The sequence below is a fragment of the Meles meles genome, unplaced genomic scaffold (genome assembly GCF_922984935.1).
Source record: "Meles meles unplaced genomic scaffold, mMelMel3.1 paternal haplotype, whole genome shotgun sequence".
Taxonomy (NCBI): domain Eukaryota; kingdom Metazoa; phylum Chordata; class Mammalia; order Carnivora; family Mustelidae; genus Meles; species Meles meles.
This window is the reverse complement of record NW_025721600.1, coordinates 1530249-1602337: the sequence shown is the minus strand read 5'-3', so window position 1 is coordinate 1602337 and position 72089 is coordinate 1530249.

The following is a 72089-nucleotide window of genomic DNA, read 5'->3' as shown; positions in this document are numbered from 1 at the left end:
AGGCAAAAGTGAATTTTGGGGACTTCATCATAATAAAAAATTTTTGCACGGAAAAGAAAGAGTCAACAAAACGCAAAGACAACTGATAGCATGGGAGAAGATATTTGAAAATGACATATCAGATAAAGGGCTAGGATCCAAAATTTAAAAATAATTTATCAAATTCAACACCCAAAGAACAAATAATCCAATCAAGAAATGGCAGAGGACATGAACAGACATTTCTGCAAAGAAGACATACAGATGGCCAACAGACACATGAAAAAGCACTCCACATCACTTGGCATTGGGGAAATACAAATCAAACCCGCACTGAGAAATCACCTCACACCATTTTAGAATGGCTAAAATTAACAAGTCAGGAAATGACAGGTGCTGGCAAGGAAACATAGAAAGTGGAATCCCCTTACAATGTTGGTGGGAATTCAACCTGTTGCAGTCAGTCTGGAAAACAGCATGGAGGTTCCTCAAAGATTTGAAAATATAACTAACCTATGACCCATAAATTGTACTACTGGGTATTTACCCTAAAGATCCAAATGTAGTGATCTGAAGGGTCATGTGCACCCAAATGTTTATATCAGCAATGTCCACAATAACCAAACTATGGAAAGAGCCCAGTTGTCCACCAACAGATGAATGGATAAAGGAGATGTCTCACACACACACACACACACACACACACACACACACACACACACACAGTGGAATACTATGTAGCCATCCAAAGAAATGAAATCTTGCCCTTTGTGATGACGTGAATGGAACTAGAGGGTATTATGCTCAGTAAAATAAGTCAATCAGAGAAAGACAGTTATCATATGATCTCCCTGATATGAGGAATTTTAGAGGCAAAGTGGTGGGTTTTGTGGGTAAGGAAGAAAAAGTGAAACAAGATGGGAGGAAGACAAACCATAAGAGACTTTTTTTTTAATTAATTTATTTTTATTTGTTTATTTACAGCATAACAGTGTTCATTGTTTTGGCATCACACCCAGTGCTCCATGCAGTACGTGCCCTCCCTATTACCCACCACCTGGTTCCTCAAACTCCCAACCCCCCACCCCCCCGCCGCCCCTTCATAACCCTCTAGTTGTTTTTCAGAGTCCATAGTCTCTCATGGTTCATCTCCCCTTCCAGTTTCCCTCAACTCCCTCTCCTCTCCATCTCCCCATGTCCTCCATGTTATTTGTTATGCTCCACAAATAAGTGAGACCATATGATACTTGACTCTCTCTGCTTGACTTATTTCACTCAGCATAATTTCTTCCAGTCCCGTCCATGTTGCTACAAAAGTTGGGTATTCGTCCTTTCTGATGGAGGCATAATACTCCATTGTGTATATGGACCACATCTTCCTTATCCATTCATCCGTTTAAGGGCATCTTGGTTCTTTCCACAGTTTGGCGACCGTAGCCATTGCTGCAATAAATATTGGGGTACAAATGGCCCTTCTTTTCACTACATCTGTATCTTTGGGGTAAATACCCAGCAGTGCAATTGCAGGGTTATAGGGAAGCTCTATTTTTAATTTCTTCAGGAATCTCCACACTGTTCTCCAAAGTGGCTGCACTAACTTGCATTCCCACCAACAGTGGAAGAGGGTTCCCCTTTCTCCACATCCTCTCCAACACACGTTGTTTCCTGTCTTGCTAATTTTGGCCATTCTAACTGGTGTTAGGTGGTATCTCAATGTGGTTTTAATTTGAATCTCCCTGATGGCTAGTGATGATGAACATTTTTTCATGTGTCTGATAGCCATTTGTATGTCTTCGTTGGAGAAGTGTTTGTTCATATCTTCTGCCCATTTTTTGATATGATTATCTGTTTTGGGTGTGTTGAGTTTGAGAAGTTCTTTATAGATCCTGGATATCAACCTTTTGTCTGTACTGTCATTTGCAAATATCTTCTCCCATTCCGTGGGTTGCCTCTTTGTTTTGTTGACTGTCTCCTTTGCTGTGCAGAAGCTTTTGATCTTGATGAAGTCCCAAAAGTTCATTTTTGCTTTTGTTTCCTTGGCCTTTGGAGACATATCTTCAAAGAAGTTGCTGTGGCTGATATCGAAGAGGTTACTGCCTATGTTCTCCTCTAGGATTCTGATAGATTCCTGTCTCACGTTGAGGTCTTTTATCCATTTCGAGTTTATCTTTGTGTACGGTGTAAGAGAATGGTCGAGTTTCATTCTTCTACATATCACTGTCCAGTTTTCCCAGCACCATTTATTGAAGAGACTGTCTTTTTTCCATTGAATATTTTTCCCTGTTTTGTCGAAGATTATTTGACCATAGAGTTGAGGGTCCATATCTGGGCTCTCCACTCTGTTCCACTGGTCTATGTGTCTGTTTTTATGCCAGTACCACGCTGTCTTGGTGATCACAGCTTTGTAGTAAAGCTTGAAATCGGGTAACGTGATGCCGCCAGTTTTGTTTTTGTTTTTCAACATTTCCTTAGCAATTCGGGGTCTCTTCTGGCTCCATACAAATTTTAGGATTATTTGCTCCAGCTCTTTGAAAAATATCGGTGGAATTTTGATCGGAATGGCATTAAAAGTATAGATTGCTCTAGGCAGTATAGACATTTTATCAATGATTATTATTCCAGTCCAAGAGCATGGAACAGTCTTCCATCTTTTTGTGTCTTCTTCAATTTCTTTCATGAGTGTTTTGTAGTTCCTCGAGTATAAGTCCTTTACTTCTTTGGTTAGTTTTATGCCCAGGTATCTTATGGTTCTTGGTGCTATAGTAAATGGAATCGATTCTCTAATTTCCCTTTCTGTATTTTCATTGTTGGTGTATAAGAAAGCCACTGATTTCTGTACATTGACTTTGTATCCTGCCACATTACTGAATTGCTGTATGAGTTCCAGTAGTTTGGGGGTGGAGTCTTTGGGATTTTCCATATAAAGAATCATGTCATCTGCAAAGAGAGAGAGTTTGACTTCTTCCTTGCCAATTTGGATACCTTTTATTTCTCTTTGTTGTCTGATTGCTGTTGCTAGGACTTCTAATATTATGTTGAACAAGAGTGGTGAGAGTGGGCATCCTTATCGTGTTCCTGATCTCAACGGGAAGGCTGCAAGCTTTTTCCCATTGAGGATGATATTTGTTGTGGGTCTTTCATAGATAGATTTTATGAAGTTCAGGAATGTTCCCTCTATCCCTATACTTTGAAGCGTTTTCATCAGGAACGGATGCTGGATTTTGTCAAATGCTTTTTCTGCATCAATTGAGAGGACCATGTGGTTCTTCTCTCTTCTCTTATTGATGTGTTCTATCACACTGATTGATTTGTGAATGTTGAACCAACCTTGCAACCCAGGGATGAATCCCACCTGGTCATGGTGGATAATCTTTTTAATGTGCTGCTGGATCCTGTTTGCTAGGATCTTGTTGAGAATCTTTGCACCCATATTCATCAGTGATATTGGTCTGAAATTCTCCTTTTTGGTAGGGTCTTTGCCTGGTTTGGGGATCAGGGTAATGCTGGCTTCATAAAAAGAGTCTGGAAGTTTTCCTTCTGCTTCAATTTTTTGGAACAGCTTCAGGAGAATTGGTGTTATTTCTTCTATGATAGTTTGGTAGAATTCCCCAGGGAATCCGTCAGGTCCTGGGCTCTTGTTTTTTGGGAGGTTTTTGATCACTGCTTCAATCTCATTACTAGATATCGGTCTATTCAGGTTGTCAATTTCTTCCTGGTTCAATTTTGGGAGTGTGTAGCTTTCCAGGAATGCATCCATTTCATCTAGCTTGCTTAGCTTATTGGCATATAACTGTTGGTAATAATTTCTGATGATTGTTTCTATTTCCTTGGTGTTAGTTGTGATCTCTCCCTTTTCATTCATAATTTTATTAATTTGTCTCTTTTCTTTTGGATTAATGTGGCCAATGGTTTATCGATCTTATTGATTCTTTCAAAAAGCAGCTTCTAGTTTCATTGATACATTCTACTGTATCTCTCATTTCTACCTCATTGATCTCTGCTCTAATCTTGATTATTTCCCTTCTTGCATGTGGAGTTGGTTTGATTTGTTGTTGATTCTCCAGTTCTTTAAGGTGTAGAGATAGCTGGTGTATTCTGGATTTTTCAATGTTTTTGAGGGAGGCTTGGATGGCTATGTATTTCCCCCATAGAACTGCCTTTGCTGTATGCCATAGGTTTTGGACCGAGGTGTCTTCATTCTCATTGGTTTCCATGAATTGTTTAAGTTCGTCTTTGATCTCCTGGTTGATCCAAGCATTCTTAAGCAAGGTGGTCTTTAGCTCCCAGGTGTTTGAGTTCCTTCTGAACTTTTCCTTGTGATTGAGCTCCAGTTTCAAAGCATTGTGATCGGAGAATATGCAGGGAATAATGTCAGTCTTTTGGTATCGGTTGAGTCCTGCTTTGTGACCCAGTATGTGGTCCATTCTGGAGAAGGTTCCATGTGAACTTGAGAAGAATGAGTATTCTGTTGTTTTAGGGTGGAATGTTCTGTGTACATCGATGAGGTCCATCTTGTCCAATGTTTCATTCAATGCTCTTATTTCTTTATTCATTTTCTGCTTCAATGATCTGTCTATTTCTGAGAGAGGCATATTAAGATCTCCTACTATTATTGTATTCATATCAACATGACTCTTTATCTTGATTAATAGTTTTCTTATGTAATTGGGTGCTCCCATATTGGGGGCATAGATATTCACAATTGTTAGATCGTCTTGTCGGATAGTCCCTTTAAGAATTATGTAGTGTCCTTCTGTATCTCTGACTACAGTCTTTAGTTTAAAATCTAATTTATCTGATATGAGAATCACTACTCCGGCCTTCATTTGAGGCCCATTGGCATGAAAGATGCTTCTCCATCCCTTCACTTTCAGTCTGGGTGTATCCTTAGGTTCAAAATGGGTCTCTTGTAGACAACATATGGATGGGTCCTGTCGTTTTATCCAATCTGCCACCCTGTGTCGTTTTATGGGCGCATTTAGGCCATTCGCATTGAGAGTGATTATTGAGAGATAGGTTTTTATTGACATCGTGTTGCCTTTGAAGTCTTTCTGTCTATAGATTGTTTCTATATTTCTGTTCAATGAAATTCTTAGGATTTTTTCTCTTTTATAGGACCCCCTTAATATTTCCTGCAGTGTCGGTTTGGTGGTTGCATAGTCTTTTAAGCCTTGCCGGTCTTGGAAACTCTTTATCTCTCCTTCCATTTTAAATGTCAGTCTTGCTGGATAGAGTATTCTTGGTTGCATGTTCTTCTCATTTAGTACTCTGAATATATTTTGCCAGCCCTTCCTGGCTTTCCAGGTCTCTGTGGAAAGGTCTGACGTTATTCTAATGGGCTTTCCTATGTATGTAAGAAGCTTCTTTGTCCTAGCTGCTTTTAAGAGGGTCTCTCTTGAAACATAATTCCCCATTTTAACGATAAGGTGCCGTGAGGACTTTCAAGAATCTAAAATCTTGGGAGGAAATCTTTCTGCCTCTAGCACATGAACATTGTTTCCATTCGTGAGATTGGGAAACTTTTCATAGACAACTTCTTCCACTATATCTTCTAGACTTCTTTCTTTTTCTTCCCCTTCAGGGATTCCAATAATTCTGACGTTGGAAGGTTTCATGGCATCGTTTATTTCCCTGATTCTGTTTTCGTGGCTTCTGAGCTGTTTGTTCCAGGCTTCCTCCTGATCCTTTCTCTCTATCTTTTTGTCCTCCAGATCACTAATTCTATCTTCTGTCTCAGTTACCCTAGCTTTTAGAGAATTTAGATTGGATTGGAACTCATTGAGAGCATTTTGAACATCATCCCTGGTGGCTTTCAGTTCTGCCCTAACATCGTGAACATCATCCCTGGTGGCTTTCAGTTCTGCCCTAATCGATTCTGTTTGGTCATCCATAGCTTTCTCCAACCTAGCTATTGCCTGGCTAATTGTTAGTCTGAATTCCTTTTCTGACATATTGTCTATGTTGATAGCCATTAGCTCTGTTGCAGAAGGCCCATCCTCTGTATTTTTCTTCTGTTGGGTATTCCTCCTCCTAGTCATTTTGGTAAGAGATGACTAAACAGATGCAGCTGGACTTATCGATTGTGGTGCAGTCAATGTGCACCCTGGAACGCTTCTGTGCAATCAGGATTCCCCACCCAAATGAGAGAAAAAAGAAAAGAAAAAGAAATAGAGAACAAAGAAAAAAAAAGGGGGGGAAAGAAAAAAGGAAAAAAAAAAGCGAGAGAGAGATAGGGAAAAAAAAGAGAAGATAAAAGAGAAGGCTCAGCCCAAATGGGCCACAAGGTAAGATTTGTGGAGTATACAAACAAAAACAGACAGACAAAAAGAGTGATAAAAGTATATGACAAGAGAAAAAAATATGTATATATAAGCAAAAAAAAAAAAAAAAAAAGGGAAGAACCTCATCAGAAAGAGCCCCAAGTATAAGGTTTATATATTATCAGGATAAACACAAATTCACAGAAACACTGACAGAAGAAAAAATTGGGAGAATGGTTATAGATTCTCAGTGTGGGTGAGGAAGGTTATTTTGATTCTTCCTGAAGGTATCTTGATGTTTTTGTTAAGGGACTCAACTTTCCTAAGTTACAGGGGGATTAGAAACTGGTTTGCCTATAGGGGTAGCATTGATTGGGGAAAGGGGATTACCTTGAAGTTTAACTCTATATGTATAGTAGAAAATAAAAATTAAAAAAGAATAAACTAGACTAAACTAAGTTAAAATTAAAAAGAATTTAAAAAATAGAAAAACAAAAGAAAAACACGGGTGTATGTGTCAAAAAGTTCAGGTTAGAAGGTTATTAAAGAATTTGATGTACTGGACATCTCAGTGTGATGGTAAATAGGTTAAAAATTATCTGTATGTATATAAAAAAAAGAACCAGAATATTGGTAAAGAGTTAAAAATAAAAGTTGTATTTATGAAGTAATGGTGATTGTTCTCTTGTCTTTTTTTTTCTTCCTTCCTGGTTGGTTTTCTGGGGGAGGGGCCTGCCACGTGGGTTTTCAGACAATGATGTTCCCTGAGTTAGGTCCTCCTGCTCCCCTCAAGGGGGTGAGCTCTTTTTTTTTCAGGAAACTGTTTTTTTTCAGCCTTTTGTTCTCTGGGGGTTTTTATGTTCTTTCATCTGCTTTCTCTCGCCTTGACATCTTTTGATGGTTTTTGGAGGTTTAGAGGAGAGCAAACAGCACCCCAACCTCCCTCTCAGAGAGAAGCCTCAGACTATTTTGCAAAAGCTGCTGGCAGAGTCGGTTCTGAGTCACTGTCCCTGGGGATGAAGGAGCTCCTCATTTTACCCACAACCAGGGCCCAGGTGGCTGTCTAGGCAGCTCCAGACCGCCAGAGAGGTTCGGAGCAGAGATCACACACTGAGATTTTCCCGCTGTCCCGGGCTGGGAATGTCTGGTTTTTCCGGCTGCCAGAGCTCCAGGCTAGCGCCTATGAGCACCTATCCCAAGGGAGGGTGTGGGATGCACGCGTTTCAGGATTGCTGTCTTGCCAGGCTCCCAGCCCCTCACGGGAGCCAGACCCCACTTGTTCTCGGGCGCACTGGCGTTCAAGCGCACTGGCGGCTCAGGGACGGGGACCTGATTTCTCCGCCGCACTCTCTCTGGCTCCACGCCAGGGGAGGCTGTCCTGGGTCCGGGGACTTAGGTCCCTGACCCTAACCGCCCAGGTTCCCACTATTACCCCCCCGCGATCCTTTGCTCTTTGTTTTTTGAGTGCTTTCAACCAGACTCCAAGTTAATGCTGGTCCCCAGACGCAGAGCACTCTCGTGTTGGGGTGTTACTTTGCGATCGGTCACCTCTGGTGGCTCCCTCCCCCTTTTGTTTATCTTCCAATATCAGTTGGACGTTTCCAGTCTGCTTTACCTGCCACTGGCGTCTTCTGCTCCTGTAGAGATCCAGACGTGTATAATTCTGATCTCAGGCTGATTTCATGAGTGGTCAGAGTTCTTTGGTAGGTAATCAGCTCACTTTAGGGTACAGGTTGAAATGGTGCCTCCTCCTACTTCCCCGCCATCTTGACTCCCCCTATAAGAGACTCTTAATCTTGCAAAACAAACTGAGGGTTATCTGGTAAGGCGGGTAGGGAGAGGGTGGTTATGTTAAGGACGTTGGGGAGAGTATGTGGTATGGTGAGTGCTGTGAAGTGTGTAAGACTGGCAATTCACACACCTTTAGTCCTGGAGCTAATAATTTATTATATGTTAATTTTAAGAGATGATAAAAATAAACAAATATATGAGCATATTATTTTTGTCTCTTGAAAATAACATTTTAATAATTATGTGTGAGGTTAGAGTATGAAGACTAGCCAACTTGATTTGAGAGTGAAAAGGGATAGTTCACTTTCATTTTGTTGGTGAGAGTATAAATTGAGGAAAGATACCTAGAAATTCTAAAACCAAACCAGGTTTGCAAATAGAGCATCCTACTAACACATATGCATACTAATTCATAAAAAAAAATTCTTTACAGATTTCAAGGCAACTATATAATTATATTATATTATATTATATTATATTATATTATATTATATATTTTACTTATAATATATACAGTTTATATTATATATGACATATTATTTGAAGAAAATAATATATTTTAAGTCAACATATTATTTAAGACAATTATTTAAGACATAAAGATGCAATCGTCTACACAGTTGACCACTGACCAATACAGTTTGGAACTACCTGAGTCCATTTATAACGTGGATTTTTTTCAATAAATATATTTTAAAAGTTTTTACAGATTTGTGAAATTTAAAAAACTCACAGACAAAGCACGACTTACGGAAAAAATTAAAACACGTTTTATTGTATGAATACAGTACATAATACATATACCATACAAAAATATGTGTTATTGATTATTTATGATGTCAGTAAGGTTCCAGTCAACAGTATTTTATGAGTAGTCAATGTTTGGGGAGGCCAACAGTCATACACAGATGTCTGACTGTGTGGAGTGTTGGTGCCTCTAATCACCGTGTGTGTGTGTGTGTGTGTGTGTGTGTGTGTGTGTGTATCATGCTCTTTCCTACTAGACACTTTAAAAGAATTATCTAGCACTGCCACAAAGAGAGATCATCCATCATCCATTAACTGACTTGGAATAATATCCACAGTATATTTTATGTGAAAAAGGGAGTGAAAATACTATGAACATTATAATGCAAAAGTGGATTTTTTTTATAAGATGAGGAAATTGTCTCTATTGATAGTCCCCTGGGACAGAGTTTCATGTATATTTGAGAAAAAATGGTTTAGAGTGGTGTAGAGCCATGAGGGCCATAACCATTTAGCAGGTGCTTGTCTTCAAAAGAAGGCAGAGATTATGAACACAGGCATTTAGTTCATCAAGACGGGTTTGGACATATTGATGATGGGGTGTCAGCTCAGAAAGAACCGACCAATTCATTGTGTGTAACAAAATAGATATTTGAGTGATATCTATTAAGAAGAGGCCAGATATTGGTGAAGGAAGTAGGGGAAGAAAATGTAGATAGCTCTGTGATCAGGGTTGATATTGTACTTGTGGGAGAAAATAAATTGTCATGGGGATTTTTAAGTTTGTTTTTTTTTTAATTGTGGGACATGTGATATAAACAATTGCATTCATCTCCTCAGTGAAATCCACAGTAAGTTTTGCATATTTCACCATCAATAAGAGTGTACGTTTCCAGAGTGTGAATGAGAGAATATGCTGAATTATGTATCCATCACAGACACAGTCACAGGGATGCTGAAGTGAGAGGAATAAAGACCAGTGATGTGTTTGTACCTTGTGCAAAAGTCAAAATGGACAAGTGCTGGAGCTCTCCATACAATGCACCGAAGTGTTAACTGCCATTTGTTGCTTTCTGTTTCTTCATTTCAAATTATATATAGCCTAATCTTTCATAAAAAACATGTGCTGATAGCTAGGAAATATATTGGTTTTATTAAAAGAGCTATGCTCATCAAGTGGCTTGTTTAGAGTTTCATCCATACTGATTAGGTATGGATCATATGTCAGGTGTCATGTGTTTCTTGACTTTTAAATTTTTTTTTAAAGATTTTATTTGTTTGACAGAGAGAGATCACAAGTAGATAGAGAGGCAGGCAGAGAGAGAGAGAGAGAGAGGGAAGCAGGCTCCCTGCTGAGCAGAGAGCCTGATGCGGGACTCGATCCCAGGACCCCGAGATCATGACCTGAGCCGAAGGCAGTGGCTTAACCCACTGAGCCACCCAGGCGCCCCTTGACTTTTAAAATTTTACTTGTTCAAAACTCACATCATCCTGACTGGGCTTTCCTTGTAACTGCATGAGTTCAAGGTGCTCCTCACAAAGCCCTTTGTCCTTCCTTATCTTGGCCCAGACGTCACCCTGCATCACAGCACAAAGGTTTCTCCACCTCCTCCCACTCCCTGATAATACATCCTTTACAGAGGGTGGCCCCACTGATCTCGTCCTGTCTGCCATCTGCACCCAGAGGCCCTAGATGATATTGCTAGTGACAAGTAGCTTCCAAGTTTGAGCATTTGACACACATCTTGCCCACATCCTATCAGGTCATGAAATGTCATTCGGTGACTCAGTCCTGCCTGATACTCAAGCCAGAAAATACTGCTTAGTAGGAATCAAGTGAGTAGCATCTTTTTTTAAAAGATTTTTATTTATTTATTTGACAGACAGGTCACAAGTAGTCAGAGAAGCAGGCAGAGAGAGAAGGAAACAGGCTCCATGCTGAGCAGAGAGCCTGATGCGGGGCTTGATCCCAGGACCTTGAGACTATGACCTGAGCTGAATGCAGAGGCTTTAACCCACTGAGCCACCCAGGGGCACCAAGTGAGTAGCATCTTGATGGCCACCAAAAATAGCCAAGAACTCGGAGAATTTATTTTGCCATGGTAGATTTTGCTTTTGGTTCTGTTTGCTCCCCGGCTGCCAGCATGGCGTCTGAACTAGAATCTCACTGAATCTCCAGAAACCTAAGATTTAGTTGCCCTGAAGTACAATTGCCTGTACCTGTGAGTTGCATTCTTGTGCTTCCCATTAAAATTTTGAGTAAAGCACATAAGCAAATATATTAATATATATCCTGTATATACCACTGTAATTTGGTCAATATCTGCTCATATTTTATGATATAACAGAAAAAAACTGTGTAGTCTTATTTTTGCAGTCCTAGCAACAAATGTCTGTCTCAAATAATATTTATTTATTTAAGAGAATTTAATTAATAGAATTATTAATTTAATTAATAGAAAATGCTGGAAGAAAGAGGTAAAATGTTAATAAGAGCTTTTCTTGGGCGGTACATTGATCTATAGTTTTTAAAAATAATTGCATAAATTTTATGTATTTGGCATACCTATTAGTCAGAGACCAGTCCAGAGAAAAAGAGAACGCACCAATTATTTAAACAGATGCATTTGCTGTATGGAATTGTTAACCACATATTTCAAAATTGGAGTAGCAAAAAGAAAGCGCAAAGACATTATGGAATAGGAACTGTACAAAGAAGCTGCTACCCTCAGAGGTCAGGGAACAAAATAAAGAGATTGCTTGCAGAGGGGCTGAGGGCTGGGCTATGTGGCTAGAGCTGAGCTTGGCATAGAAAGAGCTGTGCACTTAGTGTAAGTCCTTATGTGGCTCAGAGGGATCACAGTGCTGTCATCTTGACCTCAGATCATGGAATCATTGCAGGTGTAACTGCAGGGAGTGCAGAATTGGGCAGGAGCCATCCTGTACCACTCCTCTCACCAAGACATATCCCTCTGGGGCTCACTTTGAGCTGCCCCAAGGACGGAGTTGGAATCTCAAGGGGAATGTGGTTGTCTGAGATAACCCACAAATCGCAAAAAAAGAACTATGGATTGAATCTTAGGACAACAACATAATACTTGGCAGAGAATATATCACTTCAATTGAAAAAAAAAAAAAAAACCGCACCCCAATGTTTTATTAAAGTCAACAGACCATTTAGTGCTTAGATGGGAGTCTATAAACTTCTAGATGGAAGTCCAAGCTTACTTGGCCATTAACAAGCTAATTGGAATTAGCAAAATGTGATGTAAAATCTCCTCACGCTATGCCAAATTTATAAAAATAACAATAGCAACAACAACAACAATAACAACACTATAGGCCTTCACAAGAGTAGAAAATCTTGGGAAATTATTTTGAGATACAAAGTTTGAGGACTTAGCTTCCAGAAATTGAGAAAGAGAATTGAATTTGGTAATTGCTTTTACATTTTCAGAGCTCAGATATTTTATGCTTAAAGCAGAAGCAGTTTGATCTTTGGGTGACTGTATTCCTGATTTGACCCATTTTTCAGTAAATGAGTACACACAGAGATAAAGTGATGATCCCTCAATTTGCACATAAGGTCAGGTAAAGAATTGGATTCCCTGGAATCATTCCAATGAGTAGAATTTATTGAAGGGGACCAAGCATGGGTCTGAGAACTCAGATATGAGCTACTGCTGGAAGCCACTGCATCCCCTGAGGACAAAAAAGCAAGGGGATAATCTAAAGAGGAGGCAGTGCTCCTGGAATTCTACAGTGTGGAGAACACTGCAATTTCTCTCACTCCAGAGCTACGACCAGGAGTAAGAAGGAGAAATTCTGAAGCTTCCTCCAGGCTAGGCATATTGTACCAGTGCTCAGGCAGGCTAACCCTCACTTCTGGACATCTATTATGGTAGTCTGGGTTATTCAGAACAAGGCCATAGCCTTTCTGTGTAAAGGTCAAGGCAAGCATGAATAGAGATTAATTCAAAACAAGGATGATCAGCAAAAGAGCTCCAAACGGTTTTCCAGCCCACCAGTATAATGCAACTTGTGACTGAGTAGCTTCCTTTTTTTAATTAATTAATTAATTTTAAGAGTGGATTTCTTTATACAGGTTATGACTAGTTTACGGGATAAGAGCTAGTTTGGATAACTGAGAGGTTTTATGTTCTGCCAACAGCTAGGATCCAGCGAGGTTTCACATATTTTTAAATTAAATATCATATTTCCTATGATAATAATTATCTATTCATTTTTATTGAACTCACAGTGCCTATCATAAATTTTACACATTTCTCGTGAAGATAAACCACGAACTACCATAGTGGGGGACCCTCAAACAGGATCTTTGGTGAGTCTTCCAATGGCAAGTGGTTTAAATGTCAGAGAGTGAACAAGACAAATTATGGCAAATACAAGCAAAAGTAATAGAAACAAAATGCTAATACAAGCCTTTTCCTTGTATTTTGTACAGAATATTATTTAGAAATGTGTTTGAGAGATGGTTAATACAGCTAGACTACATTGGAATGAAGTCTTTTTAAGATAAATTTTTATTTATCAGCTGCAATTGTGATATAGCTTGGTGCTATTTATTAAAGTATTCCCAAATCTTTGTCTTCCAGGAACAAGTGAAAGTGACAATCCCTTGTTCTTTCCTTTGGCCAATACAATCTGAATGGCAGTGTCATGTTCATTCCTAGGGGCACTTGGAGACTCTCCCCCCCACTGTCACAGTTAGCAGTAATTCTGCAGAGACTGGCCACAGTACAGGCTCAGGTCCTTAATGAGAAGAATGCAGGGAATCATAGCGGCTATATTGTTTGAAGCCACCATAATGTGTGTTTGTTTTACTGCAGGGTGATGTTGCTTGTGTTGTTTGGTAGAGCAAGTGTTCAAAATAAAAGCAGCTCATGTTTTCAAATCCTGCCATCAACGAAGGATGTGGTAGCGATGATATGATCAAGTTCTTCATGATGGTGGCTTCATGGCTTGAGAAAATGGCTCCCACATTCAAACCTTCCCTTTGTTATATATTTTATATTAAAAAAAAAAAAACAACACCCGAGGCCTGTGAGACTCTTAGTAATGGAGGTTATTTGTGACTTAGAGGTCTGTTGGTGAGGTGCTTGGGGGAAAACTACCCTCTGCACTGACGCAACCATGCAATGTCTTGGTTGGTGGCAAACAGTGGGATCCCAGATTTATGCAAAGGCTGAGCTTCCCACAGCTCACACATCTGAGCTGTGGGGTCTCTTAAAAATAATTAAAAGCAGACATCTGGAAAACACTGATTACTGAGGCTTTCATAGCCTCAGCAACATTCTCTATGGATATTCCTCCAAGGCTTATTTTTATTTTTGTTTAAAAAAAAAAAAGGAGTATTTTCCATTTTGTTTTAAAAGAAGCTCATTGACCATGCATATAAAACACAAATATTTAAATGGGGAGAGCTCATTCTGAACTTTTTCTTAGAAATTTCAGAAGCAGAATGATTTCTCCAGAAAATAGAATTTGGCAGGATCACAGTAGGTATTGCACAATAGGCCCGTAAAGTATTATGCCAGCATTCATTCTGTAAACGTTTTCAGAAAACTTGCATTATGATGGACGACTGTGCCAATTTCTGTGAATACAAATGTGAATAAGACATTTTCTCCAGTCTAGTGGGATTTAGAAACAACACATCAATGGAAACAGAGGGGTGCTCTAGTGGAAGCATTTACATTGTTGGTCCAAAGCAAATTTACTCAGTAACTTTTAGTAATAAATTTGATGCCATGCTTAGCTTTTAATAAATGATCAAGGAAAACTGAAAATATCCTAAATTCTTGCTCATTTAAAAACTCTATTCTTTAATGTCTGGGTAGATGTGTGATAATTGGTTTATGGTAACTTCAAAGCTATCCGAGACCTATTTCTCCATCCTGCCTCCCTCCCTGAATGGTGGTAGTGCTGCCGGGGACCAAATGGAATATTAAGAAATAGAATACAGTCTGATCTTACTGTGGAGAATAAACATCAAGTGGATGCTAAATACACAAAGCTAATTATTTTCCTGAACTGGTGTCCTTTAGAGATTAAATTGTAATTTCTTTCCCATTCACAGTTGTGTCAAGAAATCTCCAAGCAATGCAATCTAAGAACAGCAACCATGATAGAGAGTATTCCTGCCATGCTGGTCCTTGAATATCTTTTGGAGACTATGGACTCTGAAAAACAACCAGAGGCTTTTGAAGGGGCGGGGTGTGGGAGGTTGAGGAACCAGGTGGTGGGTAATAGGGAAGGCACGTACTTCACAGAGCACTGGGTGTGATGCCAAAACAATGAGCACTGTTATGCTGTAAATAAACAACAACAACAAAAAAGAATAGATGCTAAGAAACCAAGTGTGCTTGCGGCTGACTTCTTGCATCTAAGAAACCATCCCAAATCTGTTGAACTGAAATCCATCACCCATGTGGACTGGCACCTGCTGCCAACACCGCCAGGTGTTTCTGCGCCTCACAATGGGTCCTGTGAAGCTCTGAATAGATTTAGTTCACAATCATGTGTGGGGACCTCACTTTGGAGGCTGGAAGTGTTTTCTAATTGGGAAAATCCTATCAGCACTATACCCCCAATCGTCCCAGAATCCTCTAGAAGCTAGTTGTTGGAGGGCTTGCCCTTTGGGTCAGTAGCATAGTCCCTGGTTAGGAGTGAAGCAACTTCAATCTCCAAGGTATAGGTTACATTCATATTGGGTGGTGATTACTTTTTTTTTTTTATTTATTTATTTGAGTTCCAGGGTCCATGAGAGGCATGTCTTAGAAAGGAAGGACCAGAGGCTCATTTCAGCCAAATAGAGTTGTAAAAAAAGAAAGGAAGCAAGACTAACCGAGTCACTCACATAGTGTAGAAAAGACATTGAGGAGGTTGAGTATATGCACATCTCCTATGGGAGTTCTGTGTCATTGAAGTTACAGGGTAGATGAATGAGAACGCATGTCAAAACTGAGAGAACATTCAAGGAGACGTAAGCAACCCTAGGATGGTCATGCAAAATGCAGTTGAAATACGGTTTCTGCAGATCTTCTGTTCAGGTTCTGGGAGCAGCAGGAACTTTATTTAGACTCTTATCACTAGTTTGAAATGGTGATTGACCTCTGGGCCATCTCCTATCGCACATCCTCCTGCTTGGGTCTGGCATAGATATCATGGAACTCCCGGTAGCCAATTGCCCATGCATGTATTATTTGAAGGTCTGCCAGCAGCAATGCTAAGTCTTTCACCAATTTTGGGATCCTGTGGATTTGGCCTCTTTGAGCTTGTGCTCTCTGCTGGAAGGGAGGACCATGCTTTCAGTTTTGTATGACATTGTGTCTTCCCAAGTATGGGTCCTGAGACCTTAGCTAAATGCTCTCCCTGCTTTTACAGGTGGTGCTTTGAGACTCAGGTGACTTGGCCTCATTGACAGCATCCAATGCATCTGGTCTCTGTCTCTTCAGTGCAGATTTAAGTGCAATACGTACAGGAGTGTGACCCCTGTCATCTCCCTGGTGGATGTGCATGACAGTGGCAAGTTGTCCTGGTTCTGAACCTTCCGCCTGGGTTGAGGTTCAGGCCTTGACTTGGGTACCTCTTTTGTCGGCTTCTGTCTTTTTTCTGAAGGGAAGATAACCTCTTCTTTTCGATTAAATTGGAGATGTACCCTTAACCAGAATATCTAGAGTTTGTTGCTTGGGGAAATTTACTTAGTGGCACATATGGAGAAGATTCTGCAAGTCCCTGCTCCAAACAAAACATCTGAACTATAGGTTGCTTCTGTTAGCAGAATCCTGAGTTATTGCAGGGTTATCTAAAAAAAAAAAATCTATCCAAAATAGTGTTTTCTGCCAACACATTCCTTTTAGGGCCAGTAAACTAGAGTAAGAATATAGGGCATCTTTACAAATAGATCTCTGAGTGGATGTGCTTTTTTTTTAAGAGGGGGAGGTGTAAGAGAGAGAGGGATACCCTGGGCAAGCTCCACACGCTTTGCAGGTCATGACACAGGGCTTGATCTCACAACCCTGGGATCATCACCTCAGCCAAAATCAAGAGGGTCAGTAAGAAGTTCACTCACATAGAATAGAGAAAACATGAGGAGGTAGAGTGTATGCACATCTTCTCTAGGAATTCCATATCACTGAAATTTCAGGGTAGATGAATGAGAACATATTTCTAATATGAAGATTCTAGGAGAAGTAAGCATTGCTAAAATGGTCATGTGAAATGCAGTTGTTATAGGGTTTCTGCAAGTCTTCTGTTTGGTTCTGGGAGCAGCAGGAATTTTATTTAGTCTCTTGTCAGTAGTTGCCAATGGTGATTGACATCTGGGTCACCTCTTGTCCTACACACTCCTCCTTTAGTGCTTTAGTGTGGCATAGAAATCATGGAACTTCCGGTAGCCAAATTTGGAAGGGGAGGTACGGAGGGAGAGAGAGACTCTTAAGCAGGCTCCACCTGCTGTGCAGAGCATGACACATGTCAGGGACTTGATCTGATAACCATGATTTCAGGACCTGAGCCAAAATCAAGAGTTGGTGCCTTAAATTAAATAACCATACAGGCATTCCTGAATGTTCTTTGTGTTTATGGAAGGGGACATACGTACTCCCTCCTGTTCTACAATCTTCTAAATCAGGGACTATTTCCATATTGTCAGTGGTCTTACAACTTCTCAGGCCAAGATATAAGTAGCTATTCTTGGTGGTGGAGAAAAGCAGTTGGCTACCAAATTCTCAGAGAGGGGGAGGAAGCCCTCACTGCCTGAATCTGAACAGTACAGTTTAATTCCTGTCCTGATACACATAGTTCTTCCAAAAGAGTACCATTGTAAAAGATGAAATTAATTTGCAATCCCATGGGTGGCATAGTTGGTTAAGCATCTGCCTTTGACAGAGGTCAGGATCCCTGGATCCTGGGAGACCAGGCCCTGCATTGGGCATCCTTCTCAATGTGAAGCCTGCTTCCTCTCCCTCTTCTCTGCTGCCCGACCGGGACTGCTCTTGCTCCCTCTCTAGCTTTCTTACTCTCAAATAAGTAAAGAAAATATAAATATCTCTAAGCATGGAGGAGTCAAGATGGCGGAGAAGTAGCAGCCTGAGACTACATCAGGTAGCAGGAGATCAGCTCGACAGCTTATCTAAACATTGCAAACACCTACAAATCCAACGGGAGAGCGAAGAGAAGAAGAACAGCAACTCTAGAAACAGAAAATCAACCACTTTCTGAAAGGTAGGACTGGCGGAGAAGTGAATCTAAAACGACGGGAAGATAGACCGCGGGGGGAGGGGCCGGCTCCCGGCAAGCGGCGGAGGAACGGAGCACAAAATCAGGACTTTTAAAAGTCTGTTCCACTGAGGGACATTGCTCCAGAGGCTAAACCGGGGTGAAGCCCACGCGGGGCCAGCGTGGCCCCAGGCCCCGCAGGGTCACAGAACGATCGGGGGTGTTGGAGTGTCGGAGAGCTCGCAGCTATTAGAACAGAGAAGCCGGCTGCCAAGACAGAGCCGAGGACTGAACTCTCAGCTCGGGGTTACCTTGAACTGGTCGCGGGCTGGGTGAGCTCTGAGCGCGGCTAGAGGCTGGGGATACGGGAGTGATTGGGTGCTGTCCTCTGGGGGCGCACTGAGGAGTGGGGCCCCAGGCTCTCGGCTCCTCCGGGCCGGAGACTGGGAGGCCGCCATTTTCATTCCCGTCCTCCGGAACTCTACGGAAAGCGTTCAGGGAACAGAAGCTCCCAAAAGCGAACCCGAGCCGATTACTTAGTCTGGCCGCCGGTAAGGGCGGTGCAATCCCGCCTCGGGCAAAGACACTTGAGAGTCACTACAACAGTCCCCTCCCCCAGAAGATCAACAAAATATCCAGCCAGGACGAAGTTCATCTATCAAGAAGAAAGCAGATTCAATTCCTAAGACAGCAGAGCAATTCCAGAGGAGGAGAAAGCAAAGCACGGAACTCATGGCTTTCTCCCCATGATTCTTTAGTCTTGCGGCTACTTCAATTTTTTTTTTCTTTTTTCAATTTTTTTTTCTTTTTTCAATTTTTTTTTCTTTTTTCTTTTTTCTTCTTCTGCTAAATTTTTTAAAACTTTTACCCTTTTCTTTTTTAACATTTTTTGACTAGTTCATCTAAATATATATACTTTTTCTTTCTTTTTTGTATTTTTTTATTTGTTTTATTTTTTAAATTCTTTTCTTTCTTTTTTTTTTCTTTTTTTTTCAGAAGCTGTTTTATCCCCTTTCTCCCCCCCACAATTTGGGGTCTCTTCTCATTTGGTTACAGCGCATTTTTCCGGGGTCTTTGCCACCCTTTTAGTAGTTTATTTGCTCCTTCATATCCTCTTATCTGGACAAAATGACAAGGCGGAAAAAAATCACCACAAACAAAAGAACAAGAGACAGTACCGAAGGCTAGGGACCTAATCAACACAGACATGGGTAATATGTCAGATCAAGAGTTCAGAATGACGATTCTAAACATTCTAGCCGGGCTCGAAAAAGGCATGGAAGATATTAGAGAAACCCTCTCTGGAGATATTAAAGCCCTTTCTGGAGAAATTAAAGAACTAAAATCTAACCAAGTTGAAATAAAAAAAGCTATTAATGAGGTGCAATCAAAAATGGAGGCTCTCACTGCTAGGATCAATGAGGCAGAAGAAAGAATTTGTGATATAGAAGACCAAATGACAGAGAATAAGGAAGCCGAGCAAAAGAGGGACAAACAGCTACTGGACCATGAGGGGAGAATTCGAGAGATAAGTGACACCATAAGACGAAACAACATTAGAATAATTGGGATTCCAGAAGAAGAAGAAACAGAGAGGGGAGCAGAAGGTCTATTGGAGAGAATCATTGGAGAGAATTTCCCTAATATGGCAAAGGGAACAAGCATCAAAATCCAGGAGATGCAGAGAACCCCCCTCAAAGTCAACAAGAATAGATCCACACCCCGTCACCTAATAGTAAAATTTACAAGTCTTAGTGACAAAGAGAAAATCCTGAAAGCAGCCCGAGAAAAGAAGTCTGTAACATACAATGGTAAAAATATTAGATTGGCGGCAGACTTATCCACAGAGACCTGGCAGGCCAGGAAGAGCTGGCATGATATATTCAGAGCACTCAACGAGAAAAACATGCAGCCAAGAATACTCTATCCAGCTAGGCTATCATTGAAAATAGAAGGAGAGATAAAAAGCTTCCAGGACAAACAAAAACTGAAAGAATTTGCAAACACCAAACCAGCTCTCCAGGAAATATTGAAAGGGGTCCTCTAAGCAAAGAGAGAGCCTAAAAGTAGTAGATCAGAAAGGTACAGAGACAATATACAGTAACAGTCACCTTACAGGCTAATAATGGCACTAAATTCATATCTCTCAATAGTTACCCTGAATGTTAATGGGCTAAATGCCCCAATCAAAAGACACAGGGTATCAGAATGGATAAAAAAACAAAACCCATCAGTATGTTGCCTACAAGAAACTCATTTTAGACGCGAAGACACCTCCAGATTTAAAGTGAGGGGGTGGAAAACAATTTACCATGCTAATGGGCATCAGAAGAAAGCTGGAGTGGCAATCCTTATATCAGATCAATTAGATTTTAAGCCAAAGACTATAATAAGAGATGAGGAAGGACACTATATCCTACTCAAAGGGTCTGTCCAACAAGAAGATCTAACCATTTTAAATATCTATGCCCCTAACGTGGGAGCAGCCAACTATATAAACCAATTAATAACAAAATCAAAGAAACACATCAATAATAATACAATAATAGTAGGGGACTTGAACACTCCCCTCACTGAAATGGACAGATCATCCAAGCAAAAGATCAACAAGGAAATAAAGGCCTTAAATGACACACTGGACCAGATGGACATCACAGATATATTCAGAACATTTCATCCCAAAGCAACAGAATACACATTCTTCTCTAGTGCACATGGAACCTTCTCCAGAATAGATCACATCCTGGGTCACAAATCAGGTCTCAACCGGTATCAAAAGATTAGGATCATTCCCTGCATATTTTCAGACCACAATGCTCTGAAGCTAGAACTCAATCACAAGAGGAAAGCTGAAAAGAACCCAAATACATGGAGACTAAACAGCATCCTTCTAAAGAATGAATGGGTTAACCAGGAAATTAAAGAAGAATTGAAAAAATTCATGGAAAGAAATGATAATGAAAACACAACAGTTCAAAATCTGTGGGACACAGCAAAGGCAGTCCTGAGAGGAAAATATATAGCGGTACAAGCCTTTCTCAAGAAACAAGAAAGGTCTCAAGTACACAACCTAACCCTACACGTAAAGGAGCTGGAGAAAGAACAAGAACGAAACCCTAAACCCAGCAGGAGAAGAGAAATCATAAAGATCAGAGCAGAAATCAATGAAATAGAAACCAAAAAAACAATAGAAAAAATCAATGAAACTAGGAGCTGGTTCTTTGAAAGAATCAATAGGATTGATAAACCCCTGGCCAGACTCATCAAAAAGAAAAGAGAAAGGACCCAAATCAATAAAATCATGAATGAAAGAGGAGAGATCACAACTAACACCAAAGAAATACAGACAATTATAAGAACATACTATGAGCAACTTTACGCCAACAAATTGGACAATCTGGAAGAAATGGATGCATTCCTAGAGACATATAAACTACCACAACTGAACCAGGAAGAAATAGAAAACCTGAACAGGCCCAAAACCAGTAAGGAGATTGAAACAGTCATCAAAAATCTCCAAACAAACAAAAGCCCAGGGCCAGACGGCTTCCCAGGGGAATTCTACCAAACATTTAAAGAAGAACTCATTCCTATTCTCCTGAAACTGTTCCAAAAAATAGAAATGGAAGGAAAACTTCCAAACTCATTTTATGAGGCCAGCATCACCTTGGTCCCAAAACCAGACAAGGATCCCACCAAAAAAGAGAACTACAGACCAATATCCTTGATGAACACAGACGCAAAAATTCTCGCCAAAATACTAGCCAATAGGATTCAACAGTACATTAAAAGGATTATTCACCACGATCAAGTGGGATTTATTCCAGGGCTGCAGGGTTGGTTCAACATCCGCAAATCAATCAATGTGATAGAACACATTAATAAAAGAAAGAACAAGAACCATATGATACTCTCAATAGATGCTGAAAAAGCATTTGACAAAGTACAGCATCCCTTCCTGATCAAAACTCTTCAAAGTGTGGGGATAGAGGGCACATACCTCAATATTATCAAAGCCATCTATGAAAAACCCACCGCAAATATCATTCTCAATGGAGAAAATCTGAAAGCTTTTCCGTTAAGGTCAGGAACACGGCAGGGATGTCCGTTATCACCACTGCTATTCAACATAGTACTAGAAGTCCTAGCCTCAGCAATCAGACAACAAAAAGAAATTAAAGGCATCCAAATTGGTAAAGAAGAAGTCAAACTATCACTCTTCGCAGATGATATGATACTATATGTGGAAAACCCAAAAGACTCCACTCCAAAACTGCTAGAACTTGTACAGGAATTCAGTAAAGTGTCAGGATATAAAATCAATGCACAGAAATCAGTTGCATTTCTGTACACCAACAACAAGACTGAAGAAAGAGAAATTAAGGAGTCAATCCCATTTACAATTGTACCCAAAACTATAAGATACCTAGGAATAAACCTAACCAAAGAGACTAAGAATCTATACACAGAAAATTATAAAGTACTCATGAAAGAAATTGAGGAAGACACAAAAAAATGGAAAAATGTTCCATGCTCCTGGATTGGAAGAATAAATATTGTGAAAATGTCTATGCTACCTAAAGCAATCTACACATTTAATGCAATCCCTATCAAAATACCATCCATTTTTTTCAAAGAAATGGAACAAATTATCCTCAAATGTATATGGAACCAGAAAAGACCTCGAATAGCCAAAGGAATATTGAAGAACAAAGCCAAAGTTGGTGGCATCACAATTCCGGACTTCAAGCTCTATTACAAAGCTGTCATCATCAAGACAGCATGGTACTGGCACAAAAACAGACACATAGATCAGTGGAACAGAATAGAGAGCCCAGAAATCGACCCTCAACTCTATGGTCAACTAATCTTCGACAAAGCAGGAAAGAATGTCCAGTGGAAAAAAGACAGCCTCTTCAATAAATGGTGCTGGGAAAATTGGACAGCCACATGCAGAAAAATGAAATTGGACCACTTCCTTACACCACACACAAAAATAGACTCCAAATGGATGAAGGACCTCAATGTGAGAAAGGAATCCATCAAAATCCTTGAGGAGAATGCAGGCAGCAACCTCTTCGACCTCAGCTCTAGCAACATCTTCCTAGGAACAACGGCAAAGGCAAGGGAAGCAAGGGCAAAAATGAACTCTTGGGATTTCATCAAGATCAAAAGCTTTTGCACAGCAAAGGAAACAGTTAACAAAACCAAAAGACAACTGACAGAATGGGAGAAGATATTTGCAAACGACATATCAGATAAAGGGCTAGTATCCAAAATCTATAAGGAACTTAGCAAACTCAACACCCAAAGAACAAACAATCCAATCAAGAAATGGGCAGAGGACATGAACAGACATTTCTGCAAAGAAGACATCCAGATGGCCAACAGACACATGAAAAAATGCTCCACGTCACTCGCCATCAGGGAAATACAAATCAAAACCACAATGAGATATCACCTCACACCAGTCAGAATGGCTAAAATGAACAAGTCAGGAAATGACAGATGCTGGAGAGGATGTGGAGAAAGGGGAACCCTCCTCCACTGTTGGTGGGAATGCAAGCTGGTGCAACCACTCTGGAAAACAGCATGGAGGTTCCTCAAAATGTTGAAAATAGAACTACCCTATGACCCAGCAATTGCACTACTGGGTATTTACCCTAAAGATACAAACATAGTGATCCGAAGGGGCACGTGTACCCGAATGTTTATAGCAGCAATGTCTACAATAGCCAGACTATGGAAAGAACCTAGATGTCCATCAACAGATGAATGGATAAAGAAGATGTGGTATATATACACAATGGAATACTATGCAGCCATCAAAAGAAATGAAATCTTGCCATTTGCGACGACGTGGATGGAACTAGAGCGTATCATGCTTAGTGAAATAAGTCAATCGGAGAAAGACAACTATCATATGATCTCCCTGATATGAGGACATGGAGAAGCAACATGGGGGGGTAGGAGATAGGAGAAGAATAAATGAAACAAGATGGGATTGGGAGGGAGACAAACCATAAATGACTCTTAATCTCACAAAACAAACTGGGGGTTGCTGCGGGGAGGTGGGATTGGGGGAGGGGGAGCGGGCTATGGACATTGGGGAGGGGAAGCGAACCATAAGAGACTATGGACTCTGAAAAACAACCTGAGGGTTTTGAAGGGTCAGGGGTGGGAGGTTGGGGCAACCTGAGGGTTTTGAAGGGTCAGGGGTGGGAGGTTGGGGGAACAGGTGGTGGGTAATGGGGAGGGCACGTTTTGCATGGAGCACTGGGTGTTGTGCAAAAAGAATGAATACTGTTACGCTGAAAAAATAAATAAAATGAGGAAAAAAAAAAGGAAGAGGCTGACAAAAAAAAAATATCTCTAAGCATGTAATTAATTTGTAAATCCTTTCCAATTTGTGAGGACAATATAAGTGGAATTAAGGACACATGAGAGGTAGATCACAAATCATGTGTTTGTTGAGTCTTGTTGCCATTCATCCTTGCATTCTATATACATCAGTAGATTAATGTTTTCGTGAACATACGCCAATCACCTTGTGTTCTAAGATTCTAAGTTAACCCTCCAACTGATGTTCTCATGGATCACAGGCAGTGTCTTTATGTGTCAAACTTCTTACCAAGAGACAATACCTGTGTCAATTGTGAGAGCTAGTAAAAGAAAATTCCCCCGTTCTTAATTGGCACAGTGTGCATGGTTGTGAGAGCCTGCCTGTTAGGTGATACTGGCCTTTATGCAAATACTGATGGATGGGAACAGATTTGCTTTATTTCTAGGTATTGGTTACTTAAAGACTGCATTTAGCATCCCTCAGAACATGACGCAGTTGTATGTGTTTGCAGTGAAAAATTGTCAGTGTCTGAGTTTGTATCGCAATTTCACCCTGAGAAATTCCTTGGGAGGTATTTGCCCAGTTATTTTCTGACGTGAGTGTCAGGGGATGAATCTGCCCTACCCATTGTGTTGGGATCAGTGTTTCCTCAGTGTGAGGGTGTCATTGCTGGCTAAGGAAGAAGAGATACCTGAGGACATTCCTTTCCTAATCCCACCGGGAGGATTTTCTTCTGTGTGTATCCTCCCAGGTCCTTCACATGTTGGCTGCATGAGGAATGGGATTCCCACATGGATTTCATCAACATTCAACAGCAGCGATGATGCAGGGTGTCCCAGGAGGTCCCTGAACCTTCGCTCCTGTATGAAGATTACCTACTCTCTGAGATGGTAACAGGAGCTCAGGCCCGACACCTGGTTGAAGCTTCTCCCACCAGTATTCAGCGCTAGTGGTTTTCCCTGTGTGAGTTCTCTGTTGTTGGGAAAGGGACCACTTCTGGCAGAAGGCTCTGCCTCAGTGATCAGAGACACAGGGTTTGTACTGTGTGAGTTCTGTGGTAGTGAGAAAAGTGGGCGCTCTGGGTAAAGGCAGCACCCCAGTGATGATAGACACAGGTTTCCCTGCTCTGAGTTGTCTGGTGTCTCCAAATGTGAGAGCTGTATCGAACGGCTCTTCCACGTTGACCGCTTTTGTCGGAGTTCCCCCTGGTGTGGATCCTCAGATGCTGGCTAAGGGTGTCACAGGACTAATTGATTTCCCTTGAAGATGGCATTCAACCAGATTCTGTGGCAACATGCCCATGGCCTCGAAGGGATGCATGTTGCTGTGAGCTCTGGTACTGCAATCCCACCACATGGCTTCTACCCTATGTGAGGCCATGGGCAAGAATAAGAGCAGACCTCTCTGAGTGAAGGGTCTCCCACCTTTGTTACATTCCTAAGGTGTCTCTTCCATGGTTTTGCTGTGTACAGAGGTGAGCCGTGCCCTAGAATTCTTTTCCCCATGCGTATCATGTCTACTTTCCTCAGATGCGTGAGTTCTCTTGAGTCTTCTGAGGTTAGAGCCCTGACCAAAGGCTCTCCTATACTGGGGAGATGGGTGTGGTGTGATCAAGGATGAACAAATTCTGATGTCACTTGAACTGGGGACACATGGCTGAAGGTTCTTCTACATTGTCTGTAAATACAAGGTTTCTCTTCCCAGGACATAACACACATGGAATGAGGTGAGGTACATGAGAAATCTTCCTCCAGTGCCCCAGCATTGGCCGGGTTCCTGTGCAGTGTGAACCCTCTGCTAATGGCCAGAACAGGAGGGACTGTGGAAGGATTGCTCACTCATGTTCCTCCCTTCCTGACTCAATGTACAAATTCCAGCCCCTTCTCTCAGGAATCGTCTCTGTATCAAACTCTGCATGCAACTTGTAGTCGGGTGCCATGTTACTTTCCAGAATTCAGACAGATCTTTTTACATGGTAGCCTCACACCCACGATAACTTCTGATTAAATTTTAGATGTTTAAGTTTCAAAGACTGTATCAGAGAGTCGTGTTCAAGCCAGTGACTTTTACAGACACTCTGGCAATGGCTTTACTTGCGGCTCATTTCAACCGAGAAATAAAACTATTCAGATTTCTGTGCTATGCTGGGTTCATGATGGGAGGCTGACTCTCTAGAATGGTGTTGGGGGAGGTCAGGCAAAAGGGAGGTTTTGCAAGAACCTTGCAGTAGGACAGAGGACACACAGGATACAGGAGGATTTGCTTTTGTGAAGTGAACGTGGTTTAGTTGGAAGCTTCCTGGAGGAATGTTACTTTACTCCTCTCACAAGTCCTTCTCAGGAGACTGCACGTTTGAATAGAAATTCCGTTTTATTGATATTTCCTTCTGCCTCAGCCTCCCTTAGTGTGATGGAGGGGAGGGGGATGGTAGGGCTTCAGGAAAAGGAGTTACGGGTCTCTGGGTGGTAGCTACCCTCTTGTTAAGCAAGCCTCTTCCTTGAGAATCATGGGACTTTTATAAACTGAGGGAGACTCTGGTCTTGCGGGGTTTTAATCTCTATTTGTGGAGAATCTGTTTTTTCTCTTTCCTTATTTTAGGGCAGTCAGAGCACCTGATAAATGTCACTCATATCACATGTTGTGGGGGGGTGTGGCATGCCAGCTCTTGTTTTGTGCTCAGCTAGCCTTCTCCTCCCTCCTCATGTGCCTCTGAACTGTTTAGACCCTTCTGTCATTAAGGTTGTTGAAGGAGGATGGTCTCATCTTTTGTAACTTCTTCCTGCTGAATGGGGCGTAGAGCTGCCCCTACCTGTGGGTCATTCCTGGTCAGTTGTGGGGCCTCTCTGTGTCAGAGTTGTGAAATGAAGAGGATGCTGAGTGCAGGGGAGAAGTTGTGACTGGATCTTGATGAGTGGAATGGACCATCTGTCCTCTGGAAGTTAACTGCAGCGAAGCGTTCCTGGCACCACCTGCAGAGATGGACAGGGGTGACAACACAACAGTGGTAGAAGAAGAAAATGAAGGAAAATCCCCATGAAGAGTCCTTTGATAGTGGGTGAGAACCCTCCCCCAGGCCAAGAGTTGAGCCAATCCTTAAAGAAAGAGATCCTTGGAAGTGTGGATTTGAGCAGTGGTATCTGTTAGGAAACCAGAAATCTATTTGTGATAGTGGGGAATGTACCCACATCATTCTGTCTTTAGATTGGCACAGGCTCCACCTTGTGCAGTAGTTACAGCATCTAAAGCCTTTGTGTTTTGTAGAACTGCTTTTTGCATTGGGATCATTCCCATATTTCATTGAGAAATCCTGTTCGGGGTGATATGTAGGGCCTTGAATGTGTACTCAGTAAGGACTTCCCCATGCCACACGACATCCTCCAGGCCCAAAGAGGGACAAAGATGGTTGCTAGGTGGCCATGTCAATGAAACGGAGCACACGTGCACTGTTGCTTGAAATGGGGAAGGTCGGCTGGGTCGGTGATGGTTTTAATAATGTGCACATGCATCTAGGCCCACTCCAAATGTCTGCTGGCCTCTGGAGCTTGGGGAAGCCATGGGCACAGTTTGGAGCTTCATGACCATTGGGTCCCAACTAGGGACCCTTATCTAATCCTGAGTCTCCTTGAACTGCAGTCAGGCTTTCAAGGGCTACTCAGGTTGGGAGGGCCATTCTTGGAACGTGCAATCATTTCAGGCCCATGTTGGGTTGACGGTTTATGGCTTGGGAAGAAGAGCCTTTTCTGTAAATTGTTTCGTGGGCGTAGAGGACAAGGAAGGCCTGTTGGAGTCAGGGTAAACACTTGTAAGATTTTTGCCAGTTGAAACCAACAGGTGGGCACAAGGATCTCTGCTTTGGGGCAGACATGTTTGCTGACAGGCTTTGGTCTCAGCAGTCTGAGTTCAACTGATGACAGCATACCTGATTTTCCTTACCCCCTTCCCATGAAATTGTTGCCATTGCTAAAGCACCTGTGTTGATTCTTCCCAGTATTCCTTTCCTGTAGCGTGTGTGTGTGTCCTTAGAGTCAGTGGAACCCAGTTTCCAAGGAGCCCCCTCCCCCCCCCACCAGGAACCGGCTAGTTCATTAGAGAGCAGAGGTCAGGTGAGAGAAGGGCACTCTCTAACCAGACCATGTAGCAGATTGTCAGGAAGTTTGATAGGGCACCAAGCTAATTATGCTTTCCTGGAAGTTGCCATTTGCCAGTGAGCCTTCACCCTGTGCATTCAAGATGTGAGCGTTTTTTTAAGGCTGATGATGATGTTTTGGTAGACTAAACTAGCTTCTGATTCTTTTGTGTTTTGACCCTGTCTGGGAAATGTCCCCAGCTAGGACATATGTGGGCCCCTTCCTTTCTCCCCATCTCTGTCTGAGGAAAGGGAATCCTAAGCAAATCTCCAGGTGTAGCTTTGGTCAGCGAGGAATGTGGTGTTCTAGGGGGGTGTGCATAGCGGGGATGAAGGAGGTTTGGCTTTAAAACTTTGACCCGTGCACTGAACTTCATTAAATGGGACATGTCTTCTGATGAAACGCACATACTCATCACACCCACATGCCCAGTCCCGTCGCATCGACCCACACAAAAACAAGCCGCAACCCTCAGACACACCAAGCACACCACCTGAATGACCTACTGGTTTGCAGCACCGTAGAACAGGTCCTGGTTTTCTACAGGACACTCTGTTTGTTCAGTCCACCCCAGCCTCCGTTCCCAGTGGGAACTCAGAATGGGGGAAGCTCTCCAGACCAAAGGAGGAGAGAAAAGCCTACCTTGTTCTTCAGCTAGATCTGTCCACCAAAAGTGACTGATGGGAGAACATGTACATGGGCCCTTTCCGGTTGCTGCCTCCTGCAGTTGGAGAAAGGGAAACCCAGTGAGGATAACAACACCCTGTGCACACCATGTGCACACATCTCTGTGCCCTTGGTGTTGTAAGCAAGCTAGATGGGATGGAGTAATTGAGTTTATGATCCAAAGAAGGAGAAAATGACCTCCAGAAAAGGCTTCAGCTTGGAATGTCAAATCTCCCAAGTCCATTTTCTTCAGCAACTCATTTCAAAGTTATTTTCCATAGACAGAATGACCTCCTGGAAAATGCTTACAACCATCTATTGCCTAAGGAATAGTGGTGATGTTTTCTCAGTGCCCGTCTAAATACGGTGTCTGTTAATGGTATAAACTCACTGTAGACTCTCAGCACCAAGTAAATTGTCTCTACTCTCTGGCATGTACATGTTCAGATGTTTATGTAAAGAGAAATAAAACACTAGTTGTCCCTCAGAAGCACAAAATGACTTTACTGAGGGGACCGAGTGGCTCAGACATTGAAGTTTCTGCCTTCAGCTCAGGACCTGATCCTAGGGTCGTGGGATGGAGCCCCACATTGGGCACCCTGCTCAAAAGGGGAGCCTGCTTCTTCCTCTCCCTCTGCTACAAGCAGGGGGGCTTGCACTCTCATGCACTCTGTGTCTCTCTTTCTCTGTCTTTCTTTCTTTCAAATAAATAAAATCTTGAAGAAAAATGAGTTTACCTGAGGGAGAGTTGGAGTTTCTTCCTCTACCATCAAAATGGGTAGCTCTTCCATCAGGTCCTCTGGGGAGCTAGGAGGATACAGAGCCACTGTGAGGACACTGGTGTGGCTGCTCAGGAAGTAGGCAGGGACTTTGGATGGATGAGGATAGGAGGCAAGTCTGTGCCTCAGGGTGCTTAGGAAGTATGGGCCACACTGCTGCTGGGCCTTCTTGGTGCAGAGAGGAAGGGATGGGAGAGGAGCAGGAAGGAAATGAGAAGAGGGTTGTTGTCTTTCTAGCTAAAGTGAGCCCAATGAAAGCCAAATAGTCAGTCCAATACATATGAACCCTAACCTGGTTTCTGTGTGAGGACCGAGTCCCATCACCTCTCCTGACTGACGTGCCACTAAGGTGTCACACGCTTCTTCTTTGGAAATGAGTTCTGGGCTCAAGACCCCCATATGCTGTGACTATACACATCATGTCTCTGTAAGATTTTGCACGGCAAAAAGAGCAGCCTTTCTTGCCGGGATGAATTCAACCCTCAGAAAAGAAGCCTAGGGGGCGCCTGGGTGGCTCAGTGGGTTAAGCCTCTGCCTTCGGCTCAGGTCATGATCTCAGGGTCCTGGAATCGAGTCCTGAATTGGGCTCTCTGATCAGCAGGGAGCCTGCTTCCTCCTCCTCCTCTCTCTCTCTCTCTCTCTCTCTCTCTCTCTCTCTGTGCCTGTGTCTCTGCCTACTTGTGATCTCTCTCTCTGTCAAATAAATAATTAAAATCTAAAAAAAAATTAAGAAAAGAAGCCTAGTAGTTGTCTTCATTCATCTTTTGTCCTCAGAAAATCCCACGTACAATGCTTGAGAACACTGACATCGTAGCTTATGTAAACAGTTGGCAACGTCTATGAGTTTGATAGATTCCTTCCACTATTTTTGAGGTGTACCGTGTGTGTGTGTGTGTGTGTGTGTGTGTGTGTGTGTGTGTGTTTCCCATGAAGACAGTGGCTGTCCAAATCCTCCCAGGTGTTCTGACCAGTGGGAAGTTCCTTACACAGAGGAGTCTTGGAGTGTGTGCTGACACTCTGTAAGCAGGATTTGCAGGAGATTTGCCCCCGGGGGTGTTGGGTACAAAGCTTTCAACCAAGCTTGACTTTGATTTCCTATTTGCCAGTGGTGTCTGAGTGTGTGCTTAGAGAATTTGAACTTCCCTGAGGCTTACATAAATCTTATCAAGTACACTAAATTCCCTATGTTATGCTTTTCTGCCATTGGTCGTGTGTACACATTGAGACTGGCTATGACTGATGTTGCCCTGTTCTGTCCTCCTTGGGTCCACACCCTTTCCAGCATTATGGGCTTGAGCACAAGGATGTGGCTTTTCTCTTTACACTTGAATCCAGGGACCAGGCTGTAATATTTAACATGGGCTTCTATCCTTGCCCCAGCTTCTGTGACCTTGGAGGCCACTGTGTCATGATGGGTCTTTTTGGGGACCTTGTAGAATCTAGGTTATTGGCTGTGTGCACAGATGCTGGTGCCCCTTTGCTAGCTAGCACCTATGGTATGTCATGACTCCCTGGCTGAGAGACTACCACAGGTGTGCAGGCTAGAGCAACTTTCAGATTGAAACCTGAGCTCAAATCTTAGATTTCCAAGTAGCAGGTCAAGGGTTTGGATCATTCATCTCCACACCATGCCCATCTCAGAAAAGCAATCAGAAACATCCTCCAGGTACATGTGTGGTGGGCAGGGGAAGGAGTATATAAAGTGTGCCAGGGTGATGAGAGTGTTTTGGAAGGCTGACACTTTGGTTTTGATGAAAGTGTGAGAAATATCTCCTGAGAAAGGCACACATTTGTGTTCACAAGCATAATACATAGACGCAGACAGACACACACACAAACACGCACCCACAAACACAAGGCCTTCATCCCACATGCACACGAATCACCCCTTCCATATGTGCTAGTTATTCCATGCCCTGTACAACGTGGTGACCATGCTGGACTGTGTCCAGAAGACTGGACAGTCTCGGTCACTCCCCCAACCCCCATTCCTTGTTGGAACCCAGAATCAGGGGGCTGGCTTCTTTGTACTCTAGATTTCCTCCCAGAGCCCAATGCTCTTAAATATGTACGGCCCTCGTTCCTCCCAGCATCTACCTGTGTTTGGGGAAAAGAAAACACAGTGAGGATTCCATGATCCTGTACGCCATTGGGCCAGCTCTTTGGTTTGGGGAGGACTTCAGGCAGTTAATTGGATGAATTCCCATTGAGTCCATGTCCCCCAACCTGAGTTAAGGAGGACACTTTGAATGATGCTGGAGCTTTTCGAGGCAGATCTCCGAAGTCCATTCTGATCAAGAGATAGAACATTCTTTTTCAAGGAGAAAGCTTTTCTGCTGAAGAAGGTGTTTTACACCATCGAGTTTGTAACTGAGGCTTTCCTGTGTAATCACCATTTTTGGGGTCCACTGTCCATAAGAGGTCGGACCCAGCATTCCTCCACGAGGGGAGACTGCTCCCCCCTTCCCCTGGGAGGTAAAATGCCATATTTTCATCCTCCATTGATGCAAGAAATCAAGGAAGGAAGATTTCTGTCTCTGAGAAAGAGAGGCGAGCTTACCTCAGAGAGAGTTGGGGCGCCTTCCTCTGTCCAGTCTCTAGGAAGGTCGTTGGACTGGCCCTCCACAGGGTCTAGGAGAACACAGAGGAGCTGTCGGGACATTTGGCTGCACTACTCAGGAATGACTCAGGGAGTTAACTCTGCTTGATGTGGATGCAGGGCCAGAGTGAATTGATGTGAAGAGTGACCAAGCAAGGCCTGACCTGCTGCTGGGCCAATGTCCTTGGTGGACATAGAAACACAGAGGAGGGGAGCAGGAGCAGGATGGAAAAGGGAAACAGGGCCTTGGCCTTCAAATGGCAGGGAGGGGTGATCAGTGGGAACTCATCAGCATCAATCTGGGAAACACTCAAGGCACATTGATTTACAGGGTGCAGTCCCCTGAGCCCTCCTGCCCACTTTGAAGCCAAGCCAGCTTTCCACTTCTTCACCTGGTTATGGGGCCTGTTCAGCTGTCTTCCCTGCATCTCTTCTGTGACCCTATCAGTCCTCTATTGCCTTGGAGTAGTGGGTTTTACAGTGATGGAATCTCAGTAATATTGATGGTTGTGTTTGTTAGTAAGTGTACATTCAGTGACACTGCTCACATTCCTGATGCTTTGTTGACGGCACTGCCATCTATGTGGAAAGCTCTGCCATCCTATCTCATGTAACCTCTGTACCCATGATGACATGACCAGCCCTCCCCCTTTCCTCCCGTACTTTCGACTTTCTGGGTCTACAAATGTCCCTACCAGCATAGAGGGAAACTGCTACTAGTGAAATCATAGGAAATTGTGTCTCAGCAGTTTTGAAATCTTTGGTTTTGTCTGTGTTACTGAGTGGAAGAATGTGTCGCCAATCAATGTAATGAGTCAATATCCAAGGTACCTTCCTCGGTGTCCCCAATGGGGTAGACCTGATCCTGGAGGAAGAACCAGACTTTCTTCTTAGGTGGCTGTGGAGGGGCCAGCGTGGTTGTGGGTGGCTCCAAATCCTCAGGGGGATGCTTCACACAGATTGCTGGGAGACACATAGAAATACAGCATCTTGTTGTCAGCAGACCATAGGGTGATTCGACATTCTTTACTTCTAGTCCAACTCTCTCCTCCCCCTACTCACCGGCTGCCCAGCAGGCATTCCTCCCTCCAGGTGGGACTTAGGAAGATGTTGCCATGTGCTGTGCTCCGAAATCCACCCCCCCACACACACCCACAGTTTCTGTGGGCAATGGCTTCTATTTAGCAGAGACATGACAGAAACACAGCAGAGCACCATGAGTACTCCTGATGGCCTGGGTTCACATCCCATTGAGCAGCCACACCTACCTGAGAGCATCCCCGGGAACACTCTGTGCCCAATTTCCCTGCCCTCCGGCCTAGACATTAGTGTGCTGTCATGGTGTCCCAAGTGACTGACTACAAGGAGCCCCTGGGACATAGGAAAGGACGGGATGCTTCCCATTTGCTCTGCAGGTGTTGAGGAATGGACTGCCTATGGACTCATCTAGACGGCTGACTGTGTGTGAATCCAGATATGGGACCTGGGATGGCTCCACCTCATGGGAGGATGAAAGCCCCTGCTTTATCCTTCATATGAGAACAACACTTTACAACCAGCAGAGAATCTGTGTCCCTTTCTCCTGTCCTCCTCAGAGCAGCACTGATGGGAGTGGAAACAGGCTGGAAGGCCTGTTTGACAGTGGAGGGCACTGAAATGTAGGGTGGTGAAGGGACCATCCAGAGTTGCCAACCTGATGTGTGAAGGATCTGGGACAGAAATTTTGTTGTTTCTCTGTGGATGGAGATCCCTGAACCCCTGATACCAACCCAGGACCCCTCAGAAAATGTCCTGAACCCCTGAACCAAGAGCTGCATTAACAATCTCAAATCCCATTGTGCCAGTGTTTCTGTAGGGGAGAGCGAGTGCCCTGCAGGAAGTGTCTGTGCCACAAGAACAGACTCAGTCCTCACTCACCTCTGTTTTGGGTCCTGGCATAAAATATGAGGTGGTTTCTTTCAAATGGAGCCCTAGAGAAGGAGCAGGAATGTGTAGCATTGGCCACATTCCCCCACCTCTTTGCAAGGTCAGCACAGTCACCCACGGCCTTCCTGAAGGCCAGTTGAACCCAACTGCTGCTGGTGTTCTGTTTGGCTCCCAAGCTTATTCAAACTCCAGGCCCTTCCACTCCCATCTGTCACACTGTGACCTTGCCAAGAATTCAATTGCCTTCAGCTGGCCAATCCTGAGGAGCAGTTCATGGTAAGAATTAACATGGATGTGGCCATCTGGGCTGGGGATTGTTGTTTTAAGGAAGGATATGTTTGATGCTGAATGCCCTACTTTTGATCTGAGGACTATTCTGAGGAGCCTGGATGGAAATGAGGTTACCCTGGCTGGAGTGAGTTCGTCCCTACTCTCTCATTCTTCCCCAACACCCCGTGTCTACTTGTAGGTCTCTTGATTCCCTTTGGAGACTGTAGGTTCAGGGGACAGTCTCCTGTCTCCCTCCATAGGCTGGGCCTTGAGAACCCAGCCCAACAGTATCTTTGAGACCGACAGTCCACTGTGTAGCTGCCAAGTGTTCTTCCCACCCACCCGGTGTCACAGTCCGTCCCCATCCACTCCCAGACATCATGCAGATGGCCCATGAAACCTTCCGTATCACCCATGAAAACAGCCCGATATCTTCCAGTGTCTGTCCTTCTAAAAACATCTGCATTTTGACTGCTGACTGCTCCTCTCTGATATTGTCATCTCCATTGAGAAGGTGACTGGCAATTCCTTCCTCTCAAATGTGTTGCCTGGGTCACTCCAAGATTCTCTTGATCCAGGGACAACAGAGTGGTGTGTGACCTGTGTGTGCTCAGTGTATGACTGGGTCTGAAATTGGCATTCTGAAATAGAACGGTTTTCTGAATGTAGAAGCTATTTAAGGAAGACAGATTCAGCAAGAAATCACACCGAAACAACACAGAAAATAACACAAGAAAAATGAAAGAACACAAGAAATAACACAGAAAAACTAACAAATACATGCATCGAACCAGGAGAAGAAATCAGAGGGTGGAAAGGAAAAGCTGAAGAGAAGAACCCAGTCTCTGTAAAAGTGAGGCAGCCAACTTGTGAAAAGAAAATTGAGAAAATCGATAGGCACATACCCATAGAACAGCAGTTGGGGTTTCCCATCGTGGGGACTTGACACCTGTTCACCAAACTGTCATGACCAGCATGGCAAATTGACCATGAACGTGAGGGTAAGAGGATGGTGAAAAGAAGAATTCTAGAGACAAAGAGAAGGGGGCAGGAGGGACATTGAGGATGATGTCCAACAGTGCCAACTTTATTCAGGGCAGCGAGGCATTATATAGCTAACAGAAATAGTTACAAAGAAGTATCTATTTTTAACTAATTATTAAAGAATTTGTTACATGCACATAAAACCCTCCAGACTTTCCCATTATCTATTTCCCAAGCTCTAGAAGCAGACCTTCCAAGGCCAGTGGTCTCTGTCTTCAGATAAGCCTTAACCAGCTGCACTGACTTCAAAGTGACTGAAGACATAGTTTACAATGGTGCAGTTTATGGCCCATGCAAGCACAACACAAACCCACAATGATTTATTGACCAGGCCTATTTTGCCCTCTCCAGATAAGCACCTGCAGTCAACCATGTCAGAGAGTCCAGGATCCATAGCTCAGGCCCTTTCTCAAGTGCTGCTCAACTCTTCCATCCATGAGGTTATTAACCCTTGGGCTTCTAGGAGGTGCAAGTTGGGGCCTGGTTTGGTCTCATGACTCCAGCCCAGTCCGCAGCTGCCTACACCAAACTTCAAGGGGTTCGGCTCACAGAGTGACAGTTGAAACGGAAGGATGGGTGTGTGTCATCTTGTCACCATGGCGATGGCTCATGACAGAACTCTCAGAATGAAGGCATCACTGCACACTGTGAGGTCATAGAGGGAAGTGGGTTGGGGAGGGGTAGATGGATGATGGGCATTGAAGAAGGCACTTGTGATCAGCTCTGAGTGGTGGAGAGAAGTGACGAATCCCTGAATTCTTCTTTTTTTTAAGATTTTTATTTATTTATTTGACAGACAGAGATTTCACGTAGGCAGAGAGGCAGGCAGAGAGAGAGAGAGGAGGAAGCAGGTGTTTCATTGTCTCTCTTTCAGTCCAGGAGGTGGTCCTGAGCAGGTCCTTGTGACAGAAGTCAAAAGTTCATGGTGCTCGGACATTTGAAACAGGAGAGGTGTCTCTGGTTTCCTTCCTGATTGTCCTTCACACTCTAGTTTCAGAGTGGCTCTCTTGGCAAAGCTTCATTAGTTATGAATCTTCCTTGAGAATTCTCCTCCATCTCTTTTCTGCCATCATTCTAACACGAAAACACCAATGATACAAGTGTGTTTTCCTACCATCACTTTTCATTGTCTGGGTGGCTGGCAACTTGCTTCGGGGTCACTTCTGCGCCTGGAAGATGGCACTTTCCTAGTTCCTGGGTCACCCAAGCTAGTTGAGCCTTCGGGCTACATCCCACTAAGATTTGAGGACGTCCCATCTAGATGGTACTTAAAGTCTCATTTCTGGGTAGATATGATGGCTGACATGTATTCTTGGAGTGTTGGGGCTGATTCCACTTTAAAACCTGTTAAACCCCTAAGGCCTGCCTGGGCTTACTTAGCCATAGTGACTCCATGTTGCCTAGGTAGACATTTTGTTGTTTAATAAATGCCTCAGCAGTTATTGATATCAGTTCCAGGTAACTGTTGCTAAAACACATACCTAAAACAAGGCCATTTTGTTATATCGGTTCTGGGTAATCATTACTAAAACACACAGGTAGAAGACATCCAATCAACCAAACCCACATATGTAGAGTTCTGCAGTTGTACCCTATAAAACTGGCCTGTAAGACCAAAGGGGGATCACTCTCTTCAGAGGCGGCCCTGGCCGGTCAGTCTGACTTCTAATGCTTGGCATAGAATAAAGCTTTACATAACTTTCACTTTTTCTCAGCCTCGTTCCCCTGGCCGGTCAATCTAATTCCCAATGCTTGGCATAGAATAAGGCTTTGCATAACTTTCACATTGTCTCAGTCTCTTTCCTTTGATAATGGACCCAACATATGGGGGCTCGTCTGGTATAAAACGATGAGACCTGAGCCAGCATCAGAAATTTGGGGAAAAGCCTCCAGATGTAAGATCTCCATATTCTGTGAGATCCAGTCTGTCTGGTTGTTGAGCTCCAGGGTATGGCCCACCAGGGAGAAGCTGGACTCAGCCATGCTCCCCAGGGCTGGAGTGGTTGTGGGGATTCCCCATCCCTTTCTGGTAGATCGTCTAGGGTCCAAGCCCCCCCAGGTGGTCATCTGGGTCTGTAGGGGGCCGAGTAACCCCCATCTGTAGGGGGCTGGGAAAACCCCCACAAGCGGGTGAGGGCCACTGGGTCTGTGTGTCTTTGTCTTGTCTTTTTGTTTTCTGTTGTGTTGCTCATTTCTAGGGGACCGAGAAAATCCCCACCGGTAAATGTTTGTAGGTGACCGAGAAAATCCCCACCAGCGGCCGGTTCTGGGTAAGGGCCACTGGATCTGTGTGTCTTTGTCTTGTCTTTTTGTTGTCTGTTGTGTTGTTTGCAGTGATTGAAGGAATGGGACAAGCAGAGAGTAAGGGGACTCTGACTTTCAACTCTCTGTTCCTCATAATAGATATGGGGCTTCTCCCTCAGTCATTTCGTGTGCTAAGGGCTATAACTGGAGCCAACTATGGTTAGTCTAACTTGAGGCAGAGATTTTAAAGAATATTCCCAAGCAGCTGCCCAAATTCCCTTTGTTTGGGGGGAAGTTCCTTTCCTTCTCTGACCCGACCTGGACTGACTAGCCCCTCCCCCTTCTTGGCGGGCTTTCTGGCAGCACTTTGTTCTTCTGTCTCCCTCTTCTGTTTCTGCACCAGGTGGGGTGTGGCCTGCATAACTGGATTCTAGACCATCCTCGGTGCTTCCTGAACCACGGCTCCTCCTCTCTTCACTGTGAAGGAACAAAAAGAGCACACCCTGGACCTAAAATACCCCCACTTCACGATCTTCCCACCCGTGTCTCAGGTAAACATTAAAAGTGGAGTGGATCCATGTGGAATATAAATCAGTATTTAAACTAAGTTAAGTTTGTTGGTTTAATTAAGATAGACATATCTTTAAAGTTACAGCAGTAAATGTGAAACTTCGGTCAAAGTTTACTGAAGGTCAAATAAGCTCATGTTTTGTTAAAATCTATTAGCAAAGAAATAACTGAACGGATGATTAATTGTCTGTCTCAAAGTTTTAATGGGAAATTGTTAAAGTAGATTTCAAAGTCTTTGGTAAGTGGAAACTTTAAAGGTCTGCTTGGATAACAAATGGAATTAAATGTGTTGAACATCTAGGTCTTAACCAAATAGGATAAAACACTAAAGCATTAATTACTGGAACCAGGTTTGTGCTTTAAACTTTTTACTGCAAAAATTTTAAGTCTGTTGGTAAACATGTTTTGTGCTTAACTGATTAATAAATTTGCCATCTATGGAATTCTATTGTAACTGTTCACAATTGGTTAATACTTAGCCATCACTAAAAACTAAAGTGTTTCTAAGAATAAAAAAATTCTGCTAACTGTAACTAAGACTGAAGGAAGTAAGAACAACAACTTATATGTAAAAAAAAAGTAGGAGATACATGAAAAAATAATAAGAAATGGAAATATATTTTGTTAAAGATAAAAGGTAATTTTTTTTCTAAATGAGATAATTATTTAGAAAAAAATGACGGGATAAAACCTAGATGCAAAAAAAATATAAAATATTTGTAAAGGAAAATTCTTCAAAAAAGAAATTTAAGGTGTGGTCTGGACAGACTAAGATTAAAATGAATTTTTAAATGTAGCATATCAGAATGATAAATGCACATAAAATGATTCCATTTGTTCTAGACTACCCAAAAAAAGCAGTTAAGATTTTTATTAAAAGTTTTAATGTCTAAAAAACCAGAGGAAAGGCAATTGACTGATAACTGACAGTAAGTTTAGAAAAACTACACACACACAAAAGAGGGCCTAAGAGAGTAAATAGATTTGTGTTAAAATAAAAATATTTGGTTGCACCAGAACTTGAAAGGAAATAATAAAATAATAAACTTGAGGGTATTTAGGAAGACATAGAAGGCTTGGGGAAAGTGACCTTTATTTGCCTTGTTTTAAAGGTTTGAAAGAGAACAATAAAATACATTGGAAATTTAACCATGTTAGATCAGTATTGATGGATATATTCATGAAAAAGAAAAAAAAAACTAATAAATAGTTTCCTGTAAAATGTTTCAGTTCAGGGGCACCTGGGTGGCTCAGTGGATTAAGCCGCTGCCTTCGGCTCAGGTCATGATCTCAGGGTCCTGGGATCGAGCCCCACATCGGGCTCTCTGCTCCGCAGGGAGCCTGCTTCCTCCTCTCTCTCTGCCTGCCTCTGCCTGCTTGTGATCTCTCTCTCTGTCAATTAGATAAATAAAATCTTTAAAAAAAATGTTTCTGTTCAAATGAGACATGGTATTTAAAAAAAAAAGAAAGACTAAATCCCTGTGTCATGGCAAGTCTATATTGGTGATCCACTCAAGTAAATGTGGACTATCATGTATACTAAAAAACAAAACAAAACAAAACAAAAAAAAAACAAACACTGGTATAAAAAATCTGCTTTCTCTCTGTTCAAAAAGACAAAGTTTTCTTAGATTAATTGATCTGCTGTTAAGAAGAGAATATAAATGGTTTTCTCTTTGCCTGCCCAGAGAATCCAGTTTCTATGTTTTCTTTCATCCATAATCTTATTTAATCAAGTGCTTTAAAACTTCGATCTTGGGGCGCCTGGGTGGCTCAGTGGGTTAAAGCCTCTGCCTTCAGCTCAAGTCATGATCTCAGGGTCCCAGGATTGGGCCTCACGTCAGGCTCTCCAGCCTGCTTCCTCCTCTCTCTCTCTCTGCCTGCCTCTCTGCCTACTTGTGATCTTTGTCTATCAAATAAATAAATAAATCTTAAAAAAAACTTAGATCTTAACATTTGTCTACAAGATTTAAATTGTAAATGAGATCTCTTTGACTCATAAGGCTCTTCCTTTGTATATTAAGTTACTCAGAAAGTACTGCTAAACCAATGATAAACCTTGGGTTACATTTGGGTAAATACTATAACTATTATAAAAATTCTATGCATTTCCTGAAGTTTTAACCTTTTGATAAGGTCATCACTTGATATTGTAATTATTGAAATGTTATGTATCACAGAAGTCACTTGATTTTCTTGCCAGTTAAATTGTAAAACCATATCTATTCTGAGTTTTTGTCACTTATAATTGTTTTAATTCTCTTGTAAAATAAGTTTTACCTTAAAGGAGATTCATAAAAAGGACTTTCAGGACAAATACAGGTATTTAATATTTTAAAAATCCTAGAACTAAAGTGAGTAAGAATTTCCAGAACTAAGTAAAAACTGCATTCAGACTAAACCAGAGTCAGTAATATGGAACTAGACAAACTGATATTTGCTCTTCCAGACTAGGGAAACTTTTTCTTAAGTTATCTGTAACTTACAAAGACGTAAAAATATTCATTGGTAAACAAATCAAAGCATTCAACTTTTCCCTTTATCTGAACCCTCTAAAACTCAAAAGGTCTCAGCAAGTATTCTTTCTTCCATGGCAATCAATAATTTGCATAAACTTAATAAGAATCTGTTCTCCTTGTAACAGGACACCGTTGGAAACACTGGTAATTTTACCAAGGCTATGACTGGAATATCATATTTGAGAAAGACTCAGATATGATCAGACAGCTTAAAGGAACTAAGGTTGACTTTATAAAACCTGGAGCCATAAAGCCCCTTGAAACTGATGGTCTGATACATTACTTACAGAGTTCCCAGCACCCTCACCAGGTGAGTAAAGAATGTCACTTCCTGGTAGGATACTTTGGGGACCTCAGGAAGAAGAATTCACCCAAATCAGCAAGTATTGCAGGCATGTCTGATGGCAAGTATATGCCTTGGCTTCTGGCCTGGAGAGGCTACTAAAAGTTCAACCTAGAAGATTCCTTATAAGAAGTTCCAGCAAAGCAGATTCTAAAAATCTATATGATCCCTCACTGTTCTTGCTGAGCTTATGTAAATAATTAGGCCATGTTTGTTAAAACTGGACTTGTTTTTCAAATAAATTAGTCCTGATTTGACTATCTCTGAAAATGAGCGTTATTTTAGAAAGAAAAATTATGTTTCAGTAACACACCTTTGTAAATATTGAGTTCTAGATTTTGTTGTCTTTAAATGTTTGTTTACCTAAACTAGACAACTTGAGAAAGACTTCAGAGAATTTACACCATAGCTCACTTAGATGATCTTATCTAATATTCTGTAGGGATAATAACAGAACACATTGGACACAAATATATGTTAGTTTTTATAGATACCTTTTCAGGCTGGGTAGAGACATTTTCCGCCAAACATGAGATGACAGAAAGAGTACCCCAAAAAAGCTACTAAAAAAAATTTCCTAGGTTTGGGTTGCCTCTCACGACCAGGTCAAACAATGGCCCTACCTTTGTGTGTTCAGTCTCACAGGCATTGGCCTAGGCCTTGGGCACTAATTGGAAGCTGCACTGTGCCTACCAGCTCCAGAGTTCTGGACAAATAGAATAAACCAGATTCTTAAAGAGACCTTCACTAATTTAATTCTGGAAACTGGCGGTGGATGGATGGATCTCCTTCCCTTCGCCCTCCTTAGGGCACGATGTACACCCTACTAAAACAAGGTTACCCCATTTAAAATAATGTTCAGGAGACTCCCCCCACAGCTACAAGAGTTTGCCTAGTGGAAATGACTGATCAGCCTATACTATAGTTACTTCAGGCACTAAAGTCTGTCTTAAAAAGAGCCCACACAAGGGATCCAAGCTGCCTACACTGAGATGGAGATGGAGATGGAACCTCATCCTTACCAACCCGGAAACTTGGTTTGGATACACTGTCACTGAATAAAAACTTGAAGCCTCTCTGAAAAGGACCATTCATTCTCATCTTGACCACCCCATGGCAGAAAAATTAAAAGACATCAGGACCTGGATTGATATATGTCACAGCAAACGAGCTGAAAGCAAGAACACCCCCCAAAAATAGGAGCTGTTGCCCATGGATCCAACCAACTGTGGACTAAAACTAAGGCTCAAAAGAGTTTCATAACTTTTAACCCTGCTTCTACTCAGCAGCAACCAGGAAACACCTCATCAGCCTAAAACAGCCCAATGGACCATAATAGTCCCTACTGTCTTCACTAACTTCCTTAAGACCCCCGCCGGAGCCTGGATTGCTTGCAGTTCACAAAATAAGTCAAAGAATTGACTTATCTCCAAAGAAAAGGGGGGAATGTTGGGGCTGATTCCACATTAAAACCTGTTAAACCCCTAAGGCCTGCCTGGGCTTACTTAGCCATAGTGACTCCATGTTGTCTAGGTAGACATTTTGTTGTTTAATAAATGCCTCAGCAGTTACTGATATCAGTTCCAGGTAACTGTTGCTAAAACACATACCTAAAACAAGGCCATTTTGTTGTATCGGTTCCGGGTAACTGTTACTAAAACACACAGGTAGGAGACCTCCAATCAGCCAAACCCACATATGTAGAGTTCTGCAGTTGTACCCTATAAAACTAGCCTGTAAGACCAAAGGGGGATCACTCTTTTCAGAGGCGGCCCTGACCAGTCAACCAGACTTCTAATGCTTGGCATAGAATAAAACTTTACATAACTTTCACTTTGTCTCAGCCTCATTCCCCTGGCCAGTCAGTCTAACTCCCAATGCTTGGCATAGAATAAGGCTTTGCAAAACTTTCACTTTGTCTCAGACTCTTTCCTTTGATAACGGACCCAACAGGAGGAGCAATTATTTTGACATTTTCAATAGTACTGTAAAGAGAAACGAAAGGTAGAAGCCACTGGAAAATGACAAAATTAAAATACTCAAGAGTCCAAACAGTGCATTTCTTTCTCAGATGCTGGGGACATTCCCCATCTGTTCTTGCAGAGAAATTCTGGTGGAATGGCAAGACCCATGACCTTGTGTTTTGGCACCTCTGCTCTTCATCTGGAAGAGAGCCTTTTGTCCCATTGACCCTGAGTGGAGAGCGGATGGGTGGGTCTGCTGTAATGCTGGTTGGATTATAGTCCCCAGTCAGGGAAGGAGGAGGACGCCACTACACAGATACTCTGGGGATGCCTGGAGTTTCCCCAAAGGACCTCAGTGTGGTTCTAAGGCAGGGAGCTGGTTTCAGTCCCCCTGACCCCTTTCACTTTCCACCTGTAGGTGTGAAGAAATACCAGCACTTTGCGGCCATCCTGATGGCTTACGTGAGCATTGGCCTGAGCCTATCTAGTGTACTGTGGAGGTGTTTGTGGGTGAGACTGGTATGCTCCGGGTGCCACTCCTTTCTGGGAGTCCTGGCCTACCTCTCTCAGGGGCCTAGCAGCATGCCCTTGTTGCCATGCAAAGGCAGGGAAAGAAACAAGATTAAAGCAGAGATCAATGCATTAGGAACTAGAGATACAATAGAACACATAATGAAACTAGCAGCTGGTTCTTTAACAGAATCAAGAACATTGATAAACCACTGGCCAAAGTATTCCAAAAGAAGAGAGTGTTCCCAAATTAATAAAATTATGAATGAAAGGAGAGAGATCATGAATAACACCAAGGAAATAGGAACAACCATCAGAAATTATGACTAGCAACTGTATGCCAATAAGTTAAGCAACCTAGAGGAAATAGAAAATTAATCAGCCTTAGAAAAGGATGGGATTTACATCCTTTGGATCATGGATGGTCCCAGGGGGCATACACTAAAGTGAAATAGGTAAGAGAGGTGGTACAAACACTATAGGATTTCACTCCTAGCTAGATTCTGAAAAGCAAAAGAAACGAATAAACAAACACAAAGCAGAATCAGAATGCCAATATAGATAAGAAAGAGATGGTTATCAGAAAGGAGGTGAGAGGTACATGGAAGAAATAGGTGAAGGGGTGTAGAAGACACAGTCTTCCCATTGTGGGTTGAGTAAGTCACGGGGATGAAAGGCACAGCATAGAGAATACGATCTGTTGTATTGTAATGGTGTTTCTGGTGACAGATGGTAGTTACACTTCTGGTCATTGTAATATAAGGGAAAAACTTGTCCAATCATTATAATGTCCAACTGACATTAACAAATTATTGTGTGTCAACTATGCTACCAAAAAAATAATGAGTCATAAAATATACAAATATAACAGGAATGGGTTTGTCTGAGAATGACAGAAACCCAAAGGCAATCCAGCTGAAATTATACTCACTCGAGCAGTCTAGGGGTGAAAGGTAACTGGTCTCTGGGGAGACCCCACTATTCACTTCCGTGGTGATTTACTTCTAGTTCACTCCTTTGCAGATTTCTGTTTCATTTTCTGTTGCAAATTTTTCCTGTGTGCCACTTTGGTTGGTGTTCAGTCCCAGGCCACATGCTCTTCTATTCTTCATGGACTACACAGGGGCGCCCATCTACTCCCATTTTCCGAGGGTTCCTCTCTGCTCTTATTCATCTTTCCCCTGAGCTCTAGAGCCTGTGGATGGGCACAAGGATGAGAGTGCTCCATATGGCAGCTTGCTCTTTCAGAAAGTAATTTATGGGACCTTCCTATGTGCTGGTGGGGAAGAGCTATGGAATTCTCCTGAAAACATTATTTTTAAGTTTCTGGAATACAATTTAATGTTGCATCAGTTCCATATAATACCTGGAGCTCATTCCATCAAATGCCCTCTGTAATGTCCATCACCCAGTTTCCTCATGTCACAGCTGTCTCTTCTCCAGCAACCCTCAATTTTTCCCTAGTGTTGAGTATCTTAAGGTTTGCCTCCCTCCCTATATGTATATTGTTTTATTTTTTTTTACTTTCCCCTATGTTCATTGGTCTTGTTTCTCATATTACCCTTATGATATCAATCATATGTCATTTGAATTTCTGTGATGGACTAATTCCCTTAGCATTATAAACTCTTGTTCCATCCTCATCCTTACAAATGACAAGATGTCAGATTTTGATGGCTGAGTAATATTCCATTGTATCTATGAACCACATCTTCTTTATCCTGACTTTAAAAGATTCTGCTTTTGCACCCAACTGTTTATAATACTTTGTGGCATCTTTCTGAAGAAGACTCCCTCCCCTCCACCATATCCTCAGCTATACCACACCATATTCAAGTCTCCAACCTCCTGTCTTCCAGGTGTATCCTGCTGTATACTTGCAGCATTTACATGATCACACCCTTGATTGATTTATTGAGTGTTCAGAATGATTTAATAAGTATGTAGTTGTATTTGATGGAGGAGAAAAATTTAATTATTCCCCCCCCAGAATTCTCTGATTGGATGCTGGACATGAAGATTGTGAACCTGGTGACAGGATGGATTTTGTTGTTCCCCTTCTATGAGAGCTAAATGCCACTATGATATTGGCAAGCAGATCCTTACTGGAGACACAGACTCATCCCTTCCAGGCTTAGGTTTACTGTGGGAAGATGTCCTAAACATAATGTCTATCATATTCTCCACTTATATTTAAGCTTTGAAGGATGAGCTGAGAGTAATGATTTCTCTATTGCCCTGTTGTCTGACTTAAGTACAACTGCGACCTTTCATGAGGTCTAATGACCCATGTCTTCATTAATATCCATGTCAGTGTTTTAATTAATGGAGCTTCTGTGTAGCACTTTTACTTTGCAGTATTTATGACCAGCATTGTGAATACAACACAAATATTAATTTTTCCTCTTGAAGCACAGTTTACCTCTTTTCCTTTAAAGCATGGTTTGCAGGTGATGATATCAGTCAGGGTGTCACTGAGAAATCCATCAGTAATTGGCCAGCTGACCTGTCTTGTGGCTGGACACCAGAATGATGCCAAGCTGAGAAATCCCTGGTGATTGGTCAAGGCATAGTGGTGATATACAATGCTGGTGACATCACATGAAGAAGACATTCTGGTGTCCCAGAGATGTTAAAAAACTTGGCAACAGCCCAGGATCCAGTGAAAATAGAGATGACAGTTCAGTCACAGCCCTTCCTTCTCTTCCTTGATATCTCTACCCTGTTCCATGCCCCTGCCCTTGGCAGGCACACTGCCCACTCCTCCTGCCATGGCTCTCTCTCCAATAATCTACACACCACCATCATGTTCGAACCCACATTTCCCCTGCTGTTGTTTGGAGAGTCCTCGTACCCATGCATGGCAAAACCTAGACCCATTCCACACTATGAGACTGACCCAGGTCCTAGGGGAGACATTATCATTTGGCACGTGGGAGTGGGACACTTGGCTATCAGAATACCATGGATTCTCAGACAGCTGGGTCCCACACCCCTGGGGTCATGTTTGTCTTCAGTACAGGAAAGCTGAGTCCATGTCCTGAGGGAACATTTGGCACACTACTACTCTGAAGCCCTCCAACCTGACACAGCACAGGGCACATGAGTACTCTGAAAATCCAGCCAACCCAGATGCACACAATGTGTGGAATATCTGGAGACATCAGGCAGAGAGGGAATTTGACAAAACAAGTAGGTACTGAGAAAAGGAATCACCACATCTCTGCATGCAGTGTTAGTCCTTGGAACACTGGCCCTCCGTGCATGGACTGTCTGAAACAACTCAGCAGTGGACAAAAAAAATTCCCCAGAAATATGGCTAATCCAGAGCCCACAGACCATCAGTTCTCAAACACAGCCTAACAAAGAGATGTTCAGGCCTCAGGACAGAGCACCTCCCAGGAAACCAAAGACTGGAAGGCTTCTGATTCCATTTGACACTGGGCAGATGAGTCACACAGACACTGGGTGGAAATGGAGCCTCCATACCTCAAGCTGGCCAGCCCTGTGAAGCAGAAGACAAGGAATCCCAGAGAACATGCTTGCCAAGTGCCAACAAACCATGGGTCCTGCATCCCAGCCATATCGGTAAAATGATTCAACTCAACAGAAGCATTAACATGGGCCTTTGTACCCAGTGGACAAATACTCAGCTTTCCACTAGGCCAAGCAGGCACATGGAAACCAGACTCACCATTTGCCTATGGACCAGAGACCTATAATTCAGATGTCTGATAGGTCAAGCAGGCACCTTGAAGAGCCATCTCACCATGTTCCCATGGACATGGAGACTGACAAATATGCTCTCTATTACAGCAAGCAGGCACCTGGGCAGCAGGTCCACCATGTGCTCTTGGACCTGGAGAGTGAAAAATGAGCTCTCTGGTAAGCTAAGCAGGCCCCCTGACAGTGGGCTCACCATGGTCCCTTGGATATTGAGACCAAGAAAGGAGCTCTGGGCTAGGCCAAGAAGATAACTGGACTTGAGGCTCACCATGTGCCCTTAGACCTGAAAACCAGCAACTCAGCTCTTTGCTTGGCCAAGCAGGCACCATGAGAGTGGGCTTACCGTGTGCCCTTGGACAAGGAGACCAACAACAGAGCTGTCTCGTGGGTTAAGCAGGCATGTTGACAGTGGGCTAATCATGTGCCCTTGGACCTGGAAACCAAAATGCAGCTCTGTGATAAGCCAAGCAGACGACATCACAACTGACTCAACATGGGCCCATGGAATTGGAAACCACAGAATCACCTGGACAGCTGATTCCCCATGTGCTCTTGGACGTGGAGACTAATAATGGAACTCTGGGCTAAGCCAAGCAGACATATAGACATGTGGCTTACCATGTTCTCTAGGACCTTGAGAGCAACAACTCAGCTCTTTGCCTGGTCAAGGGGGCACGTTGACAAAAGGCTCACCAAGTGTCCCTTGGACCTGGAGGCCAACAACTGAGCTGTCTGGTGGGTTAAGCAGGCACCTGGATAGTGGAATAAACCTGTGCCCTTGGACGTTGAGGCCAAGAAAGGAGATCTGGGACAGAACAAGCAGACACCTAGACAGGAGATTCAACACGTACACCTGGACCTGGAGACCCACAACTCAGCTCCTTGATTGGCCAAGTGACTACCTTGGCAACAGGCTTCTCATGTGTCCTTGGACCTGGAGAATGACAACTGAGTTGTGTAATGGGATACACTGGCATGTTGACAGTCAGTTTACTGGGTTCCCTTGGACCTGGAGCCCAACAATGCACCTCTGTGACAAGCAAAGGAGACAGCTTCACAGCTGGCTCACCATGGGCCCATGGACATGGAAGTCATAATATCACGTCTGTACTAGGCCAATCAGACACCCAGACAGGAGGCTCAACATGTGCCTTTGGGCCTCAAGACAAACAACTATTTTCGTAGCTTGGCCAAGGACACACATTGACAGAAGGCTCACCATGTGCCCTTGGACATGGAGACAAGAAACTGAGCTGTCTTCTAGGTTAAACAGTCTCCTTGGCAGTGGGATAAGGATGCCCCCTTGGACCTCTAGTCCAACAATACAGCTCTGTGACAAGCCAAGCAGGAAATTTCATAGTTGGCTCAACATGTGTCCAAGGACCTGGAAACCAAAGAATGAGGTTTCTACTAGTCTAAGCAGGCCCCTGGGCAGCTGGCTCACCATGTGTCCTTAGACCTCAACACCAACAACACAGCTCTCTATTATATCAAGCAGCCACTTGGACATCAGGCTTACCATGAGACCTTGGACTTGGCGACAAGTAAAGGAACACTCAGTCCAAGTACATACCTTGAGAGTGGGATCACCATGTACCCTTGGACATGAAACAACACAGCACTTTGCTAGGCCAAGAGGGCCCCTGGGTAGCAGGCCCACCATGTGTTCTTTAATGGCAATAAGAAACACACATTTCTGCCCAAGACCAAGCAGACAAATATACAGTGGACTTACCATGTGCCCTTCAGCCAAGGGTCCAAAAATTAGCTGTCTGATAGACCAAGCAAACATCTGGGCAGCATGATCACCATGTGCCCTTAGACCTGGAGACAAACTCAGCTGTCTGATATGCCACGTAGGCACCTGGTAAGAGGGGCACCATGGGCTCTAGGACCTCAAAAACAACAACTCAGCTCTGTGCTCAAGGAACTAGGAATGTTGATAGCAGCCTTACCATGGGCACATGGCCCAGTAGACCAAAAAAATCAGCTGTATGCTAGGCCAAGCGGGCATGATGAATGTGGGTTCACCATGTGCCCTTGGATCTGGAGACCAATAAAGCAGCTGCCTGATAGGCCTACCAGGCACCTGGACAGCAATTTCACTGTGTGCCCTTGGACTTGGAGAAAAACAATGCAGTTCTGCACTAGGCCAAGAAGGCAACTGGACAGCAACTTCAGCATGTTTCCTTGGACTCAGATCCTTCCTTCTCCCCAGAGTACAGCACACTCAAACACTCAGCTTTCCAGCTGGCATCATATTATGAGACCTGCAAACCTGCTCAGCATTGCACCAATTTGTCCATTGCAGCCATGGAGACCTGGGAGACTCCAAATTATGAGCCCTCCATCCCAGGACAGCATGGGAGTAAGAAGCCACAGGGACACCAACTTGCCCCAAAAATCTATGGTAGTATGCTTTTCACCTCTGCAGAAAAGTGAGCATGCGAGTCTCCTCTTACTTTCGATATCCTTCAGCCTGAGGTCCTTTTAGCCTGTTATCTGTGCAATATTCATTTTGGGGACATTCTCTTCCTGAGAATAAAACTACACCATGCCCTAGGAGATGAAACAGCCCAGTGGTTTGAAGACTTTTATTCAAACTTATGTCACGAAATGAAGAGGGGTGATGGGAGGAGATAGTGGAGGAGGCCCAGGCCATGAACACTGTGAAGTCATTGACTGAAATCCTCCAGCTGAAGGATAAGCGTTACATCATCAAAGGAGAGGTGGAGGCCTTAAAGCAAGAAGCCAAGAAGTGCACTGAGAGGCAGGCTCAGCTCCATGAGGTGGAGAGTTTCTTCATTCAAATGAAGGTCTTCCTAGATATTCCTGCCTTACATGCAGTGCCCAAGTGTTAATGTTTGTGCACCCACCCACCACTACCCCTTAGGATCCATCACATTCCCCTGAGGTTGGGGTCTCCATGGTTCTGAGAATATGTTTGTCAAGCATGCAGAGTTGTCATTGAGCATAACCTGCCTATTCTCATCAACTTGTTCAGACATACTAATCACTAGAACCAAAGTGGAGGACCAAAGTTAAGTACCATTCTCATTGGAAGGGATAGACAATCCGTGTTTCCGTTCACAGGTATTTCTGCATAAAGCATTGGCAAAGAACATTTTTTTCAGATTTTTGATAAATTTAAGGTTGGCCCCTGATTTTATGGCTTCAGACTGTGGCCAGGAAAACAGATGTTGATCCAGAACAGATTCATCTGTGATGCAGTCCTTGGAAGAACAAATGTGACAAGACCATGAAAGAAGGGTTGAACAACTCCAGAGGCAGGTATGATTGCCCGTCTCTGGGTGAGTAGATTTGGGGTCAGAGCAGGAAGCAGAATGCTATGAGTGGCCAGGCTGCAGGGTCCATTCTGACCAAAGAAGCGCTGCAGGAATTGGGGAGAAATGTGGGATTTCACATTGGGTACTTTAGGTGCATGGGTGTGAGCACAGAGTAAGGCACAGTGGGAGAGACTTGGCAACAGGGGCACCTTGGAGACTGTAGGGTCTGTATGGGTATGAAGAATGGGGCCACTTCCAGAAGTCAATACTTACCTTCTGATAAATTGGACACTGGGGGTCAGAATGGAGTTGGGAGGTGAGATTCCTGGATGGCCCCTCCTGGGCTATGGTCCATATTAGGTTCAGTGATGTGGAATGGTACTGAAGGTGTTGTGCAAATACCAGTGATCTGGTGTCTACATTTGACTCCAACTGAGTTTCTAGGGGATTTGCCTAGATCTGTAGCTCCTGGGCTGAGCTCAGTAATGACAGTGTGCTCATAGCACCTGGGCATACACGGATGGAAACCATGAGAAAATTTCCTCTGGGGGTTGAAGTGAACTTCAAGGGAACTTGGAAAATAGGAGGCATGCAAACATAAGATGGATAATATCTGAGCTGATGTGAGGATGCTGCTTCCAAGAGCCAATGTGGAGACTGGTAGAGTCCAGGTTACTTAAGTGTAAGGGGGTCATGTGTTGTTTATGTGTTCCTATAACTCAGAAACTTCTGTGATTATCTGCTCATACCATGCTCACTGTACCAACTGTTCCACAAGCATCAGACCCCTGTATTTACTGGCACCCCAGAGTTGCTCACCCTTCAGTCCTCATTCCTTCATACCGAAAATGAGGGCAACTTTTGTAGGAGGTGATTGTGTGAGCTGGAGGCAGGAGAAGGCAGGTTTTGGGAGGGAATCTAAAAGGGCAGGGACAGATGCAGTCTAGAGAGAAGGGAAGTGATGGTAGACAAAGGTCCTTGTCCCGACCTTTTCTCCCCAAAGCAAAATATCAGCTTTACGAAATTAGTGTGTGAGATGACTGTCACATATCCAGCCTTTGCTGCCCCTTTGGACTATAGGGCATCACAGGACAGCATCTACCAAGTCACAGACCATCACCAGACCCATCCTCCCTCCTTCACTGTTGCTTGACAGCCTCACCTTAGTGTTCTGGGGTCTTTAGGACACTTGGAACTCCCATGACCTGGAGAGGGATTGCTTTACTTAGGGGTGTGCTGACAGGTAGAGCACTACTGCAGATAGGAAGGGAGGTACAGACGTAGATTTATAGATTCACAGAAGCTGCGGGTATTTCAGAAGTTTCCTCAAAAAGTTAAACAGAGAGCTACCCTATGACACAGCAATTGCACTCCTGGGTATTTAGCCTAAATATTCAAATGTATTGAAAAGAAGGGTCATATGTACCCCAGTGTTCATAGCAGTAATGGCCACAATAGCCAAACTGTGGAAAGGGTCAAGGTGCCTTTCAACACATGAATGGATAAAGAAGATGTGGTCCATATATACAGTGGAATTATACAATTGAATATTACTGAGCCATCAGAAATGCTGATGAGTGGCTTACTGAGCCACTTTTGAATCAACATGGAAGGGGCTGGAGGAAATTTTGCTAATTATAAGGTGTCAAGCAGAGAAAGTGAATTGTCATATGGTTTCATGTAGTTGTGGAAAATAAGGAATAACATGGAGCACATTAGGAGAAGAAAGGGAAAAGGGAAGGTGGGGGAATTGGAGGGAGAGATGAACCACAAGAGAATGTAAACACGAAGAAACAGATGGTTTTAGAGAAAAAGAGTTGGGGAGATTGATGAGGATGGTGGTGGCTATTAAGGAGGGCATGTACTGAGTGAACATATATATATAACATATATAACGTTGTTATACTTAAACCTGAGTCCAAGAACTCTACGTCAAAAACTAATGATGTACCATATGGTAACTAACATTACATAATCAAAAATTTAAAAAAAAAAAAAAAGGATCACATGCTGAGTCACAAATCAGGCCTCAAAATTCTGAGATTTTCCCCTGCGTTTTTCAGACAATAATGCTTTGAAACTGGAACCTGATCAGAAGAAGAATTTTGGAAGTAATTCACACATTTAGAGATCAAGAGCATCCTGCCAGGGCGCCTGGGTGGCTCAGTGGGTTAAGCCGCTGCCTTCAGCTCAGGTCATGATCTCAGGTTCCTGGGATCGAGTCTCACATCTGGCTCTCTGCTCAGCGGGGAGCCTGCTTCTCCTCTCTCTCTCTGCCTGCCTCTCTGTATACTTGTGATCTCTCTGTGTCAAATAAATAAATAAAATCTTAAAAAAAGCATCCTGCCAGGTAATGATTGCATCAACCAAGAAAATAAAGAAGAACTTAAACAATTCTTTGCAACTAATGAAAATGAAAACACACTGGTTCAGAACCTATAGGATGCTGAAAAGTTGGTCTTTAGAGTGGATTACACAGCCACCCAAAAAATTAGAAAAATCCCAAATGCACAAGCTAAACTTACACGTGGAAAAGAAAGAAAATAGAGCTGAAACCAAGCAGGAGAAGGTAAAAAAAAATAAAGAGTGGAGCAGAAATCAATGAAATAAAAACTAGTATAGCAGTAGAGTCCATTAACAAAACTAGAAGCTGGTTCTCAGAACGAATCAGATCAATAATCCTCTGGCCAGAGGCAGTCAAAAGAAAAGATAAAGGATCTAAGTTAATAAAATCAGGAAGGAAAGGGGAGAGATCATGACCAATGCAAAAGAAACAGGGAATTGTTAGGACACATTATCAGCAACTATATACCAAAAAAGTAGGTCATCTGGAAGAAATAGAAGCATTCCTGAAAATCTGTAATCTACCAATTCTGAAACAGGAAGAAATAAACAATCTTAAAAGACCAATAACCAGCAAGGACATTGAATCAGAATCAAAAAACTTCCCAAAACACAAGAGTCCAGGGCCAGATTCCTTCCTAGCAGAATTGTACCGAACATTTTATTAAATATTTTATTATTTATTTGACAGAAGTCACAAGTAAGCAGATAGGCAGGCAGAGAGAGAGGGGGAAGCAGACTCCACACTGAGCAGAGAGTCTGATGAAGGTCTCGATCCCAGGACCCTGAGATCATGGCCTGAGCCGAAGGCAGAGGCTTAACCCACTGAGTCATCCAGGCGCTCTGATCTACTAAACATTTTAAGAATAAATCATGCCTATCCTGCTGAAGCTGTTTCCAAAAAATGGAAGTGGAAGGAAAGCTTCCAAATCATTTTCTGAGGCCAAGCAATACCTTGACCCACAAGCAGACAAAGACCCCATGAAAAAGGAGAATTACAGACGAATAACCTTGGTAAGCACTACTACCAAATTATTCAACAAGATCCAAGCCAGTAGGATTACATGGTACATTAAAAGGGTTATTCCCCACCACCAGGTGAGGTTTATTCCTGGAATGCATGGGAGGTTCAACATTCACAAGTCAATTGATGTGATTGGTCATATAAACAAAAGAAAGACATGGAACATATCATCCTCTCATTTGATGCAGAAAAAAGCATTTGGCAAAATGCAACACCCTCTCATGATTAAAATTCCTCAAGATACAGGGATAGAGGGGACATATCTCATATTATAAAAGCCATCTAAGAAGAGCCCACAGCAAATATCATTCTCAATGGGGAAAAACTGACAGCTCTTCCTTTCAGGTCAGGAATATGACAGAGATGCCCACTCTCACCACCTTTGTTGAACGTAACATTAGAAGCCCCAGCCTCAGCATTTGGGCAAAAATATCAAATAAAAGGGATTCAAGTTGTCATAGAAGAGGTCAAATCATCTCTCTTTGCATATGACAATATGCTTTATGTGGAAAACCCAAAAGGCTTCACTCATAAATGACTGGAACTCATACAGCAATTCAGAAACGTGTAGGATTCCAAATTAAAGCACAGAAATCTCTTGCTTTTCTTTATACTAACAAAGTGAATGGAGAAAGAGAAATGAAGGTGTCAATTCCATTAACCATAGCACCCAAACCCATAAGATACCTAGGAATAAACCCAAACAAAGAGGTAAATTATTTCTACTCTAAAAACTACAGAACACTGAGGAAGGACATTGAGGAAGACGCAAAGAGATGGAAAAACATTCCATGCTCCTGGATTGGAAGAATCAACGTTGTAAAAATTCATATGCTGTCCGGAGTACTCTACACATTCAACGCAATCCTTATCAAAATGCCCTCAAGACTTTTCACCCCTAAAACAAACAATCCTACAATTTCCATGTAACCATAAAGGATCGTGAATAGCCAGTGGACTGTTGAATAAGAAAGCCAAAGCTGGGCACATCACAATGCTTGACTTCAAGCTAGTTTACATAGCTGTGGTCATCAAGGCAGCATGGTATTGACACAAAAATAGATCCATAGACCATGTATATGGTTAACTAATCTTTGACAAAGCAGGAAAGACTACTCAGTGGAAAGAACACAGTGTCTTCAATAAGTGGTGCTGGAAAAATTGGACAGTCACATACAGAAGGATGACGCTGGACCTTCTCTTACACTATGTGCAACCATAAATTCAAAATGGATGAAATACCTCAATGTGAGACAAGAATCCTTCAAAATCCTAGAGGAGAACCCAGGTTGTGATCTCTTCAACTTCAGCCACAACAACTTCTTGCAACACATGTCTCTAAAGACAAGGGAAACAAAAGAAAAACGAACTACTTTTTCTCAAGATAACAAGCTTTTGCATAGCAAACGGACCAATCAACAGAACTTCTGATTGGGAGAAGATATTTGCAAATTATATATCTAATAAGGGATTAATATCCAAAATATAGAAAGAACTTATACAAAAGAGACATAATATTCAAATACCTGAGTAAATATATCTGTTTACCTTCTGAATTAAACTTTAACTCAACTATTCAAGCAACTACACAATGTGTCAGAACTCATTTCTAAACTTTGTCCTAGGAACATGCTGATCAATTGATATTTTCACCTTATTCACGTCTGTGGACCTTCTCAAGTGAATACACACATAAAACACTAGGTATTCTCCTTCATCTACAAAGATGTCCTGAAATCACGATTGCTGTTAAGTTTTTATGGAGTTATCTAAAAAGTCAAGGGCAGGGATGAAAGAAAAGTATACACACTTGTTTGAAAAATATTCAAAGAAGTCTATTCAGAAAAATGACTTCATCCATAGGATGGTGGAAGGACCAATGTCAGCTCTCCAAACCAAGATGTTTGTTACTATGCAAGATAATAAACACTATATGTCTTATGGCATTTTTATTTTTATTTATCATTTAAGGTTGAGATATTTCTCCAAATGCTTAAGATGATTTTAATTAGAATTAATAAAAAATATTTTAATAAAGTATTAGAATTAACAGTTGATACATTCAAGCATTTAAATAACAAAAATCCAAAGGAAAATCTTATCAAAGTCAATTTGAAGATAAATCTGTTTTCTATTTTATACTTTCACATAGATATATAATTAAATGTTAAAAAGTAAATAAATTATTTACATACTTGTGTGTTAAAAAAACATAAACCTCTCTTTTAATTTCAAACAACATGATAGGATTCTTGAAAGAATTGGTGTTGTATCTTCTAATCTCTTATGAACTTGTAGTAAATGTGGTGGAAGTGATATTTTAATCAATGGGTGATATCTACAAGCATCAATGTACTTCTTTACTCAATTTATGGTAAATCAAACTAAGGTCTACATTAAATGATACTATATTGATGTGAATGTGATCACATTAAAGTAAGAATAATTCTTTCCACTGAAATATATAGTAAATAAGCCAGAGAATCAGAAGAGACCCCGAATTGCTAAGGAAATGTTGAAAAACAAAAACAAAACTGGTGGCACCACGTTACCTGATTTCAAGCTTTACTACAAAGCTGTGATCACCAAGACAGCGTGGTACTGGCATAAAAACAGACACATAGACCAGTGGAACAGAGTGGAGAGCCCAGATATGGACCCTCAACTCTATGGTGAATTAATCTTCGCCAAACAGGAAAAAATATTCAATGGAAAAAAGACAGTCTCTTCAATAAATGGTGCTGGGAAAACTGGACAGAGATATGTAGAAGAATGAAACTCGACCATTCTCTTACACCGTACACAAAGATAAACTCTAAATGGATAAAGACCTCAATGTGAGACGGGAATCCATCAGAATCCTAGAGGAGAACATAGGCAGTAACCTCTTCGATATCAGCCACAGCAACTTCTTTCAAGATATGTCTCCAAAGGCCAAGGAAACAAAAGCAAAAATGAACTTTTGGGCTTCATCAAGCTCAAAAGCTTCTGCACAACAAAGGAAACAGTCAACAAAACAAACAAAAAGGCAACCCACGGAATGGGAGAAGATATTTGCTAATGACAGTACAGACAAAAGGTTGATATCCAGGATCTATAAAGAACTTCTCAAACTCAACACACACAAAACAGATAATCATATCAAAAAATGGGCAGAAGATATGAAAAGACACTTCTCCAACGAATTCATACAAATGGCTATCAGACACATGAAAAAATGTTCATCATTACTATCCATCAGGGAGATTCAAATTAAAACCACATTGAGATACCACCTGGCACCAGTTAGAATGGCCAAAATTAGCAAGACAGGAAACAACGTGTGTTGGAGAGGATGTGGAGAAAGGGGAACCCTCTTCCACTGTTGGTGGGAATGCAAGTTAGTGCAGCCACTTTGGAGAACAGTGTGGAGATTCCTGAAGAAATTAAGAATAGAGCTTCCCTATGTCCCTGCAATTGCACTGCTGGGTATTTACCCCAAAGATACAGATGTAGTGAAAAGAAGGGCCATCTGTACCCCAATGTTTATAGCAGCAATGGCCTCGGTCGCCAAACTGTGGAAAGAACCAAGATGCCCTTCAACAGATGAATGGATAAGGAAGATGTGGTACATATACACAATGGAGTATTATGCCTCCATCATAAAGGATGAATACCCAACTTTTGTAGCAACATGGATGGGACTGGAAGAGATTATGCTGAGCGAAATAAGTCAAGCAGAGAGAGTCAAGTATCATATGGTCTCACTTATTTGTGGAGCATAACAAATAACATGGAGGACATGGGGAGATGGAGATGAGAGGGAGTTGAGGGAAACTGGAAGGGGAGATGAACCATGAGAGACTATGGACTCTGAAAAACAACCAGAGGGTTTTGAAGGGGCGGGGGTGTGGGAGGTTGAGGAACCAGGTGGTGGGTAATAGGGAGGGCAAGTGCTGCATGGAGCACTGGGTGTGAAGCCAAAACAATGAACACTGTTATGCTGTAAATAAACAAATAATAAAAAAAAGTAATCCAGAGAAAACGAACTTGCAAATATGAGACTCTGAACTAAGACATTCTCAGAAAAATAATTGAATTTGAAACAGACATATTATCGCTGACTGATACAGCTAACAGGAGGCAAATCAAAAGTTCCTATATGTCAAATTAATTCCTAAGACTATGATCTTTTTTTTAAAGTGGGTATTTGTTTTATGTGTTTTTTTTCCCCCTTTCAATCTTAATCAAGACCTGTAGTGTTGTAAATCTGCCTCACAAAATACATCCTAAGAACGTGTCTTAAAAAAAAAAAGTTAAGTCTCCCCCAGTCATTTCAAGTGATGCATTACTCCTTTTTTAAAATTTTATTTATTTTTATATTTTTTTCGATGTTCCAGAATTCATTGTTTATGCACCACACCCAGTGCTCCATGCAATAATTGCCCTCCATAATACCCACCAACAAGCTCACCCAACCTCCCACTCCCTTCCCCTCCTAAACCCGCAAATTGTTTTCAGAGTCCACAGTCTCTCATGGTTAATCTCACCCTACAATTTACCCCAAATCCCTTCTCCTCTCCATCTCCACATGTCCTCTGTATTATTCCTTATACTCCAAAAATAAGCGAGACCATAAGATAATTGACTCTCTAAGCTTGACTTATTTCACTCAGCATAATCTCCTCCAGTCCTGTCCATATTGATACAAAAGGTGGGTATTCATTCTTTCTGATGGAGGCGTAACATTCCATAGTATATATGGACCACATCTTCCTTATGCATTCTTCCATTGAAGGGCATCTTGTTTCTTTCCAAAGTTTGGAGACTGTGGCCCTCGCTGTTATGAGCATTGGGGTACAGATGGCCCTTCATTTCACTACATCTGTATATTTGGGGTAAATACCCAGTAGTGCAATTGCAGGGTCCTAGGGAAGCTTTATTTTTAATATCTTAAGAAATCTCCACACTGCTTCCCAAAGCAGCTAAAACAACTTGCATTCCCACAAACACTGTAAGTGGGTTCCCCTTTCTCCACATCCTCTGCAGCACACTTTGTTTATTGTCTTGTTAATTTGGGCCATTCTAACTGGTGTAAGGTGGTGTCTCAATGAGGTTTTGATTTGAATCTCCCGATGGCTAGTATTGATGAACTTTTTCTCATGTGTTTGTTAGCCATTTGTATGTCTTCATTGGAGAAGTTTCTGTTTGTGTTTTCTGCCCATTTTCTGACATGATTATCTGTTTTGTTTGTGTTGAGTTTGAGGAGTTCTTTATAGACCCTAGATATCAGTCCTTTTTCTATATTGTTATTTGTGAATATCTTCTACCATTCCGTGGGTTGCCTCTTTGTTTTTTGACTGTTTCCTTTGCTGTGCAGAAGTTTTTGATCTGATGAAGTCCCTAAAATTTATTCTGCATTTGTTTCCTTTGCCTTTGGAGACATATTTTGAAAGAAGTTGCTGTGGCTGATGTCGAAGAGATTACTGCCTATGTTCTTCTCTAGGATTCTGATGGACTCGTGGCTCATGTTGAGGTCTTTTATCCATTTCAATTTTATCTTTGTGTATGGTCTAAGAGAATGGTTGAGTTTCATTTTTCTACACATAGCTGTTCAATTTTCCTAGTACCATTTATTGAAGAGACTGTATTTTTCCTCTCGATATTTTTTTCCTGCTTTGTTGAAGATTATTTGACCATAGAGTTGAGGGACCATATCTGGCCTCTCTACTCTTTTCCACTGGTCTATGTGTCTGTATTTATGCCAGTACCATGCTGTCTTGGTGATCAGAGCTTTGCAGTAAAACTTTCAATCAGGCAATGGGATGCCCCCAGTTTTGTTTTCCTTTTTCAACATTTCCTTATCAATTGGGGATCTCTTCTGGTTCCATACAATTTTATAATTGTTTTCTCCAGCTCTTTGAAAAATGCCAGTGGAATTTTGTTCAGAATGGCATTGAAAGTATAGATTGCTCTAAGCAGTATAGAAATTTTAACAATGTTTATTTTTCTGATCCATGAGAATGTAATGGTCTTCCTTGTTTTTTGTGTCCACTTCAATTTCTTTCATGAGTGTTCTGTAGTTCCTCGAGTACAGATCATTTACCTCTTTGATTAGGCTTATTCCCAGGTATCTTATGATTCTTGGTGCTATAGTAAATGGAATAAATTCTCTAATTTATTTTCATTGTATTTTCATTGTTAGTGTATAAGAAAGCAACTGATTTCTGTATATTGACTTTGTATCCTGCCACATTACTGAATTGCTGTATGGGTTCTAGTAGTTTGGGCATGGAGTCTTTTGGGTTTTCCATATAAAATATCATGTCATCTGTGAAGAGAGAGAGTTTGACTTCTTCATTGCCAATTTGAATACGATTTATTTCTCTTTGTTGTCTGATTGTGGGTTCTTTGCCTTTTTTGGGGATCAGGGTACTACTGGCTTCTTAAAACCAGTCTGGAAGTTTTCCTTCTGCTTCAATTTTTTGAAATAGCCTCAGGAGAGTAGGTATTATTTATTCTTTCAGTGTTTGGTGGGATTCTCCAGGGAGTCATTCATGTCCTGGGCTCTTGTTTTTTCAGGAGCTTTTTTTTGTCACTGCTTCAATCTTGTTACTAGATATCATTCTATTCAGGTTGTCAATTTCTTCCTGGTTCAGTTTTGGAAGTTTACAGATTTACAGGAATGCATCCATTTCATCTAGGGCTCCTAGGCCAGCTTTTCCAATGGCTGATTGGAGGACAGGACTCAGGTTGTGTCAGTTTGAGCATTACTCTCTGAGGTGGTGTACAAAAGTGGGAAGGCATCAGGGGTCATACACGTTCCCCCTAATCCAGGGTATTGTGCAGTTCCATAGGGCATTGTTTCCTTCTGGACAGCAGGGAGAGTCCTGTTGTGTGGCTCTGGAGGTCCTAAACTGGAGGGCTTATGTTCCAAGATCTGGGGACAGAAGTCTGAAAACCCAAGCTAAGTTTATAGTTAGGTTCTAGGGCATGGATCACCAATCTGCAGATGCTGACAGGAGGTACCCAGATACTGAAGTTGGGACGAGGTTCAGGCATTCTCTCAGTCTAGAATATGTGACCACTAAGGCCACTGTGTGTTGTGTGCTCTATGCTGTATGCTCTATGTTGAGGTGGTCTCCTGAGGACATGGAGGTTTCTCCTGCTCTAGGGGTTTTGTGCAGTTCCAAAGAGGAAGGTTTCATTCTTGGGGAGAGGTGGAGTCCTGCTGTGTGACTCTAGGGTCCTCCATATGGAGAGATTCAAGAGCATGGCTCTGGGTATAGATGTCTGAAAACTCAACCTAGGATTAGTGTTAAGGCCTAGGGGCATGGCAGGTCTGATCTGCTGACTCTGGTGCCAGCTACATGGGTGGCTGACCGAAGGTCAGGCCTAAGTCTGAGGGACCAAATGTATATTACTGTCCAGGGTCGGCTTCTGCAATGAGGTGGTGGGGCTTCGGGCTTGTGTAGCTTTCTCCTAATATGTGGGTTTCATGCAGCTCCATAGGGCACCTTTTCATTCTGGAGGGCAGGCAGAGTCCAGTGTTCCCTATCTGGAGGGCTTGTGAACTTGGACTTTGAGGACAGAATTCTAAATACCCAAGCTAGGGTTAGGGTTTGGGCCTAGGGCATCACAAGCCAAATCTGTGGACACTGAGGCGAGCTCCCCAATATCTCAGGTTAAGGGGAGTGTGAGGAGATCACTCAGGCTGGAGATTGTGTCAGTGTTAACTGCCTTACATGGGGGTGGCCTTATGGGACGTTGGAGTTTTCTCCTGCTCTAGGGCTCTCGCACAGATCCAAACAGCTTGTTCTATTCTGGGTGATAGGTGGTGTCCTGTTTTTGGCTCAGGGGTCCCCCATATTAATGGATTGGAGAGCAGGGCTTCAGCTATGGTTGCCTGAAATCTCACACTAGGGTGAGGATTAGGTCCTCGTCACATGGAAGACCTTATATCCTGGCTTTGGGGAGAGATACCCATGGGGCTGTGTTGAAAATGGGGATCAGGCTACGGGTCACAATAAATGATTGTGGCCAAGGCAGTTTGCAAAAGTGGGTGTGGCTTCAGGTTAGCCCTGGTTTCGTCCAACACTGAGAGGTGATTTTTTAAAAGAGTTTATTTATTTATTTATTTGACAGACAGAGATCACAAGTAGGCAGAGAGGCAGGCAGAGAGAGAGGAGGAAGCAGGTTTCCTGCCGAGCAGAGAGCCCAATGTGGGGCTCAATCCCAGGACCCTGGGACCATGACCTGAGCCGAAGGCAGTGGATTTAACCCACTGAGCCACCCAGGCACCCCCAACTCTGAGAGGTTTACATAGCTCCAAAAACCAAGGTTTTCTTCTGGGGGGCAGGAGGAGTTCTGTTTTGTGACTCAGGGGTCTCCCTTGTGGAGGGATTTGAGAGAAGGGTTCTGGTTATTGATGCCTGAAAACCCAGCCTAGGGTTAGGATTAGGGCCTCGGGGCATTGCAGGTCCAATCTGGTAGCTCTGGTGCTGGCTGTCCTGGTGGTTGATTGGAGGACAGGACTTAGGTTGTGTCAGGCTTCACATTAGTGTCCAGGCTGGCATACAAAAGTAGGGTGGTATTGGGGGCCATGTACATATACCCTAATCTAGGGGTTTGTGCAGCTCCCTAGGACACAGTTTCCTTCTGGAGTGCAGTGACCATCCTTTGGTGTGGCTCCAGAGACCCCAGTGTGGAGGGCTTGTTTTTCTAGTCTCTGGGGACAAAGGTGTGAAAACCCAAGCTAGGTTTATGATGAGGGTCTAGGGAATGGATCACTGATCTCCAGATGCTGAGGCGAGGTCCCTGGTTTCTGAAGATAGGGAGAATGTCAGGCATTTGCTCAGACTAGAATTTGTGTCCATTAGGGCTGTCATCTGTGGGTGGCCTCCTCGGGCCCTGGAAGTTACCCCTGCACTGAGGGCTTTAAGCAGCTCCAAATAGTATGGTTCTATTCTGGGGAACAGGTGGAGTCCTGTTTTATGGCACAGGGGTCCAAAATATGGAGGGATTTGAGAGCAGTTTTCTAAGTATGGATGTCTGAAAACCCAAACTAGTGTAAGGATTAGGGACTAGGGGCATATCAGGTCCTATTTGCTGACTCTGGGGCCGGATAAGTGTGAGGCGACTGGAGGTCGGGGCTCAGGTTGAGGGACAGAATGTGTATTAGTGTCCAGGGCCAAGTTCCGTAAGTGGGTGTGGCCTCGTTGGCCATGCAGGTATCTCCTAATCTCGGGTTTTTGTGTAGCTCCATAGAGCACGGTTTTCTTCTGGAGGGCAGGCAGAGCCCTATTATGTGGCTCTGGATTTCTCTATCTGGAGGTATTCTGGGCCAGAACTCTGGAACAAAATTCTAAAAACCAAAGCTAGGGTTAGAGTTTGGGCCTTCGGCATGCCTGACCCAATGTGAATATGCTGAGGCAAGCTTCCTGGGATGTGAATGTAGGATGAGTGTGAGGTATTCGCTCAGACTGGAGTTTGTGTCCATGAGTTCTGCGAAATATGTGGATAGCATCAAGTGGCCACGGAGGTTACTACAGCCCTGATGATTTTACACAGCTCCAATTAGCAAGACTTTATTCCAAGGGATATTACAATTCCTTTTTATGGCTCTGGGATCCTCCGTATGGAGGAATTCGAGGAAAGACTCTAGGTATGTATTCCTGAAAACCCAACCTCAGGTTATGATTAGGGCCTAGGCATATGTCATGTCCAATCAGCTGACTCTGGGGTCAGCGAGATAAACATAGTTGAGATAAACATAGCTCAGGCTGAGGGTCACAATGCCGGTTTGTGTCCAGTGATTTCTCTGAAGGTGGGGGTGGCCTGGACCATTCAGGTGGACCCTACTCTGGGGATTTTACACAGCTCCAAACAGCAAGGATTACTTTTGGAAGGCAGGAGAGTTCTGTTTCCTGTCTCAGGGGTCTCCCATATGAAGAGATTTGAAAACAGGACACTGGGGACAGATGTCTGGAAACACAAGCTAGTGTTAGAATTAGGACCTACGGGCATATCAGATCTGCTGTTGCTTGGACTAGGTTAGTGGGTCCCAGACTGGAGGTCTGGGCCCAGGAGGAGTGACAGAATGTGTATTAGTGTCAAGGGCCGGCTTCTGTCCATGGGCGTGGTTTTGGGGGGCCATGAATATTTTTCCTCATCTGGGGGTTTTGTGCAGCTCAGTAAGCATGGTTTCCTTCTGGAGGGAGAGTCCTGTGGTGTGGCTCCTAAATCCCCAATTTGGAAGACATGTGGGCCAGGACTCTGGGGAAAGAAGTGTGAAAACACGAGGTAAGGTTTGCCTTAGGGCCTAGGGAATAGCAGGCCTTATCTGCAGATACTGAGGCGAGCTCCTCAGGATCTGAAGTGAGGGTGACTGTCAGGCATTCGCTCAGACTAGAATATGTGATGACTAGGGCCGCCAAATGTTGAGGTGGCCTCCTGAGGACATGGAAGGTTCTCCTGCTCTGGTGGGTTTTACGCAGTTCCAAATAACAAGGTTTCTTTTGGGGGGCAGGAAGAGCTCTGTTTTGTGGCTCAGGAGTCCCCCATGCAGAGCGACTCAAGAAAAGGGCTCTGGTAATGAATGCCTGAATAGCCAACATAGGGTTAGGATTAGGGCCTTGGGGAATGGAAGTCCTGATCCGCTGGCTCTGGGGCCAGGTATCCTGGTGGCTGATTGGATGATGGGACTCCAGTTGTGTCAGACTGCACATTACTGTCCAGGGTGGCATAACAATGTAGGGCAGCATAAGGAGCCATACAAATTTCCCCTACTCTAGGGGTTTTATGCAACTCCCTAGGACACAGTTTCATTCTGGAGGGATGAAAGAGTCTTGTGGTGTGGCTCTGGAGACTCCAATGTAGAAGGCTTGTGTTCTAAGACTCTGGGGATGGACGTCTAAAAACCCAAGCTAGTTTTATGGTTAGGGTCTAAGGCATGGATCACCTATCACCAGATGCTGAGGCAAGGTCCCAGATTCTGAAGTTAGGGCGAGCATCAGGCATTCGCTCAGACTACAATTTGTGTCCTAGGGCCACCGAATGTGTGGGGGGCCTCCTAGCGTCATGGAAGTTTCTCCTGCTCTGGGTGTTTTGTGCAGCTCCACATACTGTGGTTTCACTCTCAGGGACAAGTGGAGTCCTGTTGTATGCCTCAGGGGTGCCCCATATGGAGGGATTTGAAAGCAGGTCTCTGGGTATGGATGCCTGAAAACTCAACCTAGGGTTATGGTTAGGGCCTAGGGGCCTAAAAGTTCTTATCTGATGAATCTGACGCCAGCTACATATGTGGCTGACTGGAGGTCTGTACTCATCTTGAGGGACAGAATGTATATAAGTATCCAGGGCCAGCTTCCATCAATGGGGGTGGCTTCGGGGTTTCTTGCAGCTTTCTCCTAATCTGGGGGTATTGTGCAGCTCCATATGGCATGGTGTCCTTCTCGAAAGCAGGGAGAGTCCTATGGTGTGGCGACTGAGTCCCCAATATGGAAGGCTTGTGGGCCAGAACTCTGGAGAAAGAAGTCTGAAAACCCAAGCTAAGGTTTGGTTTAGGGCCTAGGACATGGCAGGCCCGATCTACAGATGCTGAGACCAGCTCCCCAGGATCTAAATTTAGGGCACGTGTTAGGCCCTCACATAGACTAGAATTTGTGACAAATGGGGCTGCTGTATATTGAGGTGGCCTCCTGAGGACGTGGAGGTTTCTCCTTCTCTGGGGTTTTGTGCAGTTCTATATAGCAAGGTTTCATTGGGGGACAGGTGGAGGCCTGTTGTATGGCTCAGGGTTCCCCAATGTGGAGGGAATTGAGAGCAGGGCTCTGGGTATGGATGCCTGAAAACTCAATCTAGGTTTATGATCGGGAGCTTGGGGCATGGCAGGTCTGAACTGTTGGCTTTGGGGTCACTTGTCCCTGTGTCTGATTGAAGGATGTGATTCAGGTTGTGTCGGACTGCACGTTAGTGTCTAGTGTGGCGTGCGAAAGTGGGGTGTCACCGGGTCTGTGCATGTTTCCCCTAATCAAGGGATTTTCTGCAGCTCCATAGGCCATGGATTCTTTGTGAAGGGCAGGGAAAGTCTTTTGGTGTGGTTCTGGTGTCCCCATTCTGGAGGGCTTATGTTCCAGGACTCTGGGATGGAAGCCCGAAAACCCAAGCTAGGTTTATGGTTATGGTCTAGGGCATGGATCCCCAATCTGCAGATGCTGAGTCTAGGTCTCTGGATTCTGAAGATAGGGAGAGTCAGGCATTCGCTCATACTAGAATTTGTGTTCTAGGGACGCTGAACTTGTCAGGGGCCTCCTGAGGGCATGGAGATTTCTCCTGCGGGAGGGCGCGGGGGGAACTGTGCAGGTCCAAATAGTATGGTATCAATCTGCAGGACAGGTGGAGTCTGCCTGTATGGATCTAGGATTCCTGATATGGAGGGTTTCGAGACAGTGCTCTGGGTATGGATGCCTGAAAACTCAACCTAGGGTTAAGCTTAGGGCCTAGGGGCATGGCAGGTCCTATCTGCTGACTCAGTCGCGAGCAACTTGGTGGCTGACTGGAGGTCACTGACCAGGTTGAGGGACAGAATGTGTGTTAATGTCCAGAGCCAGCTTCCCTAAATGGGGGTGGCTTTGGGTTTTCGTGCAGCTTTCTCCAATTCTGGGGGTTGCATGCTGCTCCATAGAGCATATTTTCCTTCTGAAGGGCAGAAAGAGTCCTGTGCTGTGGCTCTGGTGTACCCTATCTGGAGGGCTTGTGGACCAGGACTTTGAAGATGGAAGTGTGAGAAACCAAGCTAGGGCTAGGGTTAGGGCCTAGGGCATGGCAGGCCCAAACTACAGATGTTGAACCAAACTCCCTGGGATCTGAGGTGAAGGCGAGTGTCAGGCATTAGCTCCAACTAGTAGTTTTGACCACTAGGGCCCCTGTATTTTGAGGTGGCTTCCTGAGGACATAGATATTTCTCCCGCTCTGGAGTTTTTCTGCAGTTCCAAATATCTTGGACTACTCTGGGGGAAAAGTGGTGTCTTGTTTTTTGGCTCTGGTGTCCCCCGTATGGAGGGATTAGAGAGAAGTTTTCTGGGCATGGATGCATTAAAATGCAACCTAGGTTTAGGATTACATCCTATTGGCATGGAAGGTCTTATATTCTGGCTCTGGGCCGAGGTACCCATGGGGATGTATTCAAATGGGGCTAAGACCAAGGGTCAAAATGGGTGTTTGAGACCAGGGCACCCTGCAAAATGCAACACAGATTTCTTCTAACTCTGAGGGTTTTATATAGCTCCAAAATGCAAGGTTTCCTTCTGGAGGGTAGGAGGAGTTCTGTTTTGTGGCTCAGGTGTCCCCCATGTGGAGGGATTGGAGACCAGGGCTCTGGGTATGGCTCTAGCTCTGAAAACCCAACCTAGGTTTAGGATTAGGGACTAGGGGCATGGGAGGTCTGATCTGTTGTTTCTGAGGCCAGCTATCCCGGTAGCTGATTGGAGGACAGGACTCATATTGTGTCAGACTGAATTAGTGTTCATGGGGACATACAAAAGTGGGGTGGCATCGGGACCCATGCATGTTTCCCCTAATGAAGGAGTTTTGTGCAGCTCCATATGGCACGCTTTCCTTCTGGAGTGCAGGGATAGTCCTGTGGTATGGCTCTGTAGTACCCTATCTGGGGGACCTGTGTTCCAGGATTCTGGGGACAGAAGTCTACAAACCAGAGCTAGGTTTATTGTTATGAGCTAGGGCATGAATTCCTGATCTGCAGATGCTGAGGCAAAGTCCCGGATTCTGAAGTTAGGAAGAGTGTCAGGCATTCGCTCAGACCAGAATTTTTGTCCTAGGGACGACATATGTGTGGGAGATTCCTGGGACCCAAGAGGTTTCTCCTCTTCTGCGGGTTTTGCACAGCTCCAAATAGTATGGTTTTATTCTGGGGGAGGGTTGGAGTTCTTTTGTATGATTCAAGAGTCCCTCATATAGAGGGATTTGAGAACAAGCTTGGATATGGATGCCTGAAAAATTCACCTAGGGCTAGTGATAGGGCCTAGGGTCATGGCAGGCCTGACCTGATGGCTCTGGCTCCAGCTACGAGGGTAGTTGACTGGAGGTCGGTGCTGAGGGTGAGTGAAAGAATGTGTATAAGTGTTCAGAACCAGGTTCCATAAAAAGGGGTGGCTTCAGGGCATCGTGCAGTTTTTTCCTAATCTGGGTGTATTGTGCTGCTACAAAGGGCATGGTTTCCTTCTGAAGGGCAAGAAGAGTCCTGTGGTGTGACTTCATAGTCCCCAATCAGGAAGGCTTGTGGGCCAGAACTCTGAAGAGAGAAGCCTGAAAACACAAGCTAGGTTTTGGGATAGGGCCTAGGGCATAGCAGGTCTGATCTGCAGATACTGAGGTTACCTGCACAGCATCTGAATATAAGGCAAGTGTCAGGCATTCACTCAGACCAGACTAGAACTTGAGGGCACAAGGACCGCTGTGTGAGAAGGAGTCCTCCGGAGTTTTTGTGCCATTCCAAATAGTAAAGTTTCATATGGGTGGACAGTACAATCCTGTTGTATAGCTCCAGCATCCTCTATGTGGACGGATTTGAGAACAGGCCTCTGGGTATGGATGCCTGAAAACTCAAACTCGGTTTGGCTTAGGGCCTAGGGGAACTGGTCCGATCTGCAGACACAGTCACCAGCTACTTGGTGGCTGACTAGGTAAGTGCTCTGGTTGACAGTAAAAGGTATATTAGTGTTTAAGGCCAGCTTCCATAAATGGGGTGGCTAATGGGTTTCGAGCAGCTTTCTCCTAATACGGGGGTGCATGCAGCTCCATAGGGCACGTTGTCCTTCCAGAGGGCAGGAAGAATCCTGTGTTGTGGATCCTGTGTTCCCTATCTGGAGGGCGTATGGACCAGGAGTTTGAGGATGGAAGTGAGAGAACCCAAGCTAGGACTAGGGATAGGGCCTACGGCATGGTAATCTAAGACACTGAGGTGATCTCCCCAGGATCAAGGTGAAGGCCAGTGTCAGGAAGTCACACAGGCTGCAGTTTGTGTCCATGAGTTCCACCTAACTCATAGGTGGCCTAATGGTAGCATGGAATTTCCTCCCACTCTGAGGATATTGCAGTTCCAAATAGCTTGGTTTTCTGGGCTGTAGGTGGTGTCCTGTTTTATGGCTCAGGGGTCCCCTATATCGAGGGATTCGAGACCAGCTGTCTGGGTATTGATGCCTGAAAACCCAACTGCGGGTCAGGATTAGGTATTAGTGTCATGGCAAGCCTTACACCCTGGCTCTGGGCCGAGGTACCCTTTGGGCTATCTTCAAAATGGGGCTCAGGCTAAGAGTCACAATGGGTTAAGTTGTCCATGGCGGCCTGCAAAGGTGGGCGTGGCCTCAGGGGCCCAAGCAGATTTCTTCCATCTCTATGGGTTTTCCATAGCTCCAAAAAGCAATGTTTCCTTCCTGGGGGCAGGAGGAGATTTGTTTTGTGGATTGGGGTCCCCCATGTCGAGGGATCCCAGAGAAGGACTCTGTGTACGGATGCCTAAAAACCCAAAGTAGGGTTAGGATTTTGGCCTAGGGCCATGGCAGCTACGATCACCTGACTCTGGGTCTATCTGCATTGATGGCTGATTGGTAGTCAAGACTCAGGTTGTGCCCCTCTGTGCATTAGTCTCCAGGGAGGCATACAAAAGTGGGGTGACATCAGGGGCTGTGCACTTTTCTGCTAATCTAGGGGTTTTCTGCAGCTCCATAGGGCACGGTTTCAGTCTGGAAGGCAAAGATATTCCTGTGGTGTGGCTCCTGAGTCCCCAATCTAGAGTGTTGGTATTCCAGGACTCTGGGGACCGATCTCTGAAAACCCAAGCTAGGTTTATGTTTAGGGTCTAAGCCATGGATCTCTGATCTGAAGAAGCTGAGGCAAGGTCATGGGATTCTGAATTGAGGGAGAGTGTCAGGCATTCACTGACTCTAGAATTTGTGTCATAGGGCAGCTGAATTTGTGGGTGTCCTGCTGGGTCATGGAGGTTTCTCCTGCTTGGGGTGCTTTGCACAGCTCCAAATAGTACAGTCTCAGTCTGGGGAACAGGTGGACTCCTGTTTGTATGGCTCTAGGGTCCTCCAAATGGAGGGATTCCAGATCAGGTCTCTGGTTATGGATACCTGAAAACTCAAACTAGGTTTAGGCTTAGGGCATGGGACATGGGATGTCTCATCTGCTGACTCTGGCACCAGCTTTGTGGATGGCTTACTGGAGGTCGGTGCTCAGGTTGAGGGACCGAATGTGTATTAGTATCGAGGGTCAGCTTCAGCAATTGCGGATGGCTTAGGGGTATCATGCAGCTTTCTCCTAATTTGAGGTTTTCATGCAACTCCAGTGGACACATTTTCCATCTGAAGGGCAGGCAGAGTCCTGTGGTGTGGCTACGGTTTTCCCTATCTGGGGGATTGTAGACCACAACTGTCAGGGCAGAAGTCTCAAAAGCCAATCTAAGGGCTATGGTGAGGGCCTAGGACATGGCAGGGCAAATCTGCAGTCGCAGAGGCAAGCTCCCCAGGATCTGAGGTTAAAGCGAGTGTCAGGAGGTCGCTCAATCTGGAGTTTGTGTCCGTGAGATCCGTTGCATCTGGGAGTGGCCTCATGGGACCATGGAGCTTTCTCCCACTCGGGATTTTTGAGTTGTTAAAAAATAGCTTGATCTATTCTGGGGAACAGGTCCTGTCCTGCTGTATGGCTCAGGGGTCCCCCATATGGAGGGATTCGAGAGCAGGGCTCTGGGTATCCATGCCTAAAAACCCAACCTAGGGTTAGGATTATGTCCTAGGGGCATCTCAGACCTTAGATGCTGGCTCTGGGCCAAGCTACCCATGGGGCTTTGTTGAAAATGGGCTCAGGTTAAGGGTCACATTGGGTGTTTATGTCCTGGACGGCCAGCATTTATGGGTGTGGCTTCAGGGGCAACGCAGGTTTTGTCCAGTTCTGGAGGATTTCCATAAATTCCAGAAAGCTTCTGGGGGGCAAGAGGAGTTCTGATTTGTGGTTCAGGTATTTCCCATGTGGAGGGATTTGAGAGAAGGACTCTGGGGATTGATGCATGAAAACCCAAACTATTGTTACGATTACTGTCTAGAGGGATGGCCAGTGTGATCTGCTGACTCTAGCACCAGCCACATGGGTGGCTGACTGGAGGTCGGGGCTCAGGTTGAGGAATGTGTTTTAGTGTCCAGGGCCAGCTTCCATAAAGGAGGGTGTCTTTGGGGTTTCATGAAGATTTCACCTAATCTGTGGGCCGCGTACAGCTTTATAGGGCACGTTTTCCTTCTGCAGGGCAGGAAGAGTCCTGTGCTGTGGCTCTGGTGTACCATATCTGGAGGGCTTGTGAACCAGGACTCTCTGGAAGGAGGCCTGAGAACCAAGCTAGGGCTAGGGATAAGGCCTAGGGCATGGCAGGACCAGCGTATGGACGGTGAGGCAAACTCCAGGGAATCTGAGGTTAAGGCAAGTGTCAGGATGTTGCTCAGGCTGGATTTTGTGTCGATGAGATCTGCCAAGTGTAGGTTTAGCCTCATGGGGGCAAGGAGTTTTCTCCCGCTTGGGGGTGTTTGTGCAGTTCCAAATAGCTTGGTCTCTTCTGGTGGGCAGGTGTTGTGTTGTTTTATGAATCAGGGTTCCCCCTATGGAGGGATTCGAGAGCAGGGTTCGGGTATGGATGCCTGAAAACCCAGCCTAGGTCTTCGATTTGGTTCTAGTGGCATGGGAGGCATTATATCCTGGCTCTGGGGCGGGCTGCCCATGTGGCTTTGCTGAAATGCGG